Source organism: Vitis vinifera, chromosome 10 (assembly GCF_030704535.1).
Source record: "Vitis vinifera cultivar Pinot Noir 40024 chromosome 10, ASM3070453v1".
Classification (NCBI taxonomy): domain Eukaryota; kingdom Viridiplantae; phylum Streptophyta; class Magnoliopsida; order Vitales; family Vitaceae; genus Vitis; species Vitis vinifera.
This window is the reverse complement of record NC_081814.1, coordinates 17,190,330-17,262,418: the sequence shown is the minus strand read 5'-3', so window position 1 is coordinate 17,262,418 and position 72,089 is coordinate 17,190,330. Positions and strand designations below refer to the sequence as shown.

At 33.4% G+C, this 72,089-nt stretch overlaps 2 protein-coding genes across 2 annotated transcripts; one reads left to right on the top strand and one right to left on the bottom strand.

Moving 5' to 3' along the window:
* Positions 1-303: 303 nt before the first annotated feature.
* LOC104880576 (L10-interacting MYB domain-containing protein-like) lies at positions 304-1,670 on the bottom strand. The gene is made up of 2 exons (XM_010657571.3): positions 1,148-1,670; positions 304-1,064 (listed from the first exon to the last, which is right to left on the bottom strand). The coding sequence occupies exons 1-2, from the start codon at positions 1,472-1,474 to the stop codon at positions 450-452; spliced, it is 942 nt and encodes a 313-aa protein (XP_010655873.1). The 5' UTR covers positions 1,475-1,670; the 3' UTR covers positions 304-449.
* A 31,359-nt stretch (positions 1,671-33,029) lies between these two features.
* On the top strand, positions 33,030-65,207 carry LOC100256223 (probable LRR receptor-like serine/threonine-protein kinase At1g56130). The gene is made up of 24 exons (XM_002272980.4): positions 33,030-33,302; positions 35,525-35,708; positions 48,290-48,361; positions 48,586-48,657; positions 54,051-54,122; positions 57,641-57,712; positions 57,836-57,907; positions 57,998-58,069; positions 58,245-58,316; positions 58,446-58,517; positions 58,634-58,705; positions 58,804-58,875; positions 58,970-59,035; positions 59,313-59,381; positions 61,572-61,616; positions 61,758-61,819; positions 62,056-62,438; positions 62,537-62,732; positions 62,835-62,999; positions 63,159-63,277; positions 63,422-63,632; positions 63,800-64,031; positions 64,264-64,414; positions 64,528-65,207. The coding sequence occupies exons 1-24, from the start codon at positions 33,161-33,163 to the stop codon at positions 64,927-64,929; spliced, it is 3,147 nt and encodes a 1,048-aa protein (XP_002273016.1). The 5' UTR covers positions 33,030-33,160; the 3' UTR covers positions 64,930-65,207.
* The last annotated feature ends 6,882 nt before the right edge of the window (positions 65,208-72,089 follow it).

Here is a 72,089-nt window from a genome sequence, read left to right as displayed (position 1 = left end):
ACAAAGGTTCATAAATGTTTCTTTATCCATCAGAAATAGTTCATAGCATGTCTGAGGATGACCTTCTATCATATCTCTTACAAATTGTGCACCACTTAACATTGATGTCCTTTGAGGTGTCTTGCATAAAAATATTTCCTCATACTCATTCATAATGTGAGCAATAAAAATTTCATCTAAATCATCACCCTCTTCAGAAGATGAAGTTGAGTCATATAGTTCACCACTGCTTGTGTTATTATCATCCATTGGTTACTACATAAAACAAATGAACTCACAATATAAAATAGCACGAAATGAATATTAAAGTAGTTATAATATAAGTTTCATAACCATAAATAACATCCATACAATGACAAACTAAAGAGCATGGTAAAAGATTCTAACCAAAAGATAAATAGTACATATTACAATGTCATCATAATAGTTATGCATCCAAACATTCACATTTAAAGTCTATCAAGCCATGCCATTTTCCTCTCATCAGGCATATTCATAAATATCTCTCTCCACTCCGGCACTGTGAATTTCTCAACAGCTTTTAAATATTTGTCATTATCTAACAGTTCAATGGTTTGTAAGGCTGCCATGCACCTTGTTATGCTAAAATCAGTGGTACCTCCACTAGTAGCTTCACTACTAGTTCCACTCTTATATCTGTCCACTCTAGCCAATAATGCCTCAGTTCTAGCTCGAGATGTTTCTGTTCTAGCCTTTGATGCCTCAACCCAAGCTTTCAAAGCATCTCCCATTTGACTTAATCTGGATTCTTTCTTACCTTTACGCTCTAATAGAGAATCAGTTACACGCTTTCCAGAACGGGTGGTCACTCCTCCTGCCATTTCTGGTTGTGGAGGATCATTAGGGATCTCAGTATCTACATCCACATGCACTCCACCATGTTCCAAATTGTCATCCATCTCATCTTCATCATCAGTGTTTGGTGGATCTTGGGTGGAAGAGTAGTGGAGGGCACCGGTTGCTGTTGATGGATTAAAGATCAATCCCAACAAGTTGTAGTTTGGGCATCCCTTTGAGCGGAATCTTTTTGCATTTGGGTGTGCCTAATAGAAGGAAAAAAAAATTCACTCTTAGTGTTTACCAAATATTTAAATTAAAAAGTAATTAGTTTAAAAGTTATTTTTACCCGAATGTAATTTTGCCAGGTTTCCTCTAGAGCATGCACTGTGTTAGTTTCAGCATCCCAACCAAATCCAGTATGCTTTAAAAGATCAGAGAACTCACGGTGCATTGCACGTAGTCTATTAAACTTTTGTTTAAGCTGCTTCAAGTTGAAATTTCTTTTCCCTTGACTATTGACCTCAAGTAAGATCCTTCTCCATGTGTTGGTACTAAATGTACCACTATCCATGTTACCTTTATTAACTTCATTTACCATGATGTCAATAAAGATTTTCTCTATATTACCTCTCCATGTTCCTGCATCCTCAACATCTGTTATCTCAGTTGTCATCTGTACAATCCCATCACAAATAAGAACTCTATGAGGAGACAGCTTTTAAAACCACCAATAGAACTTAAGGCTATGTTTAAATGAGAATTAAGATTGTTGACGTATAGTGTAGTGTATAAAAATATGAAAGAAAAATAAATAAAAATAAAAATAGATTTGATATTAATTAGATTTTAAAGACTTTTTTTTTTTAGTTTTTATAAAATTTGAAACAAAAATTGGGGGAAAAAATGAAAGAAAAGTAAGTTTGATTAATTTTATATTTGATTAATTTTAAAATTAAAATATTTTTTTATTTTTTTAAAATAAATCAAACATGATAAAATCATTTTTATTATTTTTTATTGATTTAATATTTAATTTTATTAAAAATTATAGTATATTCTATTAAGATGAGATAAAAAAATTTAAAAAGAATTAATTTAATATTTATAACTAATCTAAATAAAATAAATAAGACATCAAAATAATTTAATATTTTAAAAAGTTTGATTTCAATAATTTTGATTTCAATAATATTAAAAAATTAATTTTTTAATGTTTGATTTACTACAAAAATATACAATTAAAATTAATTAAAATTTATATATTTTAAATTATATAATCATATGAAAAAATAAAAATAAGTTTGAAGTAGTATATAGAAAATAATTTAATAATTTTGATTTTATTTTTTACTTTATTATAATTTTTTAATTATTTTTGCTTTCATGAAATCGGAAAGTGGGAAGAAGTAGCTTTGCTTGGGCGCCATAGCATTTCTAAATCAGACAAGTATACAAACAAGCAACAAAAAATAGGAAAAATGGATTATGAAGGATGTTTGGTGAGGTGTGGGAATTTGGAATTTATAAAGGGCAGGTTCAAAGTTCAAACACGTGGAGGGTATGTTGCTTCACGCTGCATTCAACCCCTAACTCTTAAGGTCTGTTTGTTTAGTGCAGCATCCAAACAGGCCCAAAGAGTAGAGGTTAACCAGGCTTTGGAGTCTGGATGAGAGAAAGGAAGAGCAGATCTACAGAGAGAAAAGGTTCTTGGTGATTCAACACCTCATCCTCTTCTGATTCTCTTTATTTTTTCCATTTTCCTTGAGGTATTTCACCCGTCAAGACTCAAGCTTGGATTTTCCCGTTTGATTTCCATGTCTTTAAGTAAGGTTTTTGTTTTTTTTTAACAGAACAACTCAACAAAAATCAAAACGAGAAAAAATCAGGAATTTTTGGGCTTATTTTCATTCTCGTTCCCCACTTTTCTCAGCATCCAAACAGGAAAATATAAACTAAAAAAAAAAAAAAAACTAACAGGTGATCAAAAAAATCTCAGATCTCATTCTATTTTCATCTCGTTTCCTAGTTTTCTCAGCATCCAAACAGGAAAATATAAACGGGAAAAAAAGAAACTAACAGTAGGTGATAAAAAAAAAAATTCGAATAACATAACTGATATCTCTTTATCAGATCTAACATTTCCCTCAACAAATATTGCCAAAAAAAACCTATTTTATTAGATCTATAAAAAATAACTTCAACATCTGTGAAAATTACCTTTGTTTCTTACTGGAGATGTCGCGACTGTGCTGGAGAAGAGAGGCCGCGACTGTGCCGGAGAGAGATGAGAACGGGAAGAAAAAGAAAAACACGGAGAACAGATGTGTTTTTTGTTCTTTAATTTTGTTCTATAAACAGTACAAAAACCGGGAAAACAACATTTTGTTGTTCTCTAAATAGTGCCATTTTGAGAACACGGGAAACAACAAAAACAAAAACAACCCTCTCAACCAAACGAGTTTTTGGTGTTTTTTGTTTTCAAGAACAGAAAACAGTTCTTGAAAACACTAAACAAACAGGCCCATAGTTTCTGGAAATTTTTATTTCATTCCAAATTTTGAATCTCAAAATCATTTTTTTTTTAAAAAAAAAAATCATCATTTAAAATTTTGAATTTTTTTTTTGGCAAAAATTAATAATTTCTAAAAGTTGTTATTTAATCCAAATTTTGAAATATATGGATTTGGTCACACAATATGACTTTGAACCTACTTTGATTTTAGTTGATTTAATTTTGATTTAAAATAATGTTTAAAAATTGATTTCTATTTATTTGAAAAATTAATTTTTATTTATTTAATTAATTTGGAATCACCACTTATTAAAAAATAAAAAAATAAAATAAGAAATAAAATGATTTAAAAAAAAAAAGATTGTAAACTGAAAATGGAGCATATTAGGTAGTACTAAATCTGAAATGTATTAGTTTTTGCTAGGTAAGTGGATGCAACTTTTGGCAATTAATTAACTGATAAATGGATTCATTTAGGCTATGTTTGTTCCTAGAAAATGCAAGGGAAAGAAAAGAAAAAGAAAAAGTGGAAGGAAAGAAAAAACAACGGAAAATAAAAATAGATTTAAAATCAATAAATTATTTTTACATGTTGCTTCAAACTCATTTTACTTATTTTCACTATTCAATATAAAGAGTAAATAATTTGAAAATATATAAAATTTTAATTAATCTTAGTCATATATTATTTTCCCTAGAACAACCAAACATAAGAAAATCATTTTCCTTAACTTTTTTTTTATTTTCTTAGTACTTTCTAGGCACCAAACATATAGTTATAGTTTTGTTCATATTAACTATTGAAGGTAAATTACTCTTAATTACAAATTAGACAACTATTCTTCTAGTCAAATAAATTGAGCATTTTATTCAACAAATAGAATTCTTTAATGCATTCAAGAATACAAAATCTGTAAACCATCAAAATTACATTATAATGGACCATGCTCACATCTTAATTTAAAGCATGTCATAATTTATGTAACATTATAATCATTAAATAATCAAAATTACCTTATAATGCCTACTTAAGCTTAGGTAATTTGTGGCATGCATCAGAAGAAGCAAAACATAAGGGTAGAAACTAATTATTTCTTCTTGTACTCTATACACTTTGCTTCATTGACTTATAAAGCATGTCAAAGTAGCTATACTAAATAAGATGCTTTTCTATCAACTATACCTTGACTTATAAGTTTTCTGTCAAGGTTACACTTTACAAGTCATGATAACCTTTAAATAAATTTTACACATATCATTGTTGCTTTCATATATGTTCAATATGTCATTGTGCCCATTTAAATAAGTAGCAATGACATATATAGTCTTATATCAATAAAATATATGTCAACAATTGCTCTTTTTCTTGTAGTGATATTTTCCAAACAGTATAAAAATAATGTATCTATCTTATGATTTTAAGATATAATATTCTAGTGTAGCTTCTAGACTTGTGTTTTTTGTATTCACCAAATTAGATAGAAGTTATTCTATTATCTACATAAATGACTAAATGATATATTTAAGTATGATTACATAAAAAACTTATAAATAATTACAAGTTTTAAAAATTGGGTCGTACAAACAATCGACATTCATTATATTTATGTTAAGTTGAGGAGTTTTTAAGGGATAAACTAAGTTTTCTTCACATGTAGTAGTTTTTCCCAATTTTAATATTATATAAAGTAGAAAAAAAGTAAAAATATTTATGATTGTATTATAATTTTTGAGATGAATTATATTAAAAATTAAATAATCTCAAAATATTGTAGACCTCGTATTTCGGCTCATGTGCTTTCCACTCGATGGCGAGCTCAATTTTTATTTGAAAATTTGATTTTATTTATTGTTTGAAAATGACTTGGAGTCGCCACTTATTTTTGTTTTATTTTTAAAGGGTAAACAAAATAAGAAAGAAAAACTCTAAGTGTGACTCCTTGTTTTGGAAAAGGTGGTCTATGAAAAACCAGATCGGGTTCGGGAGTCAGGTTATTTATCGGGAAGGTACAATAAAGACCGCAGCACCCCTCTAAGTCCCTAAAGTCGGGTCTCTACTAATAAAATGAAGCAATCATGACATCTAATAAGGAAAACAATAAATACCCGAATCGAAAATCACAACAAAATATCCAAATGAATATGAAAGGCGAAGAATGTACCTGAGGGAGGAAACGATTTACTTCAAGGAAAACAAATATTAACAAATAATCACAGAATAATCGCATGGACGTGTTAGAATGGAATAAATCAAGCATGTATAGCAATCAACCAATCAATCAATCAATCATAAGGAAATCACATATGTTGGGCCCTCCACCAAAGCCCGTTTATTTTTTAGTGAATTAATTTCATAAATTCTATAATTAAGAATTACGAAAATAAATTCACACTTATTTTAAAACATTTTAAAAAATTGAAGAAAATTTGAAAGTGTCTTGCCAGAAAGAAAATTACAGTAGATTTTTTTATTGAAAAGAAGGAAAATGCTTAAAATCAAGGGAAAATAATAATAATAATAATAATAATAATAATAATAATAATAATAATAATAAATAAATAAATAAAGAATAGAATAAAAATAAAATATAAAAAAAGAATAATGCATGCCTAGTGGAAAATGGTAGGAATTGATTTATTTAAAATCAAGAAAGAAAAATTAAAGAATTAAAATCATTTGAAAGCAATATTTTTTTTTTAAAGTTAGTTTTTTTGAAGGCATGCATGAAAATAAAGGGTTGAGGCACGAGGGTTTTAAGAGTGGCCTACCAAAGGTGGCCATGCATGCCATGCTAGAGAGAATGGGTCTCGGGGTTCTTTAGTGGGGTGGTTCTCAACACTTTATCAAGAACTACACCAATGAGAACAGCAAGGTAAGACCAAGGACCCTCATGCGCCTATAATCCAATTCTTTATTTTCACTATTGATGGAGTTCCACTAGCTTTGTCTGCATCCGTTCATCAAGCCATTATTCAGAAAGATGGAGAATCAAAGGATCGTGATCAGCCCTGCCAGCCCAGTCACTGCCAATGAAAATACCATAGGATTTCAGACCTTGAACAGTTCAAATAACCTCTGATCCAATTCTGGGCTATCTGCTATGTAAGCGCTTGAAAGTTTTCCAAGGGACTTCCTCCATCTGATGCATAAGTTATTTCGGATTTGATTTATAATCCTCCATTCCTGTTCAGGCAATCAGTAAACTGGACTGGCAGAAGCATCAACTTCACCTGAGCCTGGCAGACATGTGATAAAGTCGACTCAATATCAATGACATTGATCTTCCAAAGTGAATTAAGCATGGCATCTTTCTTATCATCAATGACTTTCTTTATGTTCTCTTCTATGTTTTCTTCGTGGTTCAATTTTTTTAGCTCTTCCTGTATTTGAGTTAAAGACACGGCACCTGAAGCTGCCATTGTTGGAAAATTTTTATATGGGCTAACATTAATTGAATAATTTGTATTTGCAAAAACGGGTTAATGGATAGTTTATTCTATAATGAGCCCAATTAATTAGTGATCACATTTTACATTGGGTTTTGCATCTTTTGAGTAGAAGCTCAGTTGAGTGGCAAGTGTGGGCTATGGGTCTCATTGAAGCTCATTATGGGAGGGCCCAATGAGAATTCAATTTGAGTTATGCTAAGTCCCCTCTCTAATCTAGATAAAAAGGGTTTTTCTGTTTTCCCATAGAGCCACCATAGCTATTATCAAGATCATAAAGAGGAAGACTTGGTTACAACAATCAATCACGTTTTTTTTATCATGGCTCAAACAGGTATGTTCTTTATAGTGATTTCCTATTGTTAGTATCTTTTAGTCATGTATGATTAATCTATGTGATTATGTAAATATTTTTACATGTGGTATCAGAGCCTGATTTACATGATTTAGGATCTACATTTGGAAATCGAAAATAAAATTTTTAGTTTCTTATTTTATTTTATTTTCGAAGCCAAATCTGTGATCCATGAATGTGCATGTTTTTTTTTTTTTGTTTCTTTTGATTGTGAAACTTTAGGGTTTTTGTTCCTCTTGTCACAAGCTTCAAATTGATATATCATATGTGCAATTTCGTTGTTTAAATTGGGAGTAATTAAATTTTTAAATTTTCGGAATTTTCTTGTTTAAAGATTCAAGAAAAATGTTATTTGATCAAATTATTGTGTTTTACTCAAATTAAACTCTTAGATTTTGTTGTTTACATATATTATAGTTGATATGTAGCATCAATTTCAGTTTTTTGGCTCAATTTGGTGAAAATTGAAAATTTGAAAATATGGGTATGAACCCTAGAAAATTCGTTTTATTTTTTAAAAAAAAAATAAAAAAATTGAGCAAGATTGAGAAGTTTTTTTTTTGTTTAATTAATTGTTGTAAAGAGACTTCTTATATTGTTAATGTAAAAATACATGTAAAATGAGGCTGAAATAGGTGTTAAAATAGAGTTTTTCAATCTTGGCTATGGAGACATGAAAAACCAAATTTTGTTAATCAATTATGGAGATCTTTAAGTTGTTTTTTTTATGATTAAATGTCCTAGAATTGTTAGAAACAACCTAAAGTTTAAAAGCCCTCAAGATCCCGATCAAAAAAAAAAAACATTTTTTTTCAATTGTTTGTAATTCAGGTTGCAACCGGGTCATTTGACCCGTATTGTAGAATTTTGGACCCAATGCTGGAGGTTGAAGATGACCTCCAGCACATACCACATGTTCCACACGTTCCCCACTCGTGGGTCAAGTGTGTGAGGCGCGTATAACCTCATCCGGTGTCCGTTTTGAGCCCCGTTTTTTCCTATGCGCTCGTTTTTTTGTAATCTATTTTTCTAGATATATTATTTTATTTTTTGGGGGTCAAAAATATTTATTAAATAATTATTACTTATTTATGTGATTTAATTAGCTTAAAATTATTTTTTGGTATAATTTTATGTTGAGAATTTACCAGAAATTATGCTAATATATATGGAATAGGAGTGTAGTACTCACTCTCTCTAGATTGAAACTTTTTCATGCATACTCTCCTACTTGGTCTAAATCACATAAACTAGTTAAATAATTAATTTAAAGTGTAATAAATAAATAAAAATTGTTGTTCAAATTCTTGCAACTATAATTGATCATATGCATATATATCTCTAATATGCACTATTGTTGTTGGGCAATTTTTTTTTTTAATTTACCCAATTTTGGAACGTTGCATGTGAATTGTTGAGGTTATTTTACCAAAGTGATTTAACCATCAAAATTTGCAAGTTTATGAGTTCCTATTTTGTTGATGGGGAAAATTTTAGATTAATTTGTACAATCGCCTGCCCAAAGGGGGTTATTGTGCAAATTAATTTAACAACATGAGGATATTGAATGGGATAAATAATTTGATAAATTTATTTGCCCAAAGGAAATAAATTTTAATAAATTATTTGTTGATCTTCATGCTTAGAGAATAGTTGTTTATTGTGGACTCTGCCCAAAGGGAGTTTATGATAGTACAATTGATTCTTGTATTGTATTACTTATGATTATTTAAGTTTTTTCTTTTTTTTACCTATTGCCCATAATTGATCTAGTTGCAAAATTTTGTCAATCAATTTCCTTTGCTGTGAACAACAATAATGCTATAATTGAAATTCTAAGTGGGTCAAATTATAAGAAATGGAGATCAAACATAGAGTTTGTTTTAGGAATGATGGACTTGGACATGGCTCTACGTGAAGATGAACCTCCTAAACCTACTAATGAAAGCACTGAAGCTATAAGAGCTCATTATGCGAAATGGGAAAAATCGAACCGTTTGAGTCTTATTTCAATCAAGAGGTCCATTGCTGAGCATCTCCTTGGAGGAATACCTGAGAGCAACAATGCTAAGGAATTTCTCGTTGTTGTGGCAAATAGATACCAAACATATGACAATGCTGAAGCTGGGCATTTTATGGATGAATTGATGAATATGAGGTATGATGATATGAAAGGGGTTCGTGAGTATATCCTAAAAATGGTGCATCTTCAGACTAGATTGAAAGCACTAGACATTCCCATTCCCAATAAGTTTATTGTTCATCAAGCCCTCAATACTCTGCCATCTTCTTTTAGCCAAATCAAGACTGCATACAACACCCTGAATCAGTCTTGGGGTGTGAATGACCTGATCACTAAGTGTGTGGCTGAGGAAGAAAAGCTGAAAAGAGAAAAGAATGAATCTGCTCATCTCGTTGCTCTTGGAAAACCGAATAATCAAAAAAGAGTTGAAAAGACTAGAAAGCCCAACTTCCATAGTCATAAGAAAAATAAGAATTTCAAGAAGAGTGGGAGTGAAAAGCAGAAGAATGGAAATGCCAAGAACACAGACCTTAAGTGCTATCACTGCAACAAAAAGGGTCATAAGAGGGTTGATTGCTTTAAGTTTAAGAATTGGCTAGAAAAGAAAAATAAGGAACAGGGTATGTTATCTGTCTATGTCTGTTTTGAATCTAATTTAGTTAATGTTCCTTTAGATTCATGGTGGCTTGACAGTGGTGCTACTGTTCATGTTGCAACTTCTTTACAGGGGATAAGAAATCTGAGGAAGCCAAGTGAAAAAGAGTCAAAGCTTAAAGTTGGCAGTGACATCGGGATTGATGTTGAGCATATTGGGGTTGCTGTTTTAGAATTAGATTCTGATTTTCAGCTTGTTTTGGACAATGTTTTATGTGTACCTTCGTTTAGAAGGAATTTAATTTCCCTTTCAATACTTGATAAAGCTGGATATAGTTTCACTTTTGAAAATAAAAGAGTTGATGTGATTTATGACTCTAAAGTGATTGGCAATTGTGTTTTATCTGATGGGCTTTATAGATTGTCGTTGTTATCTACTTGTTCTTACAATGTTGAAAACAATGTTGCTAAAAGACCTTTGACTAAGGAAAGATCTTCATTGTTATGGCATAAGCGTTTAGGGCACATTTCCAAAGAACGAGTAGAACGCTTAATTAGTTCTGGGATTCTTCCCCGCCTTGATTATGATGACTTAGAAATTTGTGTTGATTGTGTGAAAGGAAAATTGACAAAGAATAAGAAAAAGGGTGCAACTCGTAGTCAAAATTTGTTGGAGATTGTTCATACAGACATTAGTGGACCTTATTCCACTACTTTGTGTGGCAACAAGTACTTCATTACATTCATTGATGATTTTTCCCGTTATGGCTATGTATTTTTTATCAAAAAAAAGGCAGATGCTCTTGAAATGTTCAAAGTCTTCCGAACTGAAGTTGAGAAACAATTGGGGAAAGTCATCAAAATTGTGAGATCTGATCGAGGTGGTGAGTATTATGGGAAGCATGGTGATGTTGGACAACAAAAAGGACCTTTTGCAAGGTACTTTCAAGATAATGGTATTGTTGCTCAGTATACTATGCCTGGTAGTCCTGAACAGAATGGCGTAGCAGAAAGGCGCAACCGCACTCTTATGGAAATGAAGAGGAGCATGATGGGTAGATCAAATTTGCCAGAATACTTATGGGGTGAAGCCATTAAAACAGCAACCTACATTTTGAACCGTGTTCCTAGTAAGTCTGTGCCTAAAACACCATTTGAACTATGGACAGACAGAAAACCCAGTTTGAATCATTTTAAAGTATGGGGATGTCCAGCTGAGGTGAAAATCTATGATCCTTCTTTAAAGAAGACGGATTCGAGAACTACTAGGTGCTACTTTATTGGGTATCCTAGTCACTCAAAAGGATACAAGTTTTATTGTTCGACTCGTGGCACTAGAATTGTTGAGTCTCAAGTGGCAAAGTTTTTAGAGTTTGATGTTGCTGATAGTATACCCTCTCAATCCAATGAAAGAGTGGAACCCATGGATGTTATTTCTTTACGTTTGCCAGTCTCAGACGTTAACCTTGATGTTGGAGCTTTTGATTCTGGGATTCAACAAGGAGATGCTGCTGTCAATTTCCCTACTGTCGAAATAAGCCCTATTGTGGATGAGATTCCTCCTGTGGAAATGAGGAGATCACGAAGAACTAGGAGACCTGCCTTATCTAACGATTATTATGTTTACCTTGGAGAGGGAGAGTATGACATTGGAGAAGAAGTGGACCCTACTACTTATTTTGAAGCTCTCAATAGTGATAAGGCAAATGAATGGTTGATTGCCATGAGAGATGAGATGCAATCTATGTCAGACAATGATGTTTGGGAACTTGTTATTCTTCCCAAAGGATATAAACCCATTGGATGCAAATGGGTATTCAAGACCAAAAGAGACAACATAGGAAATGTTGAAAGATACAAGGCTCGGTTGGTTGCTAAAGGGTATACACAGCGAGAGGGCATTGATTTCACAGAGACTTTCTCACCAGTCTCTACCAAAGATTCCTTTAGGCTAGTTATGGCGTTGGTAGCTCATTTTGACTTAGAGCTTCATCAGATGGATGTCAAGATAGCTTTTCTCAATGGTGATTTGAGTGAAGAGGTCTACATGTTACAACCTGAAGGATTTAAGGAAAAGGGAAAAGAGAACATGGTATGCAGATTGAAAAGGTCAATTTATGGTCTCAAGCAAGCTTCTCGCCAGTGGTACTTGAAATTTGACAAAATTGTGACGTCTTTTGGTTTTATAGAGAACAAGTTTGATCAATGCGTTTACATGAAGGTTAATGGGAGCAAATACATTTTCATGGTTCTCTATATCGATGACATTCTACTTGCTAGTAGTGATGTGAATCTCTTGAATGATACCAAGCGTATTTTGTCTGCTAATTTTAACATGAAGGATCTTGGAGAAGCATCTTTTGTGTTGGGTATTGAGATTTATCGTGATAGATCTCGAAACCTCCTTGGGCTATCTCAGAAAGCCTATATCAATCGTGTGCTTAAAAGATTCAATATGTAGACGTGCAAAGCTAGTGATGTACCTGTTGTGAAGGGAGATAAACTCAGTAATGAACAGTGTCCAAAGAATGATTTGGAAAAGGATGCCATGAAGACTATTCCTTATGCTAGTGCCATTGGTAGCCTGATGTATGCACAAGTATGTACAAGACCTGATATCACCTTCATTGTTAACGTTCTTGGTAGATATTTATTGAACCCTGGACATGATCATTGGGTTGCTGCAAAGAAAGTCATGAGATATCTACAAAGAACAAAGAATTTTATGCTTGTGTATAGGAGAGTGGATAATCTTGAGGTAGTTGGATACTCAGATTCTGATTTTGGTGGTTGTTCTTGTGATCGCAAATCTACTTCAGGATACATTTTTATGTTAGCTGGTGGAGCCATTTCATGGAAAAGAGTCAAATAGAGCCTAATTGCATCCTCGACCATGTATGCTGAGTTTGTAGCTTGTTATGGTGCATCATCTCAAGTTGTTTGGCTAAGAAATTTGATTTCAGAGTTGCAAGTTGTTGATTCCATCTTTTGACCCATTGTAATTTATTGTGACAATAATGTAGTTGTGTTCTACTCTAAGAACAATAAGATTAGTACGGGTTCTAAGCATATGGAAATCAAGTACCTTACAGTCAAGGACTTAGTGAAGAAAGGAGATATTGTGATTGAGCACATAAGAACTGAGTCCATGCTAGCTGATCCTCTAACCAAAGGTTTAAAGCCCATAACGTTCAAGGAACATGTTGTGAATATGGGTGTCATTAAGTTTTTTGATTCTTTGGTTTAGTGGGAGCTTTTGTAATTTCCCTTATTTCAATTATTGTTTTATGCAAACATTGATCATTATTGTTCTGCAACTTGCAAAATTAAAATCTTTTTATTATGATCATCATAATTAAGTATTATATTATAGCATGTCGTAATTGAATTACATACAACATGGTATCTTGAGATATTGAACCTTAAGAATTACAGTTGTATACTATTGGATGTCACAAATACCACTATTTTGAGATTTTGTGATGCATTGTTGGTGACATATAACTTATTAAAGTCAAGCAATTTCATATTGTTTAGAAATTGCAGCAATTTCATTTTGTTGAGAAATTGCAATTACAATTTCATTTTGCTGGTAAATTGTAATGAGGACTAATAAGAAACAATGCATATAGATGATGATCACATGTTGGCATTGATTTCTTACTACACTATTGGGTTTACGATCCATGTCGATATGGTTATAAATATTCGTGACTATAAGGGGCATTATGTTTGTTGAGATTAACATATAGACCATTATAGTCCAATATTAAGACCATGTTGGATGATTCATGCCCAATTGGTGTCTCAGCTGATTCGTGTCCAGCTGGTGCTCCTTGATTGAGGGAGTAATCAACAAAATTTATAACCTATAACACCATATACTAGGGTAGCAAAGACAAAGCTACTATAGTATAGTGGCTCTAGGATCGTTCACTGGGAAGAATTAACAAGCTATCAATGATACCAATTCGAAGTGAATTGGCCTTGTTTCATTTCAAGGTTAGCTTAAGAAGTAAAACACAAACTTTGATTGGTAAAGGTTTAGACTTAAACTAACTAACATAACAGAAGTTTGGAATAATTTAGGAAGAAAAGCATTCCTTGGAGAGTTAGGTTCACTGGGGTGATTCCTCATGCAAAAGACATAGCTCCGGTCAGATGATTCATTTCCTCGTGTTAGAGATTCAACATATAGTCAATTCTCTAACCGGTGTTGTACAGAGACTCCTTCAATTAGATTTCACTTTAATTCTCTCACTGATGCAACTTGCAATGGTTTAAGCCTCTCACTAAGCCTTAACCATTCAAGGTGATCCTTAACCTTGGATTATCCGTCAAAAGCTCGCAAGAGATAACTAATGGATGTCTCCTTGGAGTCCAAAAGCTTACCAAGTGTTGGCTATTCTAGAAAATCCTACCTTGAAGTCACCTCCCAGAGGCTCGCAAGGGGTAAACTAGTGCATTTCCATGGTTGGAAATCACTTGCCTTACCAAGTGTTGGCCCAGGTGACTCTAAGGTGTTTTAAGTTAACTAAAAACATAGAAATCATTAAAGGATTTCACTTCCTCTTCATTAATAGCTAAAACCACAAAGCTTTGCATTCTTGCACTTGGAACCTTCCCCGGCAACCTTAGCTCCAAGGAATTAGAGGTTTAGTTACTCATTCTCTGGGGAAAACTCCTCAGAGAGTTCATAACTTAGTAAGAAAATGAAAATACAAAGTGAGAAGGTAAGGCAGTAGAAAGAACTGAACTTTACTTGCTTACCCAAACTTTTACAGAAGGAACTCCTCTCTGAGAACAAGCTCCCGAGAGGTATATATATGAACATAATATAAAACTAATTATTACATAGATATTTAGTCTTTTTACTAACTTAAAAGCTAAGGAATCTTGTAATTGGTGGTTTACAAGGAGTATTTTGGGATTTAGACAACAAAAATCTAATGGAAAATATCTCTCAATGTCAGTAGCAAATATCGGGAGGCTTCAGGAACCATTTCGCAGGAGAAAAATGGTGTCTGCGAGATTTCGCAGACACTCAAGAGGGCTGCGAAATAATTTCGCAACACCAAGCTATCTTCACAGGGCTACGAAGTTGGCTTCCACCTTGAGGTTCCCAGCTTCCTTCTCGCGGCATAAATCGGGCATCGTCAGAAGGAGAAACATCACACTGTTTAAAAAGGCTGCGAAATCACTTCGCAACAAAAGGGTGATTTCGCAACATTTTGCAAAATGCTTCCTTTAGCTCGGAGTGATTGGCTTGTAATGGATACAACTTCTTCGTTTCAACTCCGAATTGCACACCGTTTGAAGCATTGGATTGTTGACTTCCTGAGCTTTGAAATGGTATATAGCATGCATAATTTGGACTTCAGAAAGTGCTCCAAAAGTGGCTGCTACGACTGTCATCAAGAATATGCTTCATGGCAGATTCTCTTTACTTTTTCTCCTTGCAATCCGGATTTACTATTGGCAAATGACTTCTAAGATTTGCCCAAGATTCCTCATAGCTCTCCTCAGTCTTGACTTGCTTTGGTGATCAAAATACTAACAAAAACACCAAAACTTACACAAAGTGATCAAAATTGCTTTCAAGGGTCCTTAACATGCCAATTGAGTTAAAAGGCCAAAACTACTACTCAAAAGTGTTTAAAAGGATTAATTATAGGCTATCAAATAGCACTTTTTGAGTAGTAATCATTGGACCGGATAAGTTTAACAAGATGCTATTTATAGACTATCATTTCTTTCAAAAAAAAAAAAAAGGTGTGGCCACACAAAATAAACTTTTCTGTATTTAACCCGAGAGTTTTATTTTCAAAATGAATTTAATGAATCCTCAAAAACAATTAATGTAGCCCAAGTGGGAGAATGTTGGAAAATTTTTATATGGGCTAACATTAATTGAATAATTTGTATTTGCAAAAACGGGTTAATGGATAGTTTATTCTATAATGAGCCCAATTAATTAGTGATCACATTTTAGATTGGGTTTTGCATCTTTTGAGTAGAAGCTTAGTTGAGTGGCAAGTGTAGGCTATGGGTCTCATTGAAGCCCATTATGGGAGGGCCCAATGAGAATCCAATTTGAGTTATGCTAAGTCCCCTCTCTAATCTAGATAAAAAGGGTTTTTCTGTTTTCCCATAGAGCCACCATAGTTATTATCAAGATCATAAAAATGAAGACTTGGTTACAACAATCAATCACGTTTTTTTTATCATGGCTCAAACAGGTATGTTCTTTATAGTGATTTCCTATTGTTAGTATCCTTTAATCATGTATGATTAATCTATGTGATTATGTAAATATTTTTACAGCCATCACTTGCAATTTTATCTGGTGTCCTTTGTCTCTTACCCATTCTACTAAAAATGGTGTCTTCATATATTTTACGCCTTTCGCAAGCTCTTTTGCCGCTTTGCTTGTCTATATATATCCAATAGTGTGTAGCATAGCCTCACCAAAGCAGCTTTTGAGAGACAGCAAGCTTCTGACTTTGCACACTTCACAAACTCATCAGTTTGACCATCAGCTTCCTGGTAGAAATTGTACGAGTCATCATTCTTTGGATCTCTAGAACCACTTATGACATAGTTGTTCTCATTCTGGCAAGCACAAGCACAAGATGGATAAGGAGTAATGATATCGCTGTAGAAATACGAGAAGGAAACGCAGCATCTTGGTTTTGCAGTGGACACCAGCTGTGAGTAGGTGCATCAGTAAGTTTCCCACTGGCCATCAGAGGAGAGGGAAAGTGAAGGAGCTTCAATGGTTGCTTGGCGTTCCGGTGATGGCAGAGGCGTTTCGCCACCGTCGGCTTCGAGGACAGCTTTGCTTGATTTATTTTGTGGAAATTCTCTCTAGAAGATCTGGGTGAACAAATCTTAGCCTGGAAAGGTCAAGATATTTGACATATCGAGAGCCATAAGAATCAATATATACATATGATTTTGCATGAACAAGTCTACAACCATCATCAACCTAGAAGTTTCTGATACACACCTAGGGCTGCTAATCTCATGGAATTCATTTTCTCCGGGAGCACTCCGGTCATGGATCACAAACTCCTCAATCAGTTATCCAAAGGATGGACAATGGACCAGAGGCAAGTCAACTAGCAGCTAGTGAACAAATTGCATCAGGGACACCCAAATACTGCTATTGATCCACACAAGGCAGAATCTACAACTTCAACAAATTCATCAACTTAAACGGTCTGAGCAATCCCATCTGTTTTCCTTGTCCAGATATCTACCAGAGACTCTGATGCTGAGCTTCTTCAGAAGCACCCCACACCAGATTTTCTCCGGCAATGCTTTACCCTTTTAGGTAGAGATGAGAAATCTGATACTCACCATGGCAGAGCACCAAGAACAGGGGATGACAGCAAACAGAGCACAAAATAATGGGAACCAAATGAATTCCCACAAAACCTCATTTCATGTATCAATCCATGAGCTCAGATGAAGGTGAGTGAAATCAAATAAATATCCCATGGAAATGAAAACAACAACAAAACCAGATTTCTACATGACACACAATGAAACTAAAAGCAGAGTTGTGTCACTCTCGAATCATTCCAAAGAAAATGAAGAAGATAGCAACCAAACATGAATAATAAAACTAAGCACTAAGTCAAGCAATTCACAGAAAAGAGAAAGAGATTATATTCCAACGAAGAAGAACAAAGCATTCATGGCAGCCATACCTTTTCCTTCTCCTTCAAGCTGCCTGCAACTCGCTTTTTTTCAGTTTTGCTACCTTGCTTCCCCTCTCAAGCCAACGAATCTCCTCCCAAAATATCTCACTCCTCTCGCCAAGACCCCTCCCTGAACTAGTCCCCCCTTCCAGCAAAACTTCTCCTGCAGCTCACTAACGGCCTCAATGCCAAACGAACGCTCCTCGTTAACTTAAAACATCTTTAAATCACCTGGGCCAACACTTGGTAAGGCAAGTGATCTCCGTCCATGGAGATGCACTAGTTTATCTCTTGCGAGCTTTTGGTAGGTGGTTTGAAGGTAGGATTTTCTAGAATAGTCAACACTTGGTAAGCTTTTGGACTCCACGGAGACATCCATTAGTTATCTCTTGCGAGCTTTTGACAGGTAATCCAAGGTTAAAGATCACCTTGAATGGCAAGTGCTAGGTGAGAGGTATGAGCCATTGCAAGGTGCATCAGTGAGAGGGATTTAGTGTTTGAACCCATTAATGGGAAGCATCTGTACAACACCGGTTAGAGAATTAACTATATGTTAATTCTCTAATGCGAGGAAAAGAAACAAGTGACCGGAACTCTCCTTTTTGTATGAGGAACCTAAGCCTAGTGATCTGAACTCTAAGAAACACTTTTCTTTGTAAGTAAAATCAGTTACTATTTTTGCTTAGTTTAAAACCAAACCTTTTTTTCATTCAAACATCTTTATGTTTTCTTTTAAAGCTAACCTTGAAATGAAAAGGCATCAATTCAACTTTGAATTAATATCATTTGTGAAGTGAAAACCCATCCTAGTGAACGATCCTAGAGCCACTATGCTATAGTAGCTTTGTCTTTGCTACCCTAGTTCATGGTGTAATAGGTTATAAATTTTGTTGATTTCTTCTCAATCAAGGAGCACCAGCTGGACATGAATCAGCTGATACACCAAGTGGGCACGAATCAAATGGCGTCGTTTCCGGGGATGGTGCCACTTTATAGTGATATCACCTTTTTAGAGTACTTGTGATCTTCATCACAAGTTTGGTGACTTTTCTTTTCTTTTTACTAACTCTTTTTATATGTTTCTTTTTATTTGTTCATATTTTAGTATACCTTTTATTTAGTTTTTAGTTTACCTTAATTTTTTTTTCTTTGAATTATTTTTTTCTTTTGTTTTCTCTGTTTTTAATTCACAAATTGCTAGTTGTGCATGCCATATTGAATAAGAGATAGCAGAGGAAGCCATGAACGTCATGAGTTATGTGGCTGAAGTCTCAAGAGGATGGGATGAACCAAATGCTTGAGATATGGGAAGAATAACGTCTCAACCTAATGCTAAGGGTGAGATGTATATTTTGAATGACAGCATAGACATGAAGGTAAAGATTGCAGCTATGGTAAGGAGATTGGAAGAGCTAGAAATGAAGAAGATGCAAGAAGTGCAAACCATCTCTCAGACACCATTGTAAGCTATGCCTTATGCCATTTGTCTATCTTATGAGCACTTGGTGGATGAGTGTCCTACCATTCCAACGGTGAGGGAAATGTTTGGTGATTGCAACACCTACAATTCTAATTGGAGGGACCATCTAAATTTCTCTTGGAAACCACAGCCACCTCAGTATCAGCAACCTATTCAAGCACTTCAACAAGCCTCAAACCTTGAACAAGCTATGATGAATCTTAACAAGGTCATGGAAGACTTTGTTGAAGCTAAAAAATCCATCAATGCTCAACTCAGTCAAAGAATTGACAGTGTAGAGAGTTCATTGAACAAAAAGATGGATGAAGTGCAAAATGATCTATCTCAGAAGATAGATAATCTCCAAGATTCAATCTCAAGGTTTGCCAACCTCAACACAGTGCAAGAGAAAGAAAACTCTTCTTCTCAACCTTATCAAAATTCCATGAGTATCCATGAAATGGAGGCTAAGGAGGGAGAACCTTCACAAAAGAGGGAAGTCAAAGAAGTGATCACTCTGAGGAGTGGTAAAGAGGTTGATCTGCCCACATGCAAGCTAGAGCATAAGGTAGAGAGTGAAACAGAGAAAGAAAAGAGGGAGGAAATCAAAGGAAAGAAAAAGGGGAAAAGCATAGAGAAAGATGACTATGATGTTAATGTACAAAGAGAACCACAGAGGATAGTCATTAAGGAAGAATTAATGAAGAAACACATGCCTCCACCTTTTCTCCAAGCTTTGTATGGGAAAATCATACAAACCAAATCTCAAGTGAAGGATGCAAACTTCATATGGGATCCGGGCAAGCTAAATCATGATCAAATTTTTTTATGGACTTAGTTTTTTTAAAGCCTAGCTAGTCCATTTCCTTTTGTTTTATTTATTACTTGTTTTAATTTTGATTTCAATGCTTTAATTCTAATTTGTTTTGATGTAACATAGGTTTTTGGATGATCAAAATCAGGAGAAAATGCAAAGAAATTGAAAGAAAGTCTTTCGGAGCAAGAAAATGGCAAAAACAGGGCAAAAATAGGGGTTTGCGATATTTCGCAGCCTAAGAGAATCCTCTGTGAAATTAGCACTTCGTTGTGAAACCGTTTCGCAACCTAAAAGAAGCCACTGTGGAATCAACGTGTCTCTGCGAAAACGGTCGTCCTTTGCGAAATCATTTCGCAACTCAATTGACTCCTCTGCAAAAATTTTCGCAGCTGCGAAACCAAGTTTGGCACACGAGTTCCACTTCGCAGCACAGGAGCCCCCATTTCGCAGCTGCGAAATGGCTGCAAAGCTCCAAAGCATGAAAATTCCCAATTTCGCAGCCAAAGCTCCATTTCGTAGGGTATTTCACAGTTGCGAAACCACTTTTTGGCACACGAGTGCCATTTCGTAGCACAGTGACCCTCATTTCGTAGCTGCGAAACGGCTGCAAAATCCCAAAGCGTAAAAACTCCCACTTTTCGCAGCCAAAGCCCCATTCCGCAGGGAGTTTCGCAACTGTGAAACCACCCTTTGGCACACGAGTGCCATTTGGAAGCCCTGTACACTTATTTCGCAGCTGCGAAATGGCTGCGAAACCTCCACACCTTAAAATCCTTCAGCGCGCACACCAAGAACAGACATGTCACAGCCGCACCCCCATTTTGGCAACTGTTGGACACAATTTGATCACTTTCTGGAGCTCAAATTATGTATACCATATCTCGTTTCAAAGGTTGGGAAGTTAGGAGTCCATAGCTTCAAACGGTACTCGATTTGGATTTGAAACGGAAAAGTTATGGTCGTTTGAAGATGATTGTGCAAACCATGAGCGGAAATGTCGCACCTTCATTTCGCTACTATTGGACACATTTTTGAAGCACTTCCTGGAGCTTAAATTATACATACCATATCTCGTTTCAAAGCTTGGGAAGTCAGGAGTCCAGCGCTTTAAATGGTACACGATTTAGAGGTGAAATGAAGAAGTTATGGCCGTTTAAAGACGAGCGCAAAAAGCTGAGCAGGAATTTTGCAGCCGAGACGCCATTTGGAAGGGTGTTTCGCAGCTGCGAAACCACTCTTTGGCACACGAGTGCCATTTTGTAGCACAGTTCCCCTCATTTCAAAGCTACGAAATGGCTGCGAAATGGGCTGCGATAATATTTCTCCGTTGCGAAATCACCTTTGAGCTTCGAAATGGCTGCGAAATGATCTCCAAGCTTCGAAATGGCTGCGAAATCATCTCCAAGCTTTGAAATGGCTGCGAAATCATCTCCAAGCTTCGAAATGGCTGCAAAATCACCTCCAAGCTTCAAAATGGCCTTCAAATTGCGAAATTGACTTGCGAAATGGAGGAAGGTTTGCAAAAACACCTTGCAAAGCCAAGGGAAGTTGCTAAAATGCCAACAGAGCCCTGCAACCATGCATCTGAAGAGGAGAGCCCCGCGCACCCTGGGATCACACACACTAAGTCTCTCACTCCATTTCTAACCTCCTAAACCATCAGAGCCCATAGCTCCAACTGAGGAGACTATGCCACCTAAGGAGACTACCAGAACAGAGGTCAAAGTCTTGATCCAACCCACTTAAGAGGCCACCACAGATGCATCCGCTCCGCATGACCTTACCATTACTTGATCATCTCTTTACTTTTTGTCTTTACATATTATATTAGTGTAAATAATTTCATATTTTGATGTCTTATATTCTGGGATTGGATGTATTACTGATGATACATCATATATAGACATCATTTTTGTTTAAACTTAGCATTTTTCTATTTCCTCTACTCACTAACTCTTTTATTTTTTTGAAACATGTGGTTTCTCCTATACGACTCAGACTCCATGTCAATTAGGAGGTACCACATCCTCCCTATATTTTCAATCGCTTTTGTCACATTGAGGACAATGTTTAGCTTGGTTGGGGGGGGAGTTTAGGAATGAAGTATTGTTAATAATGCTAAGTTATTTTGGTAATTTAGATTGTTTTTGTTTAATTTTTAAAATTTTTGAAATTTTTTTATTCAACTCTCCATGGTTATTACGGAAAAATTTTCAAAATGAAAAGGGAGAAATTGAATTTTTGTCTTTTTACTTGACTTAGAGTTTGTTTTATGCTTACTAAAGTTGATGAATTGTTGAAACTTCTATTGGATTCAAGCTTAGTTCTTCCACTTTAAGCTATTCACACACTGTGCACAATAGATTCCAACTATAAGATGAAAAACTATTTCCCTCTTGACTTAGGAAAATTTTAGACTTGGTACCTTTGACCTCATTTAATAGTGTTGGGACACCTTGTAAAAGGCCAATGAGTCTTTGGAAAAAAAAGAAGAAAGAAAGAAAAATGTTTGCTTGCCTTGAAACCTAAGCAAGGTCTGAGGGGTATATAGTGAAAATCTTTAAAACCTGGTGCACTAAGCCTTAATTGGTTGGGAGTCACCGATCTCAATGCTCGTTACAAGGGTTGATAGGTGGAGTTTAACATACTGTAGGTGCTTGGGTATTAAAATTCATTCTCAAAAGTCTGGGGTAAAATCCGAGGAGTTAGTGGTTGAAAGATCCTTAAAGCTTGATGCCCTAAACCTTAATTGGTTGGGAGTCATCGATGGACCCCCGTTACATGGAAAATTTAGAAAATAATACCTTTAAGCCTTGTACTCCTACAATGAAAAAATTGTGAAAAAAGAGGTGCGTTCTTAGCCTATTGGAGGTTGACTAGTTTTCTAAGCTTTGAAAAAAAAAACTAGGTTGAGGGGAGAGATTAGTTCAACATACTATATTCGGAAACTAATAAATAACATTTAGATTTTTGTGGAAGAGTAAGGTTTGACCCTTTGGGAGTGGAAACTCTTTTAAAGCTTAAATTTGCATAATGCCTTCTCTTTAAGAATTGTGATTAGACAAGTTATTTGATAACTCTTGTTGAAGTTTGAGTTTTATTTCTTTAATGTTCCATGTGAGAGTTAGATCATCATGCCACTTGAGAATTGTTTTTTTTTATTAGCATGATGTTGTAAATTATAGTAATGTTTATTTTTATTTTTCTCTCCTTCATTGCTAAGGGACTAGCAATATGTCGGTTGGGGGGAGTGATTACTACTCAAAAAGTGCTATTTCATAGCTTGTAATTAACTCTTTTAAACACTTTTGAGTAGTAGTTATTGCCTTTTAACCCAATTAACATATTAAGGACCTTTGCAAGCACTTCTAATCAATTTGTGTTAAGTTTTGGTGTTTTGATAGCTTTTTTATCACCAAAGCAATAGGAGATTGAGGAGAGTTATTTGGAATCCATGGCAAAGCAATGGAAAGCTCAGAAACATGAAGAACCAAAGCTTTGAAGTCCTTTTCCATAAGCAAATCCGGAATGCAAGGAGGGGAAGTAAAGAGAAATCTGCCATGAAGAATTTTTTATGACAGTCATGTCAGCCACTTTTGGAGCACTTCCTGGAGTCCAAATTATGCATGTTATATGTCGTTTCGAAGCTCAGGAAGTCAACAATCCAATGCTTCAAACAGTGCACAATTCAGAGTTGAAATGAAGGAGTTACAACTATTGGAATCCGATCACTCCAAGCTGAATGAAGAATTTTGCACGGCTGCAAAATCACCCTTTTGCTGCGAAATGATTTCGCAGCCATTTTGCACAGTGCTGTGGAATTTCTCCTGAAGTTTCCCGATATTTGCGACCGACACTTTTGGATATTTTGCTTCAGATTTTTGATGTCTAAATCCCCATTTTCTCCTTGTAACCCACCAATTATAGGATTCCTTAGTTATTAAGTTTGGAAAAGGGGTGAATAACCTCAGATATTTTGTTTTGTAATTTTCTTTATATATAGCACTCGGGAGCTTGTTCTCAGAGACGCATCCTTTGTACAATTTTGTAAGAAATATATTTTGTAAGAAATATATTTTACAAAGCACTTGCTCTGTTTTTCCTACATATTTTTGTTTTCTCATTCTTTTTCTTTCTAGCCAATCAAACTCTGAGGATTTTTCCTCAGAGGATGAGAGCTAGGCTCTTCATCTCTTGGAGTAAAGAAAGCCGAGTGAGTTTCCAAATGCATAAATTGGAAGTTTTGTTGTTTTAGTTTTTAATGAAGAGAAAGTGTGACCCGTTAATGGTTTTTATCTTTTTAGTTAACTTAAAACACCTTTAAATCACCTGGGCCAACACTTGGTAAGGCAAGTGATCTCCGTCCATGAAGATGCACTAGTTTATCTCTTGCGAGCTTTTGGTAGGTGGTTTGAATGTAGGATTTTCTAGAATAGCTAACACTTGGTAAGCTTTTGGACTCCACGGAGACATCCATTAGTTATCTCTTGCGAGCTTTTGACGGGTAATCCAAGGTTAAAGATCACTTTGAATGGCAAGTGCTAGGTGAGAGGTATGAGCCATTGCAAGGTGCATCAGTGAGAGGGATTTAGTGTTTGAACCCATTAATGGGAAGCATCTGTACAACACCGGTTAGAGAATTAACTATATGTTAATTCTCTAATGCGAGGAAAAGAAACAAGTGACCGGAACTCTCCTTTTTGTATGAGGAACCTGAGCCTAGTGATCTGAACTCCAAGAAACACTTTTCTTTGTAAGTAAAATCAGTTACTATTTTTGGTTAGTTTAAAACCAAACCTTTTTTTCATTCAAACATCTTTATGTTTTCTTTTAAAGCTAACCTTGAAATGAAAAGGCACCAATTCAACTTTGAATTAATATCATTTGTGAAGTGAAAACTCATCCTAGTGAACGATCCTAGAGCCACTATGCTATAGTAGCTTTGTCTTTGCCACCCTAGTTCATGGTGTAATAGGTTATAAATTTTGTTGATTATTTCCTCAATCAAGGAGCACCAGCTGGACATGAATCAGCTGATACACCAAGTGGGCACGAATCAGGTGATCCAAAGGATATGTGGTCATGAAATCTATGGCGTCGTAGCAATTCCTTAAGTGGAATTTGACATATGCTCTTTATGAGCTAGAGTATGTCATTTGATCACATAATAAGTGGGATTTGTAACTCAATGATTGGAGAGGTAATCTTGATAAGTGATAATACTATCTTATTAGATTATGGACACTAATTCATAAGGAGTCTCCATGCAATGGATAGTAGGTCATGGACCCTAAGCTTTGTCTCATTGTTATTTACATAAGATACTGGAGTGTAATTGATTCTCTTTAGTAGAATGTTGAATCAACTTCAGAATTTGATTCTAAGGGAGTCGGTACTCTTATGGGTCCTAGTGGTCCCTACTTTGAGCTCATATACCATGATGACATGGTTTATGATGGTTGGATTAGTTCTAGGTTCATTTTTTTGGATAAGAGTGTTTTGGTAATCACGCAAGGTTGCATATGAGAAAATGAACAAAGTTTCTAGATTGGACTAATTGATTAATTAGATGGCCTTGTGTGGTTAATTAATCAATTAGGATCCATTTTAGGCTAGATTAAGTGGCACATGCCTTGGTGGGCTCAAGTCACTTAAACCTTGAAGGGGAACCCTATAAATACTTCCTTAGGGGGTTAAATTTTCTATAACTTGGAGAGATAGTCGTCTTCCACCTCCAGAGAGAGAAAGAGAGCCATAGCTTCCTCCATTCCATTGTCCACACTTTGGAGTGCTAAGGTTGTGGTTCGAGTCATCAGGCAAAAGATCTTAGGTGTACGAGACATTTAGGAATGTTTTTCACTACTAGGAATTAATCTTGGAATATCTAGATCCGAGTATGAGTTTCTTTTTCTCTAGATCTTTATCTTAATATGGCTTTTAAAGCCATATATTTCCTCTTTGATAGATTTAAAGAACCCTAGAATAGATGCATGCACCCTACTAGATCCAGGGATAGAGAATGGAGTAATCCAAATATTCCTAGCAACTGCTATCAGCCCTATGTTAGGATTTTGCTTGTTAGATATGTTATATGGTGTGTTCACGTCTTTGTTGTAGGATTTATTATTGTTTATTATATGTTAGAATTTGTTGATGATTATTGGTTTAATGTGTTGCTTTCTAGATTGGGCTCCATGGTTAGGAGCATAGGATTTTCTTTTTGGATGTAAAAGTTTTTCTTTTTGGCTAGATTGATTCTAAACTCCTGTTTTGAGGAGTATAAGACTTTTGATTATGTAAAAGTTTAGTTTTTTATTAATCTTGCAACCTAAAGAGAGAATGGAGGCATTCCCATCAATCACAATGGTTGCATCATTATTAGAAGCATTATCTAATGTTATTGTAAATATTTTATCACGAATGTCAAAATCTATAATTTCATCATTTATTAAAGATGCTATATTTTTACCATTATGTGGAGCATTTATTATTTTAAATGAAATAATTCTTTTATTTAATTTCCATTCATTATCAATATAATGAGCAGTTATACATAAAAAAATCATTGTGAGTTGAAGATGTCCAAATATCAGATGTTAAACAAATTTTTCCTTCAAAATTTGCAAAAAAAAATTTTAAATTTTCTTTTTGTGTTTCAAAATTTTTTATAAGAATTTTTTTAACTATATTTCCATAGCAACCTTGAAATTGAGGATTAACAGCTCGTTGCATTGTTCTCGTATAATCATGAGTTTCCATGAAATTGAAAGGTTGTTCTACTCTTATTATATAACCAATCATTTCTTCACGACAATAAGATTCATCATAAGAAAATGTTTTTAAATTTCCACTTTCATCTTTACCTAATTGCATATAATTTCTAATATTTACATTATTTTTAGTTTTACAATTTTCATGATGCCTTTTTAAATGACTTGTACTTGCATTTGAGCTACCACTAAGAAGTTTGTTACAAATTTTACATTTTGCTTTTATTTCTTTTTTATTATTTTCTAAATTTATTTCTATTCTATCAAAAAAATTTCATATATTTGAAGTAAATTTTTTGCTATCACATGCATTAGATGAAGAACAAGAACCACTTGCCATAATTATAATTATTGATAAAATATTATGCTAAAAATAATAAATGTAAAATTAAAATGTAACCAATAAATAAAAGAAAAGGTGAAGTATGTTACTAAATTGGAGAACCGAAGCAGAAATTCCTTCAAATTTGAACTCTTTGAACCACCAATGCTTGTTTTTCACCACCAATAATATTGAATAATTTCAGACAAAATGCAATAATTGGAAATATTGTGGAATGGAAGAGAGCTTAAGAGTTGAGGGAATAGAAAAAAATTGAGGGTATTTAATATTTATAGGAATTTAAATATTAGGATTTAATTTTTTTTTTTTTTTAAATGTCAAGATCGTTCAACGGTCATATATTTGATATTTATGAATTATGAGTGGCATGTTCAACGGTCATGTGATCGTTGAACAGCCAACTCACTTTTATTTTTTTTCAAAAATCATACAACATTTCTAATATATATATAACTAATGCAAAATAGGTACACAAAAGACGGTTAGCTCAGTTGATGGCTAACTCTCCTTGAATGCTTATGGTTCCATAAGGGAAGGGGATTCGAATCTCTTTCCCTTCAAAACTCAAAAGTATTTTAATTTTTACCCAATACTCACCCAAGCCCGCCCGTCCAGCTTGAGGGCCCACAGGTTGGGCCACGGGCCTTAGTTTTCCAAGGGCTCGGCCCGACCAGCCCGTTGACCAATCAACGGGCTTAGTGGCCCACCCCAGGCTGGGCCATGGACCTTACTCCTCCGGGCCAGCCGGCCTAACCCGTTGGAGACCCTTAGTTGTTGGTACAAAATGCTTTTGGCCAGGGCAAGAAATGGGCAAGAAATGGAGGGTGAAAAAAATCGAAAGTCAGTGGCTGGTGAGTGTTGATCACGACAACAAGAAGTTGATCAGACTTGCTCAGATGTCAAAGTGTCACATCGAGTTCCCATTGGCTTCACAATTCTGCATAAAACCACAGTTAACTATGCTTCGTATCTTTTCCAGGTTCTATTATCATTTTTTAACAAATCATCCTCAGGGATTGATTCAGATTTTTAGTTAGAGCTCCCAGGAAACTTTTTTGAAGAAACTTTTCTAATCTTCCGGGATCAAAATCGAACTAGTTTTCTGGTTTGGGGTAACTTCTATGTTTGGATGACGAATGATTATTGGGGAAAAAAAAACACAAAGAAGATTGGTAAAAAATTCCAAAGATTCTGAATCAACCCAGATACCATCACAAAAAATGAATGAGATTCTTTTTCATTCATATCTAAATATTTGAATATGTACAAAGAATATACAGAGAATTTACATTACCTAATATATGACATAAGAGCCTAGAATCATACAGATCAAATCCCTCAATTACAGTATCACAGTCTCCTATAGTTAAGTGTAATATCCTAGAATTAGGAAAATATGAATGAAAAAGAAATTTATACAGTTAATGACCACGTATTTCAACAAACGCTGCAATAGAGGCGACGGAAGTTGGCGTAGCGCACTACCTCAAGGCTCAAACAAATTAGGAACAGAAAGAAGAGTTTCCTTGTATTTAGCGGAGGCTTACCTCATCTTGACCTCATCTCCCCAGTGCCTACAGGAAATATACCACACGAATGACATCAACCCGGCCTTCCTCATGGGAACTTTAACAAGCTATGATTGAAAAGATGGAATTGGTTAAGGTGTAGGAAGATACACGTTATAACTATGGAATTAATTATTAATTGAATGAAGTTTTATAACATATATCTAGGAGATAAGTTTCTGTGGAGATGAATGCTCACACATATTTCAAACATTCCCATTCTATGACAAATAGCAACGACTCATTCTCAACTAGATTTATTCTTGCTAACCAAATAGCATTGTGACACCTACGCAAGTGATCCGCTTTGGTCTATGGAAGAAGGACAGCAAGTGGGGAAATGGATTGAAGAGATTGAAGGGATTGAAAGAGACCAGGCAACCAGCACTTGGAAATATCTAGCTTTGCAACTTTTGATTGGCCGAGTAGAATGGGTAAAACACACCAATAGAGTAATAATAGCCTTTCCGCCCGCCCACCTTTTCATCCGTTTTTATGAATTTTCTTTTCAAAAGTGATATAGACAGTTTCCAAAGCAGCAGTTTTGTCCTAAATGTTTATTTGTTGTCCTTAAATAGCTTAATAACCACTAAAAATATTCACTTTAAGAGAAATTATACTCACCCATTATAAAATTTTAAATAGTCTATCTTCAATAATATTCGGAAATGAAAATTTTGTGATTATTTCCGACATTTGTTAGTTGAGTAGGCTATTGCTAATGTTATTTCATTCATGTTTAAGATTTTTTCTTAAATTTATGTGTTTTGCTCTCCGATCCGAGAAAGGTAAATTGGGTTCAATTATAAAATGAAGTGAGCATTAGGTTTTAAATTGAGTATAAAATGTTTTAAATTTGGTTTTTAAAAATCCACAAGTGTTAGTGTTCATACCAGAATTTCAAATTTTGAAACATTTTTTTTTTCATATTTTTAAAATAGATTTTATTTTGAAAAACTCTAGATTTTGTCCATTAAGTATTTTGCCCCGTACATAACATGTCAAAAAGCTTTTTGTTTTTTTTTTTAATGCAAATTTTGGAAAACTTGAATATTAACCTTCTTATATTCCAAGTTCTCAAAAGTTTCATGTATTATTCTTTGAATTCGTGAAGAGATCTACACCAGTAGGTGCATGTGTGGTACTTCGTCGTAGACGTGAAAATGTGCTTAGGGATAACACCCGTTAAATAAAACTTTTCTTTGTAGATTTATGTTATTCATCTGTAATCTCACATGATCTTTTAGAGACTATATAGGTTGATTTTTCATAAATGATATCTCTAAAATTTTCACACATAATTATGAATTTATGATTTACTTTTCAACAAGTAGTTGGTCATATCATTAAATATCTTCTAATTTATAGCTGTCAGAGCAAAGTTTGGAAAGTCGGAATTAGATCGTTCACCCTAAGAACTTGTCAAGACTTTGACGTGCCACCAAACAAACATCTAAACTCTTGGATAGAAAAGTCTTCATCCCAATATTTATTTTTCTTTGATATCTGAATTTATGGACCATGAAACAAAAACAAAGGAAATTTCTTAATGAATTTCTTGTTTGATTTTAGACTTTTGTGGAATTATTATACATTTATATTTTATTGAAATTAATTAATTTTTATTCTATTGGTATTTGTAACTAAGAATTATAAGAATTTCAAAAAAAAAAAATCTTTTGAGAATAAGAGAGAAAATGGTAAAAAAAAAATGGAATCTAACTCCGTCATATTTGGTTTTTCTTAAGGATAATTTTAGTAATTTATGAGCAATTCATTTTTTAAGTAAATTGAAGTAGTTTGATTCAATTTTTAATCTAAAATTATGATAAATTTTCAAAAGTAAAATTTATTAGATTTATGTTCATCCAGCTAGATACACACCCAAAAAATGGATTACTAGTAAAGTGAATGTTGGTCTTTTTTAAAAAATTTAACAAATTTAAACTAAGACAAATACAAGAGACATTTTAAACAATTATATAACAAAAATAATAAAAGAATATTTGCTTTTAAAACAAATAGAGGATGAATGAGAAATTATAAATTCTATATTTTATAGTGATTCAGCTCGATCTTGATCTATATTCACTTTCTTCAGATAGAAGGTTAACTAACTAATAAGGTTTTTCAAGGTAAAACCAATATTTTAAAAATTAGAGAATTAGTCAACTCAATTGATTGAACTGATAGCTTTTCTTATTTGATTGATTGAAATGAACCGTTTATATGTTGGATCGATATTAAATTATTCAAATTAAGGTTAGAAAATTTTAAAATATTTCTAAAAATATAAAATAAATCTCTATTTGTTTCTAAAAAAATGTATATATTATATAAAAGTTTTTTATTTAAAATAAAAAATAAAAAATACATTCAATTGTCATCTAAGTTCAATTTTATTTTTCTCCTCTTTTTTCTTCATATGTACTCTCTCTCTCTCTCTCTCAAATTATGTGTCGAAGGTTCAAAAATTACTCTTAGCATTTAAAAATCCCTTGCTAAGAATTCCGACCTTGCAGAGGGATTCAATCGAGGTTTAAGTGTTAGTCATGCTCATGACTTTTATTTTCAAAATAACTCTCTCTCTCTCTCTCTCTCTCAATTCCGACCCTGTTGAGGAATTCAATTGAGGTTGTGTTAGTCTCTCTCTCAATTCTGACCCTGTTGAGGGATTCGATTGTGGTTTAAGTGTTAGTCGTACTCATGACTTTTATTTTCAAAATATCTCTCTCTCTCTCTCTCTCTTAAATTATGTGTCCAAGGTTCAAAAATTATTCTTGGCATTTAAAAATCCCTTGCTAAGAATTCTTACCATGTTGAGGGATTCAACCGGTTTAAGTGTTAGTCATGCTCATGGCTTTTATTTTAAAAATAAAAATTATATTAAAAGTTCAGTTATGTTTAAAATTATTAATTAATAAACAAATTATTAAATTTATTTTGAGTGTTCAACATGAACATTATACAATCTAGTAATTTAAATTAATGAAGTTATGGGCATCCATTCAGATATCATACTAACCTTTTATTTAATTTTTTATAAAAATAAAATTTTTGAGGGCTTGCATGTTAATTTTTATAAAAACAAAATTTATTTCATATGCTTATTTTTAACAAGTACTTCAAATATGCATTAATAAATAACTCTTTTTTTATTATTATTTTAACAATTCAAACATGTCCTAAATGTTCATTATTCCCGTTGAATACCTTAATAACCATGAAAAATATTCACTTTAAAAGGAATTATACTCACGCAATATAAAATTTTAAACAAATTGTCTTCAATAATGTCTGGAAATGAAATTTTTGTGCTTATTTTCAACCTTATTAGACATTACATTTTAGTATAGTAGGAGTTTAAGTAGATTATTTTGTTACATTCATCTTAACTTGGAATTTTTTTTAGATTTATGTGTCGAAGATTCAAAGTCGTTGCTTGATCAACCAGGATGATATGTGTGGCAAATATAGAAAGGCTCAAGAAAAACTAATTGAGTTCAATTGTGAGATAAAGTGAACAAAAGATTTTAAATTGAGAATATATTGTTTTAAAATTGGTTTTTAAAACCCTAATAGCGCTCAAGAGCTATGAGCGGTGCTTGAGTGCTTTTTAGAATGTTCAAAGCCAACTTTCAAGTACTAGTACCAAAATTTCAAAATTATGGAATATTTCTTTTTCTCATATGTTTTTAAATTGATTTTATTTTGGAAAACTCTAGATTCCATCCGCTTGATATTTTACCTTATAAATATTATATCAAAAATGATTTTGTTCTTTGATGCAAACTTGAAAAACCTGAGTATTAACCTTCCCACATTTCACACTCAAAAGTTCATAATTTCATGAATAGATTTGGGTCTCTTTAGGCACTGAGATAGTCCATTAGATGCATCCGTGATATTGTGTTATGAACATGAAGATCAGTATAGATATTAGAGAGTAAGAATTAGAAATAATATTAGTCAAGTGAAAAATATGTACTTTTTTTATGGATTTGTGTTTTACGGTCTTTAACCTCGCAATTTTTACATCTACATAACCTTTAAGAGATTATATAGATCGTTTGTCACCTAAAAACTATGGTATTGTGTACAATTATTTTTTCCTTTTTACTTCCTAATGTTAAAAGAGGAACTAAAATAAAATAATTTTGAGTTAAAATAAATAAATACCTATTCAACCCAATTCAAATGTGATATAATTTGACATCTCTAAACTTTATTACTCCAAAAAATAAATTAAATTAAATTTTAAAAGCTTGTCAAATGCTTTTATTGATGATAATTTTATCCAAAGTACTTTTATTGAGAGCCGATAACTATTCGAATATAAAAAAAAATAAAATTGAAAGTGTTTTCGTAGCAAAATATGGTTGTTGGAAAAAAATAAATAAATAAAACAACTATCAAGTATTAATCTAAAATTTAATTTAATATCTTTAAAAGTGATTTTCAAAGCTCCACCACACAAGAATGTCATAATTTTTTGTCCACACTCAAACGTTGATTTTAAGCATGTAGATGTGTCAGGTGTTAGTGGTCCAAAACCCATTGTCGAAAATGACAGAATTGAAAGGACAATTTAAACATTGTTGTGGTTCCAAATAAACAGAAAATTTCAAGATGGGAGTGCGAAGACTTTTTGGGTGAATTTTCAAGTAGGGGAAAATTCCAACTGAGCTCTCTCTCTCAATGAAAACCCACTTCATATTTATATATATGAGATGATGTTCATTCATGTTTCATACCACACAGAAAGATGAATGTTACAGTGAAAAGAGCATCTGCTTCACCCTCTCTTCCCCGCTGCCCTTCCATCATCATCCTCTTCTTCTTGTTGTGGCTATTCTTGTTATTTCAGGAATCAACTGCTGAAAATGCTACCCTGGACCCATCTGAAGGTATCTCGTTTTCTATCTCTCTCTCTCTCTCTCTCTCTCTTTTCTTTCTTCTCTGTAGACGTGCATCTGATAGAAAAATTATGACTTGCCGCTCAAGAGTCATATCAAATTTTAATTATCCACTACCTAATTCACTTAATTTTCCGCATGGATCACTTATCAACCTTTAAATATTATCACGGATTTTTTTTCTTCTTTTTTTTTTTTTTTTCTACCAACGGTTGAGGGAAGAAATGGGTGAATAAATAAATAAATAAAATATATATTCTTCCCCAATTGTTATCATAAATATATTTTTTATATTATTAAAGTTAAAAATGGTTATAAAATTATATATATATATAAAGAAATTATTTTTTATCATTGATATTATTTAATTAAATCAAGAATAAATATGGATGTATTAATATTTTAAATTCTATTAAATGAAATATATATATATATATACTATTTAAATATAAAAATATATATTAAAAATAAAAAGTATTATTTAATTCATAACATCGCTTACTTGGCAATTTTTTTTAAAAATGTATTTTTTTTAATTTTTCCTCTTTAGCGGTTGCAAGAAAAGTCAATCTATCTTGAGCTCACAGGTCATTTCATCCCTCAATAATGTCTCTTCATCGTACTGTCATGTAAATTAATAAAAATAAAATATCATGTAATTTGGCTATAAGAATTTTTTTTTTTGAATAATTATGAAAATATTGAAAAAAAAAAAAGGAAACAAATAATATTATGGGTCACAAAATTCATAAATGGACTAAAAAAGAGTAATTATTAACAATAAAAAAATATTGACTAGATATATTATATATCTATTCGTGGGCCTAGACATGATACATAGTCAAAATTGGCATTGACAACTATCTAGAAAATAATTTTTAGAAGTCAAAATTAGAAAGTATTTGATTAATGCTAATACTTATTATTTAATGATTAAAATTAACTTTTAAATTCAAAAAATTATTAAATTATTTATTTAAAAGTTATTGTTTAATTTTTAAATCAAATATTAAGATTGTTTGATAAAATTAATTTAAAATTTATTACAAACCATAAAATTAAGTATATTTATCCTCATTAATTTTAACATTCATATTTAAAGTATTATAAATGTATAAGATAATTATAAAAATATTTACTATAAAAGATAATATGTGAATATAAAGGTATAATTGTAAAATATATTCTCACGAATAATACGATAAAAGAAATTTAAGTTTAAGAATAAATAAATTATTTTTTACTTTAAGTTAGAATATTAACTTATATTGCCAAATATCCTTCTTGTGTTGTTTATTTATTTATTTATTTATTTTAACTTTTTAGTGAAATCAACTTACTTCCAAGATTTAGATTGTTTGTCTTTTTATTTTTAACTTTTTAATGAAATCAACTTACTTTCAAGTTTTAGATTGTCTGTCTTTTTATTTTTATTTTTTTGTTAACTTTTTATTTTTTTTTATTTTTTATTTTTTATTTGAATAGAAAAAAAAAACTAAGTGGATGTTTAATAAAACAACTTAATAATTTAAGATTACTTAATAATTTAATTTAAGTTATTAAGTATATTTAGTCAAATAACTTAATAGTATAATTTAAAGTAAAAAATAATTTTAAATAATAAGTAAAACCAATTAATTTATTTTTAAGTTCATATTTTCATTCTCCTTTTTTACTTACATTTATCCTAATTGCCTTCACGATCTCCTTTACTATTCTATAACCTTCATTATTACTTGACCTTCTTTACTCTAATTATAATTTGTGATGATAAATATATCAATTCAATAAACCAAAATAAATTTAAAGGGAATTTTATCAAATAATTTTAATGCTTAAAACAATAATTAAGTAATAAATTTTAAGTTAACAACTTAAAGTTAATTTAAGTCATTAAGTAATAAATATTAAGTTTTACCAAACAACCTTAAAATATCCAAAAACTAAAAATAACATGTTAGTTTTCTTTACTTTAATAAAAATAAAATATTAAAAAAATAAACAAGTTAATATTTTATACTATTAAATATTATTTAATTTTAAATTTTATTTATAATTTAGTAAAAAAAAAACAAAAATCAACTTAATCTACTTAAATGATTAATTTATATTAAGTCAATAATACTAATAATGTTCCTGAAAAGGAAAAATAATTAAATATAGTTGTATTTAATTTTATCTGAAAAGATGGGGATGTGAATTTGGTGAGACAGCTGAAGCATTGAACTCAATATTCCAACAATGGGATACACAGTCGGTGGCATTGTGGAACATCAGTGGGGAGCCATGCACCGGATCAGCCATTAACGGCACAGCATTTGAGAGCGACGATAATAATCCAGCTATCAAGTGTGATTGTTCTTACGACAGTGGTACTACCTGCCACATTACTCAGCTGTAAGTAAATAATTTTTTTTTTCTTTCAATTTTTGAAAATTATTATTATTATTATTATTATTATTATTATTTTAAATTCTACTTCCCATTATTATCTTTTACATCATCTGAAGAGAAGAATAGGAAATGCTAGAAGGGGGTAGTTTGACCATTTTCTCTGCTCAAGTATTATAAATAATAATCACTTTCATATAATGTACAAAAATATTTTTAGAGATTTATATTGAAAAAAAATAAGAATTTTAAAAACTAAGATATCAAAAAGTTTTTATTACTTATAATTTTAAATTTTTATAATTAAAATTTGAATTTTTTTATAATTTTTATAATTAAAATTTGAAAAAAAAATGTTTTTGATATTTTGTTTTAATTTCTATTTTAAATATTCGATATCAAGATTAAAAGAAATTTACATATTATATGCTTCTTTACCGTTAGTCACCTCTTTTCTCTTTCTTGAATTAATGTAGGCATAGAAAAAGCATGAGCAATGCAAAAAAATTCGAATATGGTGTTTTTAGATTTGTTTTTTGTGGAATTTAGGAGAACATGATTTTTATTTTTATTTTTATTTTTTTTTAGTTTGATGCATTTTTCATTTTCTTAGGAGTTTGATGATAGGCCCAACGTAAATCTTGTTTAAAACAGGTAATTGATCCAAAAACTCATTGATAACTAAAACTAAATTATATCTTTTACCTTAGGGGGATTTATGTAAACATGCACTAATTAAAAAATATGGATGACACGAGAACCCAAAAAAGTTATTTTTTATGGGGAGTGTATTTTGGAAAAAATAATTCTCGTTTCATGCACTAGAACAATGTCTACCTTACATTACTCAAAAATGTCCTTATATGTGTACATGGATTGCCATCCATACCAGCCCAACTCACATGAAGATAGTACATCATCATTCAATCAAGAAATATACTTTAAGCCAAAATAGTGTTACTTTAAGATAAAAATAATATTACTTTAAGACCAAAACACATGTAAAGGCATTTTCGGATAACGTGATGTAGATACTATTCCAGTGCATGAAATGAGAATTATTTTCCTTAAAATGCATTCCCATGAAAATGACTTTTTTGGATTCTCTTTTCATCCATATTTTGTAAACAATACATGTATACATAATTCCCCCTTACCTTATCAATCTTCAAAGCTATGCAATTAGTCATATAGAGATTGACATTCAATAAGTTTAAAATAAGGCCATGGATAGGTTGAAAAATCCCATAACATGGCAACAATTGAAGGTAGCCACAAAGTCCTTAATGGAACATCACATCCACGAACCCTTAATGGTAAAAGTTTGCACAAAATTGACATCCTTAAATTTATACCCTCATACCCTCATGGGTTGATTTCTACATTTGGAAAATGTCTTTTAGCTAGTAGAAGTTTTTTAAGTACATCAATTGCTTGATCATTAATCGATGGAATATGATTATGTTAGAATACCTTGGAAAAATCTAGTCCAAGCCCAAGATCTCAAACAAATGCATGCATTTAAGATCCTCGGTGTAGCAGAAAACTAGATATGCCTTTAAAACTTTTCTAGGGTAAAGATAACAAGAAATCATTTTGTAGATTTGGATGTTTTCAAATCTTTTTCTAGTCGATGGAGAACATGATCTCAAAGACCTAGAGATCTTCTTCCTATTAACTTTTTCTTGAATCTTAGTGGTGAAGAAGGGTGGACTTCTCTCTAGAGGGATGGGGGCTAAGGTTTTTTTTTTCTCTCTCTTTGGAAGACAATGATGAATGTGAGCACCTAACCTTAAACCCTAAGAGGGTTTATATAGGCTCCCTATGAGTTTAAATGACCTTAACCCATCTTAAGCTTAGGTCACTTAATATGACCCACTGGGTTTATTTATTAGCTTTATTGAACTCTAATTAATAATTAACCTAATTTAGAAAGATAATTCATAAGCTTTTGTGTAACCTTATTTTTTTACCAAAACACCCTTATGCACACCTATGAATAAAACCCCAAATATCCTTTAAAAATAATGTACAACCAAGGAGTGCAAGCTTGAGTGAGGACCATTGGGACTCATAGGAAAATTCTAGATCCCTTAAATCCTAATTATGAAATTTACTCAACATCCCACTATAGAGAGTCAACTATACTCCAACATCTTATGAAATGAAATCAAGAAATAAATTGATTAAATCTAATTTAATCAATTTCTCAAGTCCATAACCTATTAACCACTGCATGTAAGTTCCCCATGAACTAATGTTTATAATCTAACGAAATGGAAACTATCAACCTCTTAAGATTACCTTTATTATCATTGAGTTTGAAATATATCCTCTTATTTTGTGACCAACTAACATATTCTAACTCATTATAAACATATGTCAAATCCACTAAAAGAATGACCATGATGTTGTAGGTTCTATGATCCCAACTCCTTAGGATCACTCAAAGGGACATATTTTCTCAATCTCATGAGATATCATGATTACTACCTCATGGATACCTATTGTCACTTGTCTTAATTAATAATAACCAAATCTATAAAGAATATATGACCACCTCAGGGTCTCACTCATAAGTCAAAGTCACTGAAGACCACAGTATAACTTAATAGTCTCTCAAGGTTGAGAACTCATAAAGTAAGTAGCTTAGTGAAATCATGACCACCCGATAACTGATGTCATGATTCACCATATGTCTTATTCAATACATCATAGTGCGCTTACCATGGGAAACTCATCCCAATGACAAAGGCAATTCATTACTCCAATTAGGAGATAGTGCACTATAACCTCATATAGGTTGCCTAAGTCCGTGAACTAGTTGTGAATAACTCATCAACTTGCAAGGAAGTCATGAATTGAATCTTTTGTGCAATTCTAATACACTCTAGTCATGTATAATAATAGTTATGTAGACCTAAATGCTCAAATCAACCATAATGCATAAACATGATAGTGAAGTGAAATTGAAATCATAACATAAATATTAATGAAATCTTATATTGTTATATTATATCATGTTTTTAAGGGCCCTATTCTAACAGATTCACTATTAATTGATTTTACAGCACCTTTTGTTGTACCAAATATAAATCTAGCTCAATATATTTAGTCTTTAATAAAGGAATGGATTTATAGACAATGCAACTATGCTAAGATTATCACACCACATTATTATAATTCTATATTACTTCACCTTTAATTCAATAATGACTTAGCCATGTTGCATTAGTAGAACTTCTATACCTTATCAATGTGCTTGACTTTTAGAAAGCATGTTGCTTTTCAAAACACTAGAACACCACATTACTCCTAAAATATATGCAAAACCTAGAAGTTGATCATTTTTTATAAGATCATTGCCCCACCTATATATGAGTATCCTATTAATTTTAGTGACTAGACTTCTTCAATGTTCTACAAAAATCAATAGCAACCTTAAGATACCTTAGTATCTTTTTCATAGATTTCCAATGTGTATCAAAGGAGTTTGCATAAATTAGCAAAGCTATTTATACTATAATCTTTCTAGCTTGGTAATGGTTATATACTAGAGTGTACCACCTACACTCCTGTATTCTTGACTATTCATAACTGGAACACCTTCCTTAAAAGACAATTAGAGTCTACTAATCATTAATGTAAATAAAGGCTTAGCATTAGTCATCTTCATTTTCTCTAAAAGGCCAGTGATATATTTCTTCTAAGAGCTTCTATCCTTGAGAAAAAAACTCAATTACCGTAAATCTTTTAAGGAAAAAGCTCCATTCAAATGAGAAGTAACAAAAAATCTTTAATAACATGCCTAATAAGTATGATATTGTCCACATAGAATAGGATGAACACACATGATTTTGCATGAAATCCAGTCTAATGACTTGCTCCCCTCTTGTGTACATATTGTTACTTGTAGACCTAATAGACTCTTATGACTTAAAAATACATGTACATGGTTAAGAGGAATTCATACATATATATGTCAGAATTTTTTTTTTAGTATTCGATGTGAAATATCATAATCACTCACTATGCAAAAACAATGTCCTTATCGTTTCCGACAAAATTAAGAGGCTAAACAAACTCTCACAACATGGTTGAAAATTGGTTTTGATATCATTTGTTACTACCCACTCCCTCCCATGTATATATTGTATGTTTTAGGCTCAAAGAGCCCTCATGACTTTAAAACATATCTACATAGTTAAGAAAAGTCTATACATATATGATGCTAGGAATTTTTTTTCTTTATTCAATATGAGATTTCATAATCACCCCTTAGGCAGATAAGATATTCTCATCGTGCACCATATGATTTGGGGTCAAATAGACAAACACTCCTTATGGGCCTAAAAAAAAGTCCCACACTGAAGTCGGGGATCAACTATGATACTATCTACAACAATCAACTTCCTCTCGTGTAGATATTGTTTGCTTTAAGCCCAAAGGACCCTCACGACTTTGGAACATATCTATGTGATTAAGAGAAACTAATACATATATAATGTTAAAAAAAATTTCCATTATCTAATGTGAGATATCATATCTAGTGAAAAGACAATGATCTACCTTAAAAAAAAGAAAACCCTAAATGTTATAAAGAAATTCTTAGTTTGTTAATCTAGGCCCATGAAACTTGTTTACAAATCAAATTTTATTAGCCATTCCCTTGTTCAAACCGGAGTGGTTGCTTTATATAAACTTCCGCATGAAGAATGCCATTAAGAAAGACATCATTAGTATCAAGTTGTCATATCTCTAAACCTCTTGTCAATGTAACTATTAACACAATTCTTATGGAAGTTGGTTTCACTATAGAACATAATGTCTCAATAAAGTCAAGACCCACTATCTGATGGTAGCACTTGGCTACTAATATGGAATTACATCTAGAAATAGAGATCTCAATATTTTTCTTAAGTTTAAACACCTATTTACACTTGGTTGACCTTCTATATTAAGGTTAAGGCACTAAGGGTTAGGTCTAATTTTTCATTAGAGCATTGTATTCATAAGCATTATCTCATTTCACTAACCATGTAGAAGAGCTTCAGTGACATTAGATGGCTCCTACATGGTGATATCAAATAAAAATATTTTTTGTTTAAAATTACCAACCTTAGATCATGTGACCCTAGGTATGAATTAGTTGTTGAAGGAATAAGAGTACAATATAAAATAATAGAAATTAAGGTAAGAGAGGCATGAGATTATAAAGAAAGAGAAGTTTGAATCCATAGAGCAAGATTTAAATTTGAAAAGAAAACATTTTCTACAAATAAGTGGTTTATGGAAGAGTGGCTTATAGGTGGAATAGTAATAGGTTGGACAGTAGTGTCACCTATCGATTGATGATACATAATAAATGGTAATGGAGCTGTATGAGAACAAGCTTGTAAGGGAGGAACAAAGCTAGAATAAAAAAGTGAGGAAATTGTAGAACTTTGTTATTTTTTAGCAAATGGAAAACTATATTCATCAAATATAATATGTTTGGAAACATATACTTTACCATCAATAACAAGAAAATTTGTAAAAGGTATAAGTAAGAGATCTAAATTGATGTCTATGATTGTTATATGGGTGTAAATGAGGAAAACATAAGTAACTAGATATCTTTCTATGATGGAAGTTATATTTTACCTTAAATAATGGCTTCATAGAGTGTTTCTAATGAAAAACTATATTTGGAGGGTTGTTGATAAGAAAAACAACACTAGAGAAGCCTCAAACTAAAATCTAAGTGGTAAAGAGGCTTGAGTTAATAAAGTAAGGTCTAATTAAGCAAATCACCTGTGCTTATGCTATATATAGTGTCATTCTGTTCATATATGTGAGAAGATGAATTATTATGTGTGATGGCATAGGAATCAAGTAAGGATGTAAGTGATCAAAACTTACTTCACCAATCTATTTGAAAAAATTTGAGCTTAGAGTTTAATGGCTCATCAACTTAAGTTTCAAAATAAATGAAAGATTGATAAACCTCATATTTGGAGTTAAGAAAGTTGATCCTTGTAAATAAAAAACATGCACTAATGGTAGAGAAGTTTGGAAAAACTCCATTTCTAACTATTTCCTATTTGGCAATAAGAGCAAATGAAAAGAATTTTATTGATTATAAGTAACAACCTTTTGAGCTAGATGGTCAATCTCTTATGCCAAATGTTAAGAATTGGACTATTAGAAGAACACGAATCAATAATAGAAATAGGAAATGCACTCGAATTAGCAATATATCATTGTTGAAACTAGCTAGACCAAGGTTTTAGATCAAAAACTTGAAGCATAAGGTTTCAAGGTCAATGTTAGTATTACTTTGATAATTAAACCTAAATAATCCATTATGTAGAGTTTTTCCCAAAACCATTGTGCTAGTAACATAGTCATTCACAAGACACAAAGTAAGGTAAAACTCGAGTAGGGAATTCCTCGGATTACTCCATTCCCTATCCTAAGACTAGATTAGGTGTATGAAATCCTCTTAGGTCTCTAGATCCTATGCAACAAAAACAAAAGACAATTTTTTTTAAAGAAATAAGATCTAGATTAATACATTAGAAAAGTTTACCAAAGATTTGGATGCTCCTAAATCAAATTTGTGTGGTGAAAAATCAATTCATAGTCATCGGAAGCCTTGTAGACTCGTGATCTTTCGTCCATTGACTCTACTTTAATCCTTAGCACACAAATGATGGTATGTTTAGGAAAGTAGAGGCTAAAGTTCTCTTCTTTCTTTTTGGGTGGTGGAAGACAACTAAAAAAATTTAGAAACCCTAATCTCTAAGGGAGGTATTTATAGGGTTCCCCATTGAGTTTAAGTGACTTGAGCCCATCAAGGGCTTAGGTTACTATATTTAGGCCAAAAAAGGTCTTAATTGATTAATTAACCCAACAATTTGTCTAATTAATCAATTATTCAAAGCCAAAGATGTTTTTCATTAATTCATACACAAACTTATAAAATTACCAAAATGCCCTTATACACATAAGTGAACATAGAGCTTATCTACCCCTCATAAATCATGTCATCAAGGTAGATGACCTTGTGTATGGACCATTGAAACCCGTAGGATAGTATTGGCTCCCTTACAATACAAATTTGAAGTTGATTCAAAATCCCACTATAGAAATTCAAAATCCATTAGAATACAAAGATTCTCTATAGTGAGATTTTGAATCAATTACACTTTAATGCCTTATGTAAATAATAATGAGACACTAAGTGCTTGGGTCTATGACCTGCAATTCATTGTGTATAGTTTCCTATGGACTAGTGTTCGTAGTTTAATGAGGTGAAATCTATTCATCTCTCAAGACTACCTTTACTATTCTTGAGTTCCAAATCCTCATATTATGTAACTGACATATCTTAGCTCTTTAAGAGCTTATGTCAATTTCCACTTAAGGAACTACTATAGTCATAGTTTACATGAACACACCTCCTTAGGAACACACTTTCTTAGGATCACCCAAGAAAACACTTTATTTCAATCCCATGAGATATTATGGTGCTTCTATTGAGAATATGTATTGTTACCAACTTCTATCATTAGTGACCCAATTCATAAGGAAGATATGATCACTTTAGGATCTCACCTATAGGTCAAAGCCACTGCTAACTTTGACACAAACTCAATATTCTCTCAAGGTTGAGAAACGACACAACGTAGCATCTTAGTGAAGTTATGACTACTCGATAGCCTAACGTCACAATTTACCATAGGTCCAATCTAATGTGTAACCATACAACTAGTGCACTTGCCCTGGGAAACTCATCCCAATGGGTAAGACTAGTCATCACTCCAATTAAGAGGTACTGCACTATAGCCTCTAATAGTTGCCTAGACCCATAAACTAGTTGTGAACAAATCATTTAATTTTAAGGAACCTGTGACTTGGATCTTCCATGTAATTCCTAATGCACCCAAGTTACGTACAATGCAAGAGGTGTAGGTTAAAATTCTTACAAAATATAATGCATGAAATGAGGATGGATAAAAGTGAACATGGATTTTATTAATAAATAATAAACTTCAAAGCTTATCACATCATTTCATACTTTTAAGGGATATATCCTAACAACATGAAGTACAAATTATTATCCTTGACAAAATGTGAGACACTAATGATATTTTTATACATTAAAGGAACATAAAGTAAATTATTGAGATGTACTCTAGAACTAGAATTAGAAGTAGAATTATGAAACACATGAGATTAACTAGTATTAGTGATTATTAAGCTTGAACCATTTCCCATATGAATGTTGTCATTTTCATGTTACCCTATTTCAAAATATAGGTTGTTACAAATCGTTGGTGACATGGTTAGTATCATAGGCATATGGATACCAATTAAGATCAACAATATTTAGAGGAGTCACCATTACTATCATAGACTTGTTATTGTTTTGATTGTTGCTTCAACCATTGTCTAAAGTTGTTATTAACACTAAGAAATATGACATAAAACCTATAATAGCATGTGTATTGTATGCCCTAATTTTCCAAAAAGTTAGCATTATAGGATTTTCTATGTCCTCATCCATAGCCACTTAATCCTCAACTAACTTGAAAATTCTAATTTTCTTTAGGTTTTTGTTGTTGACCTTGAAATAAGAGGTTCCTATATATATGTGCATTAGTAAAAATAATTGTGTTATGTTGAATCTTATCCTTTAGAGAAAATAACAAAGATGATGTTGAAATGCAATCTAGTATCTGTTTGAGCTTTGAGGCACATGCATATAAGATTCTAGGCATAATGGAAGTGATAAAAATTAAAACTTTGAACCCATATTATGTGTTATAAACCATACCTGTAGTTTGAATGTTTCCAAATTTAAATCTTCTCGTAATTGAGATCTTGAAACCTCATGATCTTCCACCCAATGACTCTTTTTTTTTTTATCTATGGCACTTTTGTAGAGTACACACTTAGAGAGGTTCCTATCAAAAAAATTACACACTTAGAGAGGAGAGAGAGGAGGGGGCTAGGTCTATAGAAGATTAACTGTCTAAAATATTGTAATCTAACCTTAAAACTCATGGTGTTTATATAGACTCCCTTATGGGATAAAGTCATTCTTTGATTTGTGGTACTTTTGTAGAGTGACTACACAACTATAGAGGAGAGAGAGGACGAGGCTAGGTCTTTAGAAGACTAATTGTCTAACATATTAGATTCTAGCCCTAAAACTCATGGGTTTATATAGACTCTCCTGGGGGTTGAAGTGACTTTAGCCTAACTTGGGTTTGAGTCACTTAATCTAGCTCATTGGATCTTAATTAATTAATTAGCCTAAACGAGCTCTTATTTAATTAATTACTCTGATATAGATAAACAAAACTAAATAAACATAAAATCTTGTGCAACCTTACACTTTTACCAAAATGTCTTTATGTGCATAAATAATTAATTCTCCATAAAGCCTCAAAATAAATAATCATAAGTTCTTATGCAACTTTGCGCTTTTACCAAAACACCTTTATGCACATATATGATTAAATCTTCAATTTTTTTCTCAAACCTTTGTGCTAAGAAAGATTATGAGATTGAGTAGGGACCATTAGGACCCATAAGAATATACTATCTTCCTTGGAATCCAATTTTAAAATTGACTCAACACTCCACTAAAGAGAGTTTAATTGCACTCTAGTATCCAATATCATTACATTGAAAAAAGAATTGATTAAATCCAATTTAATCAATTCCTATAACCTATGACCTACTGTCTGCTACATGCAAACTCCTTATGAATTGACATTTGTAATCTAACAAGGTAGATGTTATTGTCCTCTTAAAGTTACTTATGCAATCCTTGAGTCTCATATCCTCCTATTATGTGATCAACTAACATATTTTTGTCCACAAATGATATATGCCAAATTTCAATTAAAGAATTACTACAACACCATAGATTTCATAATCATAAGTCCTTAGGATCACTTAAGAGGATACCCTATCTCAAACTTTAATATATCATGGTACTTATTTTGAGAATACTTATTACCACATGTCTTAATCAATAGTGACTTAATCCATAGAGAATATATAACACATATAGGTCAAAGCCATTGAAGACCTCAACACTAACTCAATATTAAAGCATTACATCATCATACATACTAGTGCACTCACCATAGGAAACCATCTCGATGACCAAGACAAGTCATCCCTCTAATTAGGAGGTGTACTATAGCCTTAGATAGATTGTGTAAGTTCATAAACCAATAGTGAACAACTCATCAACTTGCAAGGAACCCTTGACATAGATCTTTTGTGCAATTCCTAATGTACCTAAGTCATATACAATACAAGAACTATAGGCTTGAATGCTCAAATAAACTTTGATACAATTAATGGATAGGAAAATAGAAAGTCAAGTCTAACTTTGATACAAAATGTATTACTTTTAAGGGCTCTATCCTAACAAATGCAACCTTAAGTAACTAAGCCTCATGACAAGAAGTGATGACATACATAATTGAATCATACACTACCCCTAAGCTTGCTAGAATTGCTAAAATCTAATCTTCATTGAAATTATCATAATATGTATTTGTCTTTATAAAATAATCATTCTCTATGAGTTTACCTTTCTTCTAACTCTAAAGTAGAAATATATAATGCATAACCTTAGCTCTTGATTGGGAGGCACAATTTTGCTTAATGGTTTCCCAAACATCATGAGCCATGTCACAACCAACCAATTGAGGAAGAATACTTGAGTCATTAAAGCAAGAAGCCAAGAAATGAGTGGATGATCTTGTCTCTCTTGTGTAATGAAGGAAGGATTCATTGTTAAAGTGTCTCCATCTTGAATCAACTTAAGAGGAACTTCTTGAGTCCTATGAATGAACCCTTTGAGGTTGTAATTTGTTGTTTTCGTAGGAGGTAATTGTTATACTTAAATTTCACTATAGTCAATTGATTTAGAAGGTTAGCCATATGAATCATGGATGCAATCAAGAAGGTTGATAGAGTTGGAGTCAATGAGTTCTTCGGTGTTGCTGCAATTGTTGAATTCATTATTACTCATGGATTCAAGGCATCATAGATTTTTTGAAGAGGATGTCATGCATGAGTAGAGAGATGCTCTAATACCAACACATAAATGCAACATGGAGAGAAAGTAAAACCATATTTTTTTAGAAAGAAATAGCTTAATGATTCTTTTATATGCACATTAAAAATTAGCTAAAACCTAAGTTATTGATTCTCTAGGTAAGACCTTTACTTATGGGTCATTGATAGTGCATAATAAAACCTATGTTGTTGGATGAAAGTACCAATAATAATAACAAACTAGGTATAAAAAAATGAGACCAAACTTTGTACAAAGTAATGAGATCAAAATACACACATGATGATATCTAATTGGTTGTGTCTTTTGGTATATACCAATTTGGAACAATAGCCAAACCTTAAAATTTTAAAATTGAACAAGGTCAACCAAGGATATATTTATGAAGTGTAATAAGCTATGATACACTACTAGCTTCTTTAAAAAGCTATCAATTAAGTTAAAGCATTGTGCTTAACTGATCTAACAACATTATAACCATTTAACAAATCAAGTGAGCTATCATCATGTTTGCTTTATAACCAAAATATCGTGATGGCTTTTTATTAGGACATCTCCTACCAATAATTAATTATATTTTAAAAAGAATTTTCTATCCTTATGAAAAGGTTACACTTAGTTAGATTGATGAACCAAAATCAGATGAAAAGAAATTCAAATAAAATTGAGATAGGAAGGAATTCAAATCTAAATAAATCAAATCCACTAAAAGACCAATTTACTATTAAATGGAATGAAAAAAAAAAGAATTTTATAATTTCTAAAAGTAGACAATAATTGGAATTCTAAAATTACTTTTTGTTTATAAAATTGAAATTAGAAATAGGGTAAATTTCATTCATCTCTCCTAAGGTTTGAGTTAAATACACTTAACTATTATGAATTTCAGATTTCATCAAATACCTCCCTTATTTTAAATCAAAAGGGAGGTGAATGAAAATAGAAAATGTTTGATCCATGAAACTGTATTAATGTTTCTTATTGGGCTTTGAGCTCATCCTTTTTGGTTGATAATCTTTCAGGTAACCTTAGTTCAGGTGAGGAGTGACTGTTAGGAGGGAAATTTGTCTTTATTAGGACATTTGTTTAAACTCTTTTTATTTTGGACATTATTTAGATGTTAAAACTTAATTCTCATTTGAATTATTTTGAGTTTGGAGTTATTTGGACAATAACACTTTGGTTGATGTAGTAGTTTTTTTAAAAGTTGATACTTGGAGATTTTATATTTTTGTCCCTACTCTAAATAGGAATTTGATAATTGGTAAATTTATAGTTACAATACGAATGTTTGTGTCGTTTCCACTTTGACCCTTTGGGCTTGAGGTGTGAAATGACCGTCATGCTCTTGGAGTGGACTTTAGAGCGTGACATACAGTACTAGTTTGATGAGCCTTACTAATTATTTTGGAAACCAAGTCAGGTCAGGCTTGCCTTAGGAGAAGCTTGAATTGCAAAGTTGCACTCTAACCATTTTTTAATTGTGTGTATATTTCAGGAGAGTGTATGCTTTGAACAAAAAAGGAGTAATTCCAGAGGAACTTGCAACTTTGACTTATCTTACCTTTTTGTAAGAATTTTTCCTGTTAGTTTTTTTTTTTTTACTTGGTTTTTGGTAACTAAGCTTTATGTCAAAATCCACCCTCAATTTTGTACCATTTTGGATTTTGAGGGAAGATCTCGGTCGATGACATTTAGCTAGGAAATTTGAAAATGAACATATGATATGGTTGTTTTGGTCATTGAAATTTTTTTTACTTTCTTTTGATCATTTCCCTTTTTTTCCTTTTGCAGGAAGATTGATCAAAATTACTTCACAGGTCCCTTGCCTTCATTTATCGGAAATTTATCTAAATTATCGTTATTGTAAGTACTAGTACTTCATTCCAAATTCTTTTATAGGAATTATTTATAATTGAAAATAAGGACACTTTTTTTTAAATCTTTATTTGATAAGAATAGATAATGGAACTTTTTCCAAAATACTTTCATAGTATTGGGGTTTCTTATCAAACAACCCAACTTTTACCATAGGAAGCCAATGATTATTTCTAGCAAAGAGTTATCTTTATTCACTATATCTTTTTTTTTTTAGGTTTATTACCTAGTTCTCAAGAAAGCCTTTCTTATATGTAATTTGAGAATGGTTAGGTGAAAATGTTGCAATTAATATGAGGATGTTCCCATTGAATTTGTCTCAAGATCATAGGCTATGTTTGGTTCCTGGAAAATTTGAGGGAAAATGCTAGGGAAAGAAAATCAAGAGGAATATGAGAAAACCATTTTCCTTAACACTTTTTTCTTTCCTTTGTACTTTCTAGGAACCAAATATAGCAAAAGGGTTTACAATTTTTCATTGAAGTTCCATTATCTCTAATACATTACATTATTTAAAACTCTTTCAAAAGGAATGCCACCTATTTACTCATTGGAATGAATTTGAAATGATCCTAAATATAATATATTTAGACAAACTTACATTTAATTTCATAGGTCTTCTTAGTTATGGTTCTTTTAGGGTTGTCATTTTCAATTATTCAAAATACTATAATTGAAAATATATCTCAAGAAACTGAAAAGCTATAAATGAAATATGAGAATACTAGATATATATAGAAACCCTAAGAACATAGACAAGAACTTTGAATTTGGAGCTTGAGTCAAATCCACTACAACTTAATTTGTTTTATATAATTTATAAATTTTTTGAAGAGTCCCTAATCAATTCATCCCAAGCCACCTCAACTGATAGATCACTCCTCATTTGGACCTTCAAACAAGCCATGCCTCATGTTCAGTGATTTTCAGAAAGCTTTTGAAGATGTTGCAAGAGTATTAGGGCTAAACACACAAGAAAAATTATATAAAGACATAACTAAAGGAGAAAAATTAAAAGAAATTTATTATGCCTTCAATCATTCTATTTCAACTATTATGAAACTCCTTATTTACAAATACTTGTACCTAACAAAATAAAAACCCCTAATAACAATGCTAGGAGGATTTTACATAAAACAAGATCAATTAAGCAAACCTAAGATTCATAAAAACACAACCATGCATGTCGGTGGTTCGATGAGGACCACCGACATGCATGAGAAAAGAATCCACAAATGCTTCACTAGTAATCATGGATATATAATCTTCATCTCTCTTTTTTACACAAGAAACAAGCCTTTCCACCCTTTACTAGAAGGCAAACATGAGTACTTCTTAGTTACACTCACTCAAGAATTTCCTTTCTCATTTTGATTCTTTTCGACAGTGATCTTTTTCCTAAGATTCTCTCTCTTACAACGAGTAAAACCTACTCATTCATACCTAAGGGATTCTTGAACACAAGTTTGTTATAATTGAACAATGAATCACAATAAACTTTAACTGAAAATACAATCTAATACATGTTGGCAGCTCAATCATGTATGTTTGCCCAAAATGCTATAGAGTTCGCCTAAAAGGACTCGGAGTCTATTGACATGGACGAGTTTGCCCAAAAGGAAAAGGACTCATGTTACTTTAGATAGTCTTGTATGTTCACACCTTGCATTACTCAAGTGCACCCAAATAGACTTATAGTCTACTCAAACAAACACCAAGTATGACTAAATAGACCAATGCTTTTCAAATTGGATTCCTCTTTTCTTAATTGTTCAAATGAACTAATTCAAAGCCACTTCTCAACAATTCTCTACCTTGGTTGTAGAATTCAAATTCTTAGCATCACTTACCTTTGCCACTTTCCCAAGTTAGTAACCCTTCTCCTGAACAAAGTCTAACCAATGCTTTAACTTATTAAGATGTGGGGCCTCTCCTATATGTCGGATTCCCAAGAGTGGAGATTTACTCTGTGTATACTATTTCTCCAATGATTATGTCTTAGATAAGCCTCACATGAATATTCTTTTCATTCTCATCATAAATTTGATTTTTGGACAAATGAATTGCACTTTGACTATCACAAGACACTATCGCATATCCTTGTTTCATATCAAGCTAACTGACCAGTCCCTGCATCCATAGTTCCTTAACAACTTCATTCATTGCAATATGCTCAACTTTTGTTGTTGAAAGAGCTACCATATGTTGTACTAAAGCCTTCCTGTTAATTGTACATCTTTGTAGGTGAAAGATATATCATGTTGATAACCTTTTGCCATCCAAGTCTCTTACATAATCAAAGTCTACTTAAGGATTAACCTGCTTACTTGTCTTCTCTCCTCTTCCATTGCACAATCTAACATCCTTAATAGGGTTAGTAACATTATATAGTAGCCATATAATCCCTACCCTTCTTAGATTTAGGTGACTAAGCTTCAAACAACTTAAAATTTTATGCAATTGGTGTCCTCTAGCTTTTTCCTTAACATACTAAACTTGTTAAAGAACCTTTCTAATAAACCATTGTTGAAATAAGAACAACACTCAAATATCTCTATTTCTAGTAATTTCAATCCTTAGAATCTTCCCGATTGGTCCAAGGTCCTTCATCTTAAAATTACTTTGCAAAAGTGGCTTCATCTTATTGATTTATTCTATTTTCTTACATGCTATATATAAGTATGTCATCCACATAGAGTAGCAAATAATTGGCACTATCAAATGGGACATTATTGTAGCACACGATTATCATATTCACTTCTTTTGAACCTAGATTATAGCATAAATAACCCAACCTTTTGTACCACTACCTTGGATATTGCTTCAAACCATATAGTCATTTCTTAATTAGCATACCTAGTTGTCCTTCCCTTTTCCACAAAGCCCTCTAGTTATTATATCTAGATTTTCTCCCCAAGTTCCCCATCAAGAAATGTTGTTTTAACATTCATTTGTTCCAGCTCTTAGTTCTTTTATACTACAAATGCAAGTGAACTCTAATAGAGCATTGTTTAACCATAGGTGAGAAGATTTCAATGTGGTCCATTCCTTTCCTCTATGCAACCAATTAATCTAGTCTTAAACCTAACTATTTCCACACTGGAAATCCTTTCCTGCTTCTTGAATGTCAATTATTAACCTACCAAATTTTGCTTTTCAATTTTATCAACTAACATCCAAGTTTCATTTTTATGCAAAGACTTGATCTCATCCTCTATGGCAGTCCTCCATTTATCACTTTCATGGGACTCAACAGCTTCTATGAAAGTTATTAGCTCATCTTCCATGTCTTAGTTACTGACAAGGCATACGAGATCATATCAACATAGCCATGCATGCTAGGAGGTTTTGTGCTTCTTCTTTGCCTATCCCTTGCCAAATTGTAAGAGTCTAATAGATCTCCTTCTTCCCAATAACTTGCTTATCTTCGATTGATTTCTCCAATGGCTCATGTCAAGCTCCACCTTCCTCTCAACCTTTTCATTCTCAGGTCTCCATCCACATCTCTCGTCTTCCTTTTATACATTTCTTGCTCACTAAAAACCGTATTCCTACTCACAATGACCTATAGCCTTTTAATCCTTTTAATTCCCTAAGAAGATGCACGTGCTTCTAATTTTCCTTGCTTTACATGTGCATAACATACATGATCAATACTTTCAAATTTTCATAGTTGGCAGGTTTTTATATAATTTGAACCCCATCTGAAGGGGTGTTTTAAAGCTTATAGTAGGATACCCATTTATCAAAAAACCTATATGCTAGGAGCCTTTAGCACTATCTATATTATAAACTACATTGACTTCTTAAAATAGATGATCCAAGATCATAAAGATCAATAGAGGTGCATCATAATTAATGGTAGTGACATTAGAGAGCAGATAAACTTTAGCAATGAAAACAAAAGAAGATTAAGAAGCTATATGAGCCTTATACTAGGCTCCTTATGAAGCACAATGGTGAGCTTGATTAGGGACATGAATGACTGTCATGTCCACAAACTTTTGTCCTCACACTTGATCACTAAGAAGCATATAACATATATTCCTTTTTATAGTTTACCCTAAAAATTATACATTATGAGCATGTCTTTGTTTCTCTTTGCTCATTACCCTTTGGTTAAAGATGACAATATTGACGTGGCATACTAACATGACTTGAAAATAACATGAATTTTAATGGGTTTGGGTTAAGTATAATCATGTTCATGTCATAATTGTGTTCATCCATATAACCCATTAACTTAATCGTATCAAAATGACTTGTTTAAATTATATAAGTCTATTAATTTTATATATTTAAAAATTACAAATTTTAAAATATTTTTAATTATAAATATCATATAATTAAAAAATTAATTAACTAACTACATAAAATGTTAAATATGTCATTATAGATATTAAAATATTATATAACTAAAACAATAAATAAATTAACAAACAAGTGCAAAATTAAAATTAAATTTTATTTTATAAAATAAATTATAAACGTGTTATAATTAAAATTAAATAGTTAAATTAATTTTAAATTTTAAACAATAGATTTGAAAATTAAAACAACTAAAAAGTATTTTAAAAGAATATATTTATAAATTTTAAGTTTTAAATAAATTAAACATACTATAATCATGTTAATATGTTTAATAAGTTAGAATCATGTTAACGTGTTTAATGGGTTATAATCATGTTAATACTCGTATCAATTCATATACAATCTAACTTAACTCATTCATTAAACAAGTTAAATGAATCGTGTCATGTTATCTACATAATAAATGAGTCATGTTTGTGTTCTCACTCTAATATAATTATTAAATAGATTGTAATTGAGTTGAGTAATTTTTCACTATTTTTTATCTCAACATGACATGATGTGACCTATGCCACCCTTATGCCCTATTATTTTTTTTTGTATTTTTGTATTCTTATTGTTTTTAAAGAGTACAATATTTTATTTTAGAAAGATTTTGGCATTCTAGATAAATTTAGTTTTTAAAAAAAAAATAGTACATTCAAAATTCGCCTTTATAAGAATTTTCACTAAAAGGAATTTCAAAAAAAGTTAGAAGTGAAACTTTTGGATTAGGCCACTTTCTAACACATAAAAATGTTGGATTATAATTTTCCAGTTGATATGACAAAAGTTCTCTTATTTAGTTAATTCCCTTTTTTTTATTTTATTTTTACTTGTTAAACATTGCACATTGATTTATACATGTCATGGAGGTAGTTTCAATCAATATTTAGAATCTCTACATGATATATAATTAGTGCCTTTGTATCTTTAAATGCTAATATGGCTGTCGAATTAATTTTTTTTAAAAAAATCATATATTTGTTTGTTTTTGGATACCTTATTTATTTATTTATTTTTTGGAACAGATCAATTGCCCATAATGCATTTTCTGGGACCATCCCAAAGGAGCTTGGAAATCTTACGGAACTAGAAGTGTTGTAAGTTTCGAAAACCTTTTATTTGAAATGAAATATCTATTACTCCATGTAAACAAAGCAACTATGATTTGGCACCTTATTTTTGTTCTTTTTGGTCTTCATTGGGTTTTGCCCAATTCTATTAAGGAAACCATTCTTGGTTGGAACGGTACCTTTGTTGGAAAGAAAAGAAAAAAAGGCATGGAATGCAGTCCCTTTATGCCTATTTTAGACTTTATGGAAGGAAAAAAATAGAAGAATCTTTGAAGATACTGAATTAGCGAATCAAGCTATTTTACGGTCTTTTTTGTACATGTTTTCGGATTGGGTTAGGGTGCATGTAAATTGTGCTTCATGGTCCATTTTCGATTTCATTGATTGGTTGGGTTGTAAGTAAGGGTTTTTTTGTTTTTTCTTTCCCTTTGGCCTAGTTGCTTTGTATACTTCGTGTATACTTTCAGGTGTACTTCTGGCTTTCTTTATACAATTGCTTTTACTTATCAAAAAAAAAAAAAAGATGTATTTCTTGAAAAGTGAACATAAAAATCTTAAATGCTTTGAAGTTCTGATGAGCACTGGTCAAGCAAGATAAGTCCATATATTTATTTGTACTAAAAAAAATATGCTTTGGACATATATTTAGGGGTGGGATAGGGGTGCAAAGAACTCATGGAGAATTAAAAACGAAACTAAGAATATATTTCTAGTTGATTTCAGGTTATGTTATTATCCTTCCAAGTTTTTTTAGGTCAACTCATAAATGATCTACTTTCTAGAGATAGTTCCTTGATATTTCCATTTTTTAGTCTTCTAGATATTTGCTAGCTAGTGTCTAGAAATATTCTTTTTTGGAAGAACTACAGAGAAATCTAGAGAAGTCTGTTGATACAAAAATCTCAAGACTAGAGGTTCCAAGCTTAATGGAAGAATTGCTCTGGAATTATAGTCACTGTGGTAGTCAGGAAGGGGACTATTAATACATCATGACAAAGAAGAGCCAATAGGGATGCATGGTTCCATTTCAAGTTGATTTAAGGAAGACCCTGTTTGATTCATAGATATTATTGTCATGATAGTTGTGTCAATTAGGGGAAGAGAATCACTGCGTAGTAATGTAATTTTAGTTTGGTGATGATGGTGTGGTCACAAGTTACCAGTATAAGCTGACAATGGAAACCAAACAGTACCCTTACTAAGTTTGCGGAGCACTTTTGCAACCAGAGAAAGCTCAGAGACCAACTGAAATAAGAGCTCTGGTTGGTGTATTAGAGCGCATTCTTCAATACTCAAGTCACTGCTTGAAATAGCAAAATAAGAAGAGAAGAAAGAAGAAAGAGAAAAAAGAGGGAAAAATATCCCAATTTGGTACACTACTGACAATGCCAAGGCTATTCACTCACCTCATTTTGGTGCTGTAGTTTTCACTTATAGGATTTTTTGTCCAATTGTGATTAATCATGTCTAAAAATGGTTAGGTTGGATTATCAGTCCCACTTGTAGAGTAGCATGAAATTGTAACACTAGGAATGGTCACAATGCCCTTCCATACTGAGCTCGGCACTTGAGGGTTTGGCTAGAGTACACGTTTCATGGTTTGGCATGGGCTGAACTATTATGACAACAAAAGCTTTGATGCCAACAATGTTAGTTCAAGAGCACAAAGATAAAATAATCACACATACGGTACACGAGGTTTTAACGTGGTTCGGCCAACCATGCCTACGTCCACGGATGAGAGAGAATGATTCTACTATACAATAGAGAATATTACAGAGAACAAAACCAGATACAACTATTGGGTTCCCGAAACATCCCATGTTTCCCCACTCCTTGTATCCATACCTTATTACAAACCCTCTCGCTCCACCGGGTACCTCCCGTTCTTCCTCACATCTATATCCACCTCGTATAGTCTTTACAGGCCCATCTCCATCTCATGACTTTTCCCCTCATGACCTAGAATATTTATAGAGATATTTCCAACAACCTTCCTTATTCTATAAAGAAGTCTAATATTATAATAATATATCAACCTAGAAATATTCTATATAATATTCTTTACAAAAAAAGAATCTATACTAATTAAGAATTTGGGACACTTCCTAACAATCTCCACCTTGGACCAAATTCCATGAAGTTAATCTTCAATCTCTCCATGACACAAACCTTTTTGTATCATATCACCATGAAAGAGCAATCGACTCCACCTTTAGTGAAAATTCCTTTCATTTTCATCTTGTGTGCTTTGTGATCTTTTACTTTTCCAGAAATCTTCAACCCAAGCTCTGATACTAGTTGTAGTGCCAACGAAAGCTTTGATGCCAACAATGTTAGTTCAAGAACACAAAAATAAAACTACACATACGACACATGAGGTTTTAATGTGGTTCGGCCAACCATGCCTACGTCCACAGATGAGAACCAAATACAACTATTGAGTTCCCGAAACATCACATGTTTCCCCCACTCCTTGTATCCATACCTTACTACGAGCTCTCTCGTTTCACAGAGTACCTCCCGTTCTTCCTCACATCTCTATCCATCTCGTATAGTCTCTATAGGTCCATCTCCATCTCATAACTTTTTCCCTTCATGACCTAGAATATTTATAGAGATATTTTCAATAACCTTCTTTATTCTATAAGGAAGTCTAATATTACAATAATATATCAACCTAGAAATATTCTATATAATATTCTTTACAGAAAAGAAATCTATACTAATTAGGAATTTGGGACACTTTCTAACATGAACTTCCTAGTCGATTGGCTATTTGAGAGAGCCCGAGACTCCATCGCAGCCTGCTGGATGTTCCTGGTTAGGTCTATTTCATGTAAGCAGTGGCGGAGCCAGCAATTTGACTCGGGGGGCAACTTTAATGCATATATGGACCTTAGCCCAATGGTCACTGCTTGTTATTGTTAGGGGGGGTATTATCAGTCTTGTGTACGAATCCTCCTGCTGCAAGAACTGGATTTTTATTTTTATTTCTTTTTTAACATTTTCAGAGGGGGTGGGGGGCGGCTAGACCCTACCTGGCTCCGCCAGTGCCTGTAAGTGTGTCACAATGCACTTTGAAGAAGAGCTAGACCCTTCCTCTGCTACTTGCTACACCTTAGAAACTAGAACAAAAAGCAGAGGCTTCAGCGGGCAGTGCCTCACTTGCTGAGTGGATCTGAATCTAATTTAGCATTATTAACTATATTGATATGTGCTGGAATTCAAGAATTTTTCATGTTGCAAACTACTTAAAATTTGATCCTTGCATTGGACTTTATGACTGATTCACCTTCTCAATTCATAAGGAATCCATGCCTTTGGTAGCTATTACGTTTTTTCAGCACTATAGCATCCCCTTGTAGCACTATTTACTTTACTACCATCAGCATGAATCCAAATGATTGACTTGTTAAATAATTCTTTTCAACTCATTTTTTTATGAATTACAGGAACATCTAACTCACATTTGTTCAAAACTACATATTGCTCCTCATGTTTATGTGGTAATTTTAAAAATAAAAAATAAAAAATCCATGCAGGTCTTTGGGTTCAAATAACTTCTCTGGAAACCTTCCTCCAGAATTGGGAAATCTATCCAAACTTCGTGAACTGTGAGTTCTTTCTTTTATTTTTAATTAGTGAACCTCTGTATGTGAGTTAGAAGTACAAATAGTTTAGTCTTTTCTGAGGGATGTAAACAATCAGCAAATTGAAATTTGATTTGTGAATTACAGTTACATAAATAGTTGTGGAGCGGGTGGTGAGATTCCCTCAACATTTGCTGAACTTCTAAATCTGCAAGTCATGTAAGAAAGACCAGTGGTCATGGTACTTTGTATTTATATTAAAGTCTCTATTATTCTTCTTTATAGATGAAGTTTCTCTCTGGGTTTCAGGGAAGGTTCAGACAGTCCATTCACAGGAAAAATACCAAATTTCATTGGGAACTTCACAAGACTTACATCTTTGTAAGCTATACAATTAGAATCAAGAAGTGTTATTTTACCTTCAAAGGCACTTAGTGTAAATGAGAATGCTTAGTTTCTTCTAGTTGTCTTTGGAGTTTCGTCTTATTCTCAAACAGACAAAATTTGCTAGTAGGGACATGGTGCTTAGTGTGGAATGTCTCTAATGTTTTTGTAGGAGATTCCAAGGGAACTCTTTTGAAGGTCCAATACCATCCAGCTTCTCTAAATTGATCTCATTGAGCTCACTGTGAGTTTTCCTTATGTAATCATTTCAAAATTCTTTAGTTGGATCTCTCTCCCTCCAGTCTCTCTATGTATGTGAGTGTGAAATGGAACCGCTTTTATATTTTATTGGTGTCCGTTAATGATTATGCAGGCGAATAAGTGACCTATACAATGTGAGCTCATCTCTTGATTTCATAAGAGATTTGAAGAATTTAACCGACTTGTAAGACAATTCAGATCATTTAGAAGGATTTCTCATTCCTTTTTATTATTATTAAATTTCTATATCCATTCATTGACTTCTTCTGATCCCTTATTTTTCTTTTCTTTTTTCCATAGAAATCTAAGAAATGCATTGATCTCTGGTAGTATTCCATCTTTCACTGGAGAATTCCAGAAGTTACAAAGACTGTAAGTTCTAATGCACATTTAAGCCTCAAATGTCAAAGTCAACAAATTTTTATGTATTTTATCTGATTCTTTTTGTTCTCTTAAATTTACTTTTGCAGGGATTTGAGTTTCAATAACTTAACAGGCGAAGTCCCCAGCTCTCTATTCAACTCGAGTGCTCTTACTGACTTGTAAGATTCAAATAAGCCTGGTTTCTTGAAGATCCTGGTTATTCCGTTCACCTGACATGTCTTTTCTTCTATTCCATTATGTTTAAATGGCCAGGTTTCTTGGAAACAATAGCCTCTCTGGAAGTCTTCCAGCCCAAAAAAGTGAAGAACTTAAAAATATGTAAGTTTTTGTTCAATAATGATACGGGAGCTATACGAGAGCTAGCTTCATTTATGTACTTTTTGCAACCACTGATATCTCACAATTTCTGAAGTTTAAGATGTATTTTTTTGTTATATATTCTTGGAATATTCATGTGTGTGAATGTTCATGTGAAATTAAGCAACTACTCTCTCTTCTTTGAAGAGGAAAAACTGAACTGTCATTTCCTTTAATATTCTGATTTTATGGTGTATAACATGCCTATTGATTCCTGATAATATGTTTTTGCATGCAGAGATTTGTCTTATAATCAACTCTCGGGAAGTTTTCCATCATGGGTAACCTCAGCCTCAGGTTTGCAGTTGTAAGTCTCTTTAACTCACAATACATCCATTTTCCATCTTCATTTAGGTATAACACACAGCCCAGAAGCCTTGGTTGTTGTTCTCATATAGGCTCACATTTCTCTCCATTTTTTTCCCCAATATGAATTTGACGAGCAAATTTTCGACAAGAAATATCTCGACAGATTTTATCTGTTGATAAATTATTTTAGTTGTTGTGATGTTTCTAAAGTCTTAGACAGGAGCATGGCATGCATGTTATTTTTTAAAGGTTTTCCTTGTTCTAGCATTTGCTCGATAGACTTTTGACATTGTATTGATTTGTTCAGAGATGAAGCTCTCTTGTTTCCTTCAATAAAAAGATAAAAAGTGACTTCACATTGAGTGAAATTTAGGATGTTGTCCAGTCATTAGGTCATTAAGATCTAATTTACATATCTAGGAACGAAGATGCCTTGAGATTTGTAACAATTACCTTTTCTATGGGACTTCCAAATCATTCATGAATAAACCATTAGTTAGCCTAAAGAGTACTTAAGCTTCTAAAGAATCAATCAACCAACAATGTTTCTGGCTGGTACTTCACCTTTTGTGCATGTCTCATGTGTCACCCTTTTTCACTTATGGATTCAATAAATGAGGAAGTAGAAAGATGAAGAACTGAAATTCAATACTCTAAAATCAGAGATGTTCAGTTATCTTAAAAGCTCAACTTATAGGGAATATACCAATAATGTTTATCAGGCTGACACTTAGCAATTTTTTGGACCAAATCATATATAATTCAGCTAATGAGGAGACCATGTTTATTTGGAACAAACTAGAGACTTTGTATATGGTGAAGATTTGATGGGAAGCAATTATGCATGCTCTCGAGGAGGAGGATACTGGTATTTTACAAACCTCAGCGTCCTGTTTAATTTGGAGTAAAATTTGATGAAAAAGATAAGGTCCTGCTGTTTTCTAGGCTGACTCTATATTGTGACCACTTAGTTAATTACACCACCATCGCTTGGAATTAGTACATCATGATGTGATCGCCATTCTCTTAATGAACAAAGACAAAACGTGTTTATGGTAACAGAGTTAGCTGGTTCTAAGAGAGTGCAGACTAGTTCAGCAAGGATGAAGAAATGATGCCTGAGAATCACTCAATCAAAAGCAACAAAATCAATTAATGCCAGCATGCTGATGATTGTTGAATTAGCTGCTGCCACTAAAACAACTACTTAATGAAGAATCAGTCTATGCCAAAGCAAAATAGCTTGCTGATATAGCTTGATTTCTACAATTAACCTGAATATATGGTTCATATAAAAGTTCAAAACCTAGAAGTAGAAACTGAAGTATTCCTAAATGGTCCAACCTCATTAAATCAGATCTGAATAAAATAAGATTGTGGTAAAATACAATGGTAATAACTAAATGTACTCTATGCACTAACAATATCTGTTTATGGCAGAGTTACTGGGTACTAGGAAAGTGACATGAGATGGAAGATGGGGGCAGGTAGAAGGAAGAGGAACCCAATATATATATATATATATATATATATATTTGCAAGAAAGAGGCTGAAAGGTTCAGTCTCAAAGAGTGAGGCCACCAGGACTGGATGGGGGAAGGAAGGCAAGAAGCCCCTGTACAGTTGTATGAAGTGGCCAAGAGAAAATCAGGGAACATGAATCAGGAAACCAAGGTGAAGATTATAGCTCTATAGATCTCTTTTTTCTGCAGGCTTAGGGATGTGATGTACCTTTACTTCATCTTCAGGACCTTATATGAGTTCAGGAGTTGGGCCATGGCAGATGTTTTTTTAGGATTCTACAAGTATTTTGCCCAGTAGCTCTAGTAGAAAATACTTGTTTGGAGTATAATTAGGGGCAATTAGGAAAGATGCACATTGTTTCAGGGAGTTGAGAGGCTGAATTTTTTACAACCCTACCTTATCTTTTGCAGTTGATTGGATCCTTTCCTTAAATGATAGGAGGGGCACTGCTAAAGTACTATTAATTATGCTTGGCCTAATTAGAACCCGAAAAATAAGAAAAGAGTCTAGGAATAGAATTTATGGGGATCATGTTACTCTTAGAAATGAATAAAATTATAAGGTGAAATAGCATAAATGAATATTACTGAATTTGCTTTGTTGAAATCTTGGAAGTGTAATTACTGATGGTACTAATGAACTATACTATATGGAAATTATGCAGGAATTTAGTGGCAAACAACTTTATATTTGGTAGCTCAAACAGCAGGTGAGTTATTAAAACAGAGTCCTTCACTGGAAATAATCATAAAAGAGAAGCAAACTGGCGGCAAATTAGTTTCCTTGTTTAAATGCTTCCTCTCTTTAATTTCAAATGTTGTTAAGTAATGTTCATTCTCTGTGCTTACAGTTTTTTCCAAGGATTGAACTGTCTCCAGAGAAACTTCCCTTGCAATAGGAATACTCCACTCTGTAAGCCAATTTATTCTCTTAGTACTTCCACATGAAGGAAACTTTCCCAAATACATTTTGAATACCAAAGATTGAAGATACTTATGGACAAAACAAAGATGTGTCTAGAGTGCTTAAGAATGAATGAACATGTCTTTCTCTAATAAAAACCAATTCCAAATTGAAAATTGAAAAAGTATCGAAGCATGATCTCACATTGATCACTAGTTCTTACATATATGCATGTATTATTACAGATGCCAACTTCTCAGTCAACTGTGGTGGCCAAGAGATGAGAATTGCTGATGGCACAGTGTATGAGGTTGACAACTCCTCTCTTGGTGCAGCATCGTATTATGTAACTAATACAGAGAAATGGGCAGTTAGCAATGTGGGGTTGTTTTCTGATAGTAGTAATCCAGCATATCTGGAGAACAACTTGAAGCAAGTTGCAGACACTAGCACCCCAGAGCTTTTCCAGACTTCAAGAGTATCACCGGGGTCACTTAGATACTATGGCCTGGGTCTGGAAAACGGTAACTACACTGTAAGTTTGGAATTTGCAGAAACAAAATTTGCATCTCGAAGCACAGAAACTTGGGAGAGTCTGGGAAGGCGTGTGTTTGATATTTATATTCAGGTAAGAATTTCAAAAGGACTTTTCTACTTTTACCGTTCCATCTAATTATTTTGACAATAAGGAAGATCCATTTTAATCTCTCTCCATTTGTTCTGCAGGGAAGTCTTCAGTTGAAGGACTTTGACATATCAAAAGAGGCAGGTGGGGTTGACAAGGCTCTTGAGAAAAAATTCAATGCTACGGTGTCAGAGAACTATCTCGAAATTCATCTGTTTTGGGCTGGTAAGGGAACTTGCTGCATACCAGTCCAAGGTTATTACGGGCCATCCATTTCAGCCCTGAGTGTTGTTTCTGGTAATAACTCGAACGATATTCTATGCATTTCATTTAACACAACAAGTTCTAAATGGTGCTAAGTTTCCAAATCACAGTTGATCACTGATTTACTTTGCTCAGATTTCACACCAAGTGTCAGTGGAATTCCATCAATTCCTCCCTCAAAGAAGAACAATACTGGGTTGATTGTTGGTGTTGTAGTTGCTGTTGGGTCTGTAAGCTTCATACTGATATGTGCTGTTTTTTACATGAAAATGAGAGCATCAAATATCAATGAAGATGAAGGTACAAAATGGCTAAACCCTCTGGACTCTTGTGCGTGCAGCACAGAAGATCAGATATATTTAAGATGCTGCTTTCTAGAAAATTGAATGAACTTGCCAACATTATTCATCTCATCTCATGAATGCATTTTGATAATGGTTATCTTACATGAAATTTCAGAGCTTCTTGGAATAGGCCCCAGACCAAACACTTTTACTTATGCAGAGTTGAGAACTGCAACCGAAGACTTCAATCCTACAAATAAGCTTGGGGAGGGTGGATTTGGACCTGTCTACAAGGTAAACTGAGTTTTATGGTACAAAAGCTACATAATGCATGTCATAATCTCCTGCATTGAAGTGGTTGGATTGAATAATTCGGATATTTAGATTTGGCAAATATATAATGCAAAATTTTTGTTACTGAACTGTGCTACTCTGCAGGGCAAGCTTAATGATGAGAGGGCAGTAGCTGTGAAGCAACTTTCAGTAGCATCTCACCAAGGAAAGAGTCAGTTTATTACAGAGATTGCTACCATATCTGCAGTGCAACATCGTAACCTAGTGAAGTTGTATGGATGCTGCATTGAAGGAGACAAACGACTTTTGGTTTATGAATATCTTGAAAACAAGAGCCTTGATCAGGCTCTTTTTGGTAGGAATGCATAAAATATTTTGCATCTTGCACTTCACGTTTATTGCTATTTGGTGGTTGAGAATGGAGGAAGAGAAGCAGTTTTTCTCTGAGAAATGCAGAAAAACAGTAGCCTCCTTTTCACTGAATCTAATTTCAAATTTTGGCTTTTTAACCTCTGTTTGCAGGGAAAAATGATTTGCATCTTGATTGGGCGACCCGCTTCAATGTATGCATGGGAACAGCTAGGGGTTTAGCTTATCTTCACGAAGAATCAAGGCCAAGGATCGTACATAGGGATGTTAAGGCTAGTAATATTCTCCTTGATGCAGAACTTTGCCCCAAGATATCAGATTTCGGATTGGCAAAGCTGTATGATGACAAGAAAACACACATTAGCACCCGAGTTGCAGGCACTATGTAAGCTCCTTCATCCATCTCCTCAGATCCATTCTATGGAAACCTAGAGAAAGTATAGTACATAAATATATTTGTTCTGATATGGTGTGAAATTTTATTTCATTTCCTAGTTTTGGAAACTTCTTGGATTTCTTTTAGGCTTGGGATATGCCTTACTCTTGACTTGGTGCCCTTTGTTACAAGCCTGCATTGAATTCACCTCAACTAAGCCTTTTGTCATGTAACCTTGCAGCGGCTACCTAGCCCCAGAGTATGCAATGCGCGGGCATCTAACAGAAAAGGCCGATGTCTTCGGATTTGGGGTTGTTGCTTTAGAGATCCTCAGTGGGAGACCAAACTCTGATAACAGCTTGGAGACAGAAAAGATCTATCTTCTTGAATGGGTATAGAAAGATGATTTTGCATGTCTTTTTTTTTTACTCTTCTTTTCCAAGAATTAAATATTGCTAAATAACTTGCTCCTTCTATGGGGTACTTTATCCTACAATGTTTCTAGGCATGGACTCTACATGAAAGTAACCGAGGTTTGGAGTTGGTGGATCCAACATTAACCGCATTTGATGAAGATGAAGCCAACCGAATCATTGGAGTGGCTCTCTTGTGCACCCAGTCGTCACCATTGCTGAGGCCAACCATGTCACGAGCTGTGGCAATGCTTGCAGGAGACATTGAAATAAGCGCAGTTACCGTAAAACCCAGTTATTTAACAGATTGGGATTTCAAAGATATTACTAGTGAGCTTCTGGACGAGGGAGATACTCAAATATCTGTTGCTTCTAAGAATGGCAGTGCCCACGATCATGGACAGTATTATAATGATGATGCAAGTAAGCTGGCGCCTTCCCCCATAAATTTCACTGAGCCCACGCTCCATGAGGTTGTTGGAGATGGAAGATGATCACTTTCTGTCACCGGACATAGTCGTGCATTCACTTCCTCGTCAAATTTTCACCTTCTAAGCAATGAGTGAACTTCTTCTCCCCTCATATTTTTAGTTCTGGCAGCAGTATTATATGTGCATTTCTTGGATACTTTTTTCATACTTCAAACATTCGCAGGATTTTAATGTACTAATAAAAAGGAAATTACATGTACCGAATACCATGTACTTAGACGTTTGTGTACGCCAATGTTAAAGTAGATCAATGATAGATAATAGACAGGGTGGCTCTCATTTTTCTATTTTCTCCGGCACCTTATAATTTTTTAGCATTAATAAAGTTTTCTTATGAAGTTTTGGTAGTAGGGACAAGGGCTCGGAGTAGGGGTGAGCGTTTATCGTCCTCCCTGTGTGCTGCAACCCCCACCCCCCCACCCCCCCATGCAAACTATCCCTTTGGGTCCTTTAGTCTAAAGGGGAGCTAAGGCGTCCAGAATAAGGCAGTTGGTTTTAAACGTTAATGGCTTGCTCCCAGTGATGGCTTAGCTTGCAGCCTGCGCTGCCACTGCAGTAAACACATATCTTTGCAAGTCAACCTCTATACCAAATGAAAGTAACCTAGCTTGCAGCCCTCACTTTTGCCAAATAAAAACTATTTTATCTCCCCTGTCACACATAAATTAATAAAACAAGGACTGAATTCTGTTGGTGTTTTAAGACAAGCTAAGGAAAGAAGACACAATAGAAAATAGAGAAACTATATTAGCGGAAGTCACTACTTTATTTCCTCCATCCAGCGTATATTTATAGAACTGGGAAATAACTGAAAAGAAAAAAAATCTCAAATTCTAAACAGATAGTACGTGATCCACAATTTATGAAAGTGGACTCACATCTCCTAAAGAATAGGAACTAACAATGACTCAGTTTTATTCAAACTTTGAAAAATTAAAACATAACGCGACAGTCCAAAAAGCAAACTTCTAACACTCCTTGCTTTAGGAACTGCAAACTCCAAGCTTTTGTTTGAGAAACTCAAACTTAGTGACTAACAAAGGCTTTGTGAATATGTTAGCCAGTTGCTCTTCCGTTTTGCAGTAGCGAAGATTAATGTCTCCATCTTTCTGCACACCTCTCAAAAAGAAGAGTTTGATATTAAAATACTTGGCTTTCCCATGAAACACGGGATTGTGAGAAATTGCTATTGTAGCTTGTTTGTCCACAAACACTTCAGTACCTTGTGTTTGCTTCATATGCAAATCAACCAAAATTTTCCTTAGCCACAATGCTTGATTTACTGTCGCGGTTGCTGCTACAAATTCCGCTTTTGCAGTAGATTGAGCCATAATATCCTGTTTTTTCGAACACCATGAGAAACTTCCTGAGCCAAGACTAAAACAATACCCTGAAGTACTCTTCATATCATCTAAGGAACCACCCCAATTACTGTCAGAATACCCAAACAGCTTCATATTTGGAATCTTTTGAAACTTAACTCCATAGTCGACAGTTCCTTTGATGTACCACACAACTCTTTTTGCTGCCTTTAGATGCACTTCACTAGCATAATGCATAAACCTTGATAGAACACTTACAACATACAATATATTAGGCCTTGTTGTTGTAAGATACATCAAACAGCCAATGAGACTTCTGAAGTATGTCTCCTCCACCTTTTCAGCTCCATCATATTTGCTTAGCTTTTCTTTTTGGTTCATGGGAGTATTCATTTCTTTGCAATCTTCCATTTTGAACTTCTTGAGAATCTCCTTTGCGTATTTTCTCTGGCAAATAAAAACTTGATCTTTTCTTTGCTTGATCTCCATTCCAAGGAAGTATGTCATTAGACCAAGATCTGTCATTTCAAAAACTTGCATCATATCCAACTTGAACTCATCAATAAGCTTTGCACTACTTCCTGTAATCAAAAGATCATCCACATAAAGAGAAACAACAAGAATTTCATTGTTATTTTCCTTAACATAAAGTGTGGATTCTGAAAGACTTTTTTTAAAGTCCAAACCAAGCAAATAATCATCTATTTCGACTATACTAGGCCCTTGGTGCATGTTTTAAGCCATAAAGAGCTTTATGAAGTCGATAGACTTTGTCTTCTTTGTCTTCCACAACAAAACCTTCAGGTTGCTCAACATAAATTTCTTCTTGAAGAATTCCATTAAGGAATGCTGATTTAACACCCATCTGATGCATTTCTAGCCAAGTTGCGTAGAAATAGCAAGAAGTAATCTGATTGTGTCAACCCTTGCCACTGGAGCAAATGTTTCAGAATAATCAACACAAAAAATCTGTGCATATCCTTTAACTACGAGCCTTGCTTTATACTTATTGACTGAACTATCAGCATTTAACTTGGTTCTAAACACCCATTTTACCCCAATCATCTTTCTTTCTTGAGGTCTATCAACAAGCTCCCAGGTTTTGTTTTTTTCAATCATGAATAGCTCCTCCTCCATTGCATCCTTCCATTTGGACTCTTTGAGTGCTTCTTCATGGTCGGCAGGTTCATAAATTGCAACATTGCATCTCTGATAAATTTCAGAGAGCAATCGAGTACCTTTTACTAGTGGATCATCCTCCCTTTCATCTAAAAAACTTGTTTCAAGCTCTGTCTTTGAATCTTCCCAATCCCATTCTTCATTTTCCATGAAGTGGACATCTCTACTGATAATTATAGTATCAGTATGTGGCTGGAAGACTTTATAAGCCTTTGAAACTATACTATAACCAATAAAAATTTCCGCAATAGTTTTTTTGTCTAGTTTATCTCATTTAACATGAGGAACATAGGTAAAACAAAGACAACCAAACACTTTAAGAAAATTCATTGGAGGTTTGTACCCATACCATGCTTCAAAAGGAGTTTGATTCTTTACTGCCTTTGTAGAGAGTCTATTATGCAAAAATACAGCTGTGTTTTAAGTCTCTGCCCAAAATTTCTTCGACAAATTCTTCTCGTGCAGCATGCATCTGGCCATCTCCATAATAAATTGGTATCTTCGTTCACTCACTCCATTTTGCTCTGGAGTATAAGGAGCTGAAAGTTGGTGTTCAATTCCTGCTTCTTCACAAAATAAATTGAGTTGACATGAAGTATATTCCTTGCCATTATTAGATCTTAAAATCTGAATTTTGCAACCACTTTCATTCTCCACTTTTGCTTTGAACTTCCAGAAAGTGTTCCCAACCTCAGATTTGAATTTCAAAAAATATATCCAGCACATTCTGGTCAGATCATCTATAAAAATGATATAATAGCGACTACCTTTGAGTGAGGGTGTCCTTTGAGGTCTTCCAACATCGATGTGAATCAGCTGCAACTTATTTGAGGCTCTCCAAGTTGTTGTTGGGAATGGAAGTCTGCTTTGCTTTCCATATTGACAAGTCTAGCAGCTTGTGGAAATCACTTCAAACTCAGGTAAACCTTCCACCATTTCTGATTTTTGCATTTTGAGAAGCCCTTGATAATGATAGTGCCGTGCCCCAGCCGCTTATGCCATAACTCAGCAATATTTTTTTTTGCTGGAAAAACTATTTGTTCTTCCTCAAGTGGATCTAATGAGAAATTTTTTCCTCTCATTTTGACCTTAAACAAGTCTTGACTAGAGGCATCCTTGATCAGACAATAATTATCTTCAAAATACACCTTGAAACCTTTTTCTAGTAGCTGACCAACACTTAACAAGTTTTAGTCTATTTCATGTACGTAAAGCACATCATCAATGACTTTAGTACCTAAATGGATTGCAATAGCAACAATTCCAATTCCTTTTGCAGGAATATGACCACCGTGACCTATCCGGACTCTTGCAATTCTTGTAGGCTTCAATTCTTTGAAAAGTTCCTTGTCATGAGTCATGTGATTGGTGCATCCATTGTCAATCAACCAGCTATCGCTTGAAGTGCTACCTGAAAAACAAGTTGCAACAAAGAGATGATCATTTTCATCTTCATTAGCGATTTGGGCATCTGTGTCTTGCTGCTGGTTTTGGTTCTTGCAAATGATAGCTTCATGTCCAAGTTGATTGCACTTGTTACACTTAGCATCTGGCCTTTTCCAGCACTTGAACGATGAGTGGCTAGTTCTGTCACAATGCTTACAAGGTGGGTACTTTCCCTTGGAACTTCTAGCTTTGTTTTTGTTCTTCCTGTGCGCTGCAGCTTCTCCGTTTGCTTTCTGGTGCTTTTTATTTTTCTTCTTTTTGTTTCTCCAACCATCTTCATGTTTCGGGAAAGGCTTCCTTTACAGTTGCTTCTTGTCTCATAACCATCCGTTGTTCTTGCGCCTGCAAAGAGTTTAACAACTCTGCCAACGTGATTTTGGACAAATCTTTAGTATTTTCCAAAGTGGTTATGGTAGCTTCAAATCTTTTAGGAATAGTAACCAGAATTTTTTCAACAATACGAGAGTCTTTAAACTCCGAACCAAGCAATCTTACTCTGTTGGCTATGCTTAAAAGCCTTTCAGAGTACTCCTTGATGGTTTCAGACTCTTTCATCTTCTGCAACTCAAAATCTCTAATTAGATTCAGCACTTTCATGCCTTTAATTCGATCATCTCCTTCATATTCAAATTTGAGATAACTCCATATGGCTTTGGCTGATTTCAAAGACATAATTCGGGTGAAGATTGTAGCTGAAACTACTGCAAATAGGCAAGCTTTTGCCTTAGACTTTTTGGTTTTCCTTTCCTTGTGATTCTTGACTTGAGCCATCATTGGGTTGTCTGATAGCGAAGGAACGTCATAGTCATCTTCAACAGCCTCCCATAGATCTACAACATCTACGTAAGCTTCCATCCGCACAACCCATATGGTGTAATTATCACCATTGAAGACTGGAGGTGCCATTGCTGAGAAACTTGAGTCTCCTTCCATGCTTGAAATTTTGGTGGAATATGTGGTGTTTTGGTAGCCCTCAACTCTCTTGAAAACTGACAATTTTTTTCACTCATGGCCTCTCAAGAATATAAAGCTCTAATACCAATTGTTGGTGTTTTAAGACAAGCTAAGGAAAGAAGACACAATAGAAAATAGAGAAAATATATCAGTGGAAGTCACTTCTTTATTTCCTCCATCCAACGTATATTTATAGAACTGGGAAATAATTGAAAAGAAAAAAAATCTCAAATTCAAAACGGATAGTACATGATCCATAATTTATGAAAGTGGACTCACATATCCTAAATAATAGGAACTAACAATGACTCAGTTTTATTCAAACTTTGAAAAATTAAAACATAACGGGGCAGTCCAAAAAGCAAACTTCTAACAAATTCACCCACAAGCATCCAGATTGCCTCTCCTCCTTTCCTCGCAGTACTTTCCAAGATCAACCTAACATCTTTCTTAGTTTTGAAAACATGGGTGGGGAATTTAAATTGAAGTCAATTCAATTTTCAATTACTACAGGAAAAAAAAATTCCAAAAATACAGATTTCTAGGGTTTTCTTACAAAAGCTTCAAGGTCTTTCAGGAGACTTCAGAAACAAAATTTAACTTTTTTATTCCTCGCCTCCCTATCTTTTCTCTCTGGAGATTTCTCCATGAATGTTTTTATTTTCATGCGTTAATCAATTTTATTTTGGAAATTCGAGTTTGACTCATCAAGTATTTGTGTCCAATAAATATCATGCTAAAAAAAGTTTTGAGCTTTTGATGGGAATATTGCAAAAATTTAATTTGTTTTCCCTTTGTCCTCTAAACTTAACACCCTCCTTCATATATGTAAGTGGACTGTAGACCCCCATTTTGGGGAGCTGTGTTTTTTTTCACGTTTCCTTTCTTGCAGCTAGCTGTGGCCAGATGTCACCATCCTAGGAGTCCACATGCTGTCCTGAGATTGGCTGTTGTGGAATCAAAATAGTGGTTTTAAGAGCCAATGAGAAGGTGACACGGGGTGTGAGGGAATCTGCAAAAGCTGCAGACCGTTTTGCCAGCTGCAGGGAGGAGCGGATGAGAGAGGGAGATGCTTTTCCATTAGAGAGGGGGCTACAGAGCTTTTTGGGGAGAGGTGAGGAGCTTTTGTTTGGTTACTTTGGGTAGAGAGGAGATCCGAGAGCTGTTAGCTGGAGCTTAGAGAAGGATAACAGAGGAAAGGAGCTGGCTGGTGAGAGGGGAGGAGATATCTTTTCTTTTCTAGAGGAATCAAGCTGGGAGTTTTGAGACAAAGAGTCTGGGTTTGAGGAGGAAGCGAGAAGCAAGTTGGAGGTTATAGAGAGAGCCATAAAGAAAGGGTCTCTAACATTTTTCTTCCCGAGAGTAAGTTTTCCATTGCGTTTCTGTTTCTTTCTTTTTCTCTTCATGTATTATTATTGGGATGCATTGTTGTTGATCTTTGACAATTCATGCTTTATTCTTCATGGCTGCCTATTCCTCTTTTGCTCCTGTTTGTGTTTAAAAATTGATTTAATTCCATTTTACCTCCTCTATGGCATTTTAAAGAAAGAAAAAGACCTTTTAATCCACCCATCTGCAAACCCACTAATGAAGAAATGAAGCATAGTTCTTAATGCTTCATCATATCTTATTCCTCCATTGCTCTGTTTTTGCTATTTTTCTCTCTGCTCTTCGTGTTTGGATTTTCTTGAATATGAAGCTGAAAAGGGCACAGCCTGGACCGACTCCCATTTTCATTTGAGTTAGACTTCGAAGGTTTATGAGATAAGTGACCTTGGAGGTGAGCCATGGACAATGGTGCAGAAGAGAGGGAACCGATTTGTGGTTAATGTTAAGTTTTTTTATGTGAACGGGTTCAACACTTACTGGTTGATGGAATTTGCCGTGAATCAATCCACAAAGGGGAAGGTCAGTGAGGTGTTTTAATGAGCAGTCTCTGTGGGCTTAACTGTGTGCTGGATTTGGGGCTTTCAATGCTGGCCAGTGGAGAGCTCTTTCAAAAGTCTCCTTATGTTTATGATGAAGATGTGTTCAAGGCTCGGGATTTTGTTTTGAGTGAAGCAAGGAAGTATAAAATCAGGCTCATATTGTCATTAAGAAATAATTGGGAAGAATATGGCAGCAAAGCACCACATGTCAAATGGGAAAAGTGGTTGGCCTGAATTTAACCTTTGATGATGACTTCTTCTCTCATCCTATTCTTCATACTCCCCTCTTGTAATTCCATTATTCACATACCCACTTCCTTCATACCCATTAAAT

What these genes read in the sequence shown, in the direction of transcription:
- LOC104880576 (XM_010657571.3), bottom strand. Translation starts at nt 1,474, where the DNA reads ATGACAACTGAGATAACAGATGTTGAGGATGCAGGAACATGGAGAGGT. An exon ending in CCTGGCAAAATTACATTCGG is followed by an intron (nt 1,065 to 1,147) that starts GTAAAAATAACT and finishes TCCTTCTATTAG; the next exon opens with GCACACCCAAATGCAAAAAG.
- LOC100256223 (XM_002272980.4), top strand. Translation starts at nt 33,161, where the DNA reads ATGAATGTTACAGTGAAAAGAGCATCTGCTTCACCCTCTCTTCCCCGC. An exon ending in AGCCCTGAGTGTTGTTTCTG is followed by an intron (nt 62,733 to 62,834) that starts GTAATAACTCGA and finishes TACTTTGCTCAG; the next exon opens with ATTTCACACCAAGTGTCAGT. An exon ending in AAATATCAATGAAGATGAAG is followed by an intron (nt 63,000 to 63,158) that starts GTACAAAATGGC and finishes ATGAAATTTCAG; the next exon opens with AGCTTCTTGGAATAGGCCCC.